Source organism: Mercenaria mercenaria, chromosome 12, assembly GCF_021730395.1.
Source record: "Mercenaria mercenaria strain notata chromosome 12, MADL_Memer_1, whole genome shotgun sequence".
Classification (NCBI taxonomy): Eukaryota; Metazoa; Mollusca; class Bivalvia; order Venerida; family Veneridae; genus Mercenaria; species Mercenaria mercenaria.
The window spans coordinates 32,214,201-32,286,289 of record NC_069372.1 but is presented as its reverse complement, the minus strand read 5'-3'; the positions used below and the strand labels follow the sequence as shown (position 1 = coordinate 32,286,289).

The window sequence follows — 72,089 nt, the reverse complement described above, 5'->3', positions numbered from 1 at the left end:
TTTGTGTCTACAGAATCTCTCTATCCTGGATTCAATCTTTCATTAGTAACCATTCTCAATCTGTAGTAGTTCTATCAGGGGGGTTCCTCAAGGTTCAGTGTTCAAGGTTCAGTGTCTCTTCTTTTGTTTTATCAATGACCTTCCTGACTCTGTTAAAGGTAGAATACGCTTATTTGGTGATGACACTATCATATACCTCAACATAGACTCGCTAATAGACTCTTACAAAGTTCAAGATGATTTAACAAAATTAGAAGAATGGGAACATAACTATGAAATTCAATCCTGATAAATGCGAAGTAATAGGAATCTCAAAACAAAAGAGAAAAAATATCATCTTTCCATATAAATTATTTAATCAAGAACTAAAAACTACAGGAAATGCTAAATATCTTGGGATTACTATTTGTGATGTCTTAACTTGGAAACACATATTGAAATTACATCTTCAAAAGCTAGTAACACTCTCAGATTTATAAAAAATATGTACAATGTAATAACAATGCATAAAAACATACGTTCACCCACAATTAGAATACTGTAACACTATATTGCATCCATTGCAGAAAAAATTTAGTATGTGAGATTATTATCATTATTATATTATTATTATTATCACCATCATCATTATTATTATTATTATTCTTATTATTATTATTATTAATCCAGATTTGTTGAGCACCCATTTAATATAAAATATACATTCAAGGGCCTTAATAATTAAACATGTGACATATCGCAGATATGTAGGAAAATCATAAAAACATGGCATATGCAATATTAAAACTGAAACTGAATGATTTGATTAACGGTTATTTGTACAACATTATTTGGGATGCAATATTCTTCTATGTTCTAGTGTCTGCTATTTAAGTTTCAAGCATTGATGTTACGCTGCTTTGGTATGAGTAGCCAGAACATGTTAAAATCCTAATAAAGTCTTGTTACTCTGGCTGAACTCTGCCTACTCTGGCCAGCCAGAGTAACCAGAGTTCTGGCTACTATGGCTACTATAAATAGCCAATTGAAAATAATTATTAACTTGAAACTCAGTTTTAAACATGTTATTTAGAAAGAAATAACATATTAAAGTTCAAGATCGAATGAAAATGTTTTGCGAACACGGGACCTGGTTATTCTGGCTGACCAGAGTAGCCAGAACATGTTAAAACCCTAGAAACTCTGGCTACTCTGGCCAGCCAGAGTAACCAGAGCTACTTTAATTAACCACTTGAAAATAGTTATTAACTTAAGATTTAGTTTTAAATATGCTATTTACATAGAAATGACATATTAAGTTTCATTATCAAACTCAGCTAAGACTGAAAATATTTTGCAAACACGGGACCTGGTTACTCTGGCTACTCTGGCTGACCAGAGTAGTCAGAACATGTTAAAATCCTAGAAACTCTGGCTACTCTGGCTGAACTCTGGCTACACTGTTAGAAACAGCCAGAGTAACCAGAGCAAATGATATCCTGGTGACTCGGGCTACTGTGGCTACTTTGGCTGACCAGAGTAGCCAGAACATGTTAAAAATCTAGAAACTCAGCCTACTCTGGCCAGCCAGAGTGATGAAGTATGGCTACTCTGGCTGAACTCTGGCTACTCTGGCTAGACTCTGGCTACTCTGGCTAAACTCTGGCTGAACTCTGGCTACTCTGGCTGAACTCTGGCTGAACTCTGGCTACTCTGGCTAATTTCACGCAAATGTGATATGTATAGGTTAGCTTGTTAGTATAAGGGATATTTCTTATCCAATTTCTTTTTAAATGTAATTTAATATTTTATTAAATGGTATCTTTATGTCTCAGCATTTATATGAGTGAAGTAAATGTGTTATCTCTCTTTAGGTTAATCTTATAGATCTTTTCATTTTAGTATGGAATTGTACCCAACGTAAGTATTAGATTTAGGGCAAAGATAAGAACTTCCCTCTCTTGATTTTAGAATGTTTATAACAGGTCAAGAGTATCTTTTATCTCTCTTACTATTGTCTCTTATAACTCAAATGTGAGTGGCAATTTACTATTATATTACACAATGTTGATATAGATGTCATGGTTGTACATTGATGAGTCGAAAATAAACTATATGTTTTTTATCTTCTGTCAAAATGCTGTCGTATGAAAGTATTTCGCGCGATCATGCGACAAGAAGTTGGCTAAGTGTAATTTGTGTGTAAAGAAACTTGCACATGTAAGAAATAAACTCATAAATTAAATCTAAAGGTAGACGCATTACTAGTATGTTACATTACAAAACATTACCACAGGGTCCGTCACGTGCTATGATAGAGTTTTAAATGTTTGTTAAATGAAATTCAAGAACTTATATACATGTAAAAGATCAAACATAAACCATATATAAAGAGACATAGCGGATAACATGGTGGATTTCAATTTTGACCCCTACGTTCTTGTGTCCCATGCTATCGCGCAATATTCAGGTAATATCCGACTCATAACTACTGAACTACACGAGAAAAGGATGATACAACTTCAATCCGTAATTAAAACGGCATAAGTGTCAAGATACTGGTTATATGACCCAGGGAAGTGCCTACGCCTTTACTATCTTGAACAATGGTTTGGGTCCAATCGCTAAAGTGACTATGTCTTAGACTAGCTGACAAACGATGTAGAATGTCCTTTGTTAAAACGTATAACTGGTGAGACCAAATGTCTGAAATATATAGAATTTTCCTCTGGCTACCTTGCCTAAATGATTCGTGTACCAATGATTCGTAAATGATTTTAATTATGAGCTAGACAATTTCAGGGATCAGGCAAATCACCAATTTTCAATAAGCTCAAACTCCTATAGGCTGGAGACTCTATACTTGACTGGTCTTTTTGTTGAAGTTCCCGTCAGACAATGTCTTTGAATCAACAACATACGAGTCCTATCGCATAGATGCTCAGCGCCTATATGCTATCATATGTAGCATTCAACTACCATATAGGTATATCACCGATGCCTTGGCTGTACTTCGCCAGTAATGCTGAACCGTCTATAAGCTGGAACTCTCTTACTATCTCAGTAGATTACCAAACTCTGGGTCTCTGTCTCAGCTTCCCGATGCTCAGCCTATATATGCTATCGTATATAGCATTCAACTACCCTTACGGTAAAACTCCTATGCGCTGGCCCTATAGCTCGAAACCTTGTTGAAATTCTGCAACTCTTCTTTAGTCTATGTACTTCAAACGTCTTTTTTAAATAATTTATCCGCCCTGACAGGGTAACTGCAATAGTCTCCTTATCAAGGTACTGGGATAAATTATTAGTTGAATCCTCGATGTGTCTTCTTCTACCGCTGGATACCGAATGAGCCCTCTGTCATCCATCTACCTATTTATACCCCAGCAGACGTGCTATTTTTAGAACTTGTTTCTGATTGGTCCAAATTTAAACATAATGTTTTACAACGAGTACTTGCTCTATCAAATATCTGGTTAAATTCCCTTTAACTTTTGTATATGACATAATGTGCGAAGCTGGGACCCAGCCATCCACATAATGAACCCAAATCAGCCACAAATGACCCAAATTCTATTATTTACAGCAATTCAACAATAATTATAGCAATGCCAACCTGAAAAGGGAGTGAAGCACTATCTTTGCTTATGTCTTACGTTACCAATGTATCAAGCATACAAATTATTCTGACAATAAGCTCAGAAATAATGTCTGCCTCTTCTGAAGTTCAGGAGCGATCCGTGCTTGATTCACTTGAACTATAGTAATACAGTAGTAGGCGACCAAACTTGGTCATTGTGTAGCAGTTAAAAGACAGGCAATCCAGACTTTTGTCCGGCAGGCCCTTTCGGATCATTTTAACATTCTGATCATCGCGTTTTTCGGCGAACGCCGTCTTAATTCGTTTTCGTTACCTATGCCACGTGACTTCAGTTTGCAAATCAAACTACTTGATAACGCATTATAGATAATTTATCAAAATGGAAGATTTATGCAACACTCTGCCTGATTGGACGAGAGTGTCAATTTCTTTCACTCTGTTGATTGTGCTACGCTGAGTGAAATGTAGACAAAGCGTTTATCCTAAACGACGCTGTTCACAGTTTTAAAGCTAACTTTGGCTCAGTATATTTACCAAGAATATTGATATATCTCAAAATGATAAGTAAGTTTAATAAATATGATAAAAACCTGTTCAAATACCAACATATATCAAATTAAAGAAAGAGCTGAATACGGTCTGCGTAGCACATGAATAAGGGTGTGATAAGAGTCTTTTATGTAGAGAAGTGTTTTTTAAAAGATTTTCCTTGTTACAATTGTCGTCTGCATATGAAAAGGTTTCTTGCTATTGTGACTTATTCAGATTGCATATTAAAATGAGTACTTGTTTGCTTTGATATATTTGTTATAAATTATTTAACTGATTTATTATATATGAATATTTTTCTTTAGTATGGTATGCAAATATTGAACTCAGTTGAAATCTGTTTCATTATATATATGCTATATAATGATTGAATCTCATTACACTGAAATAAAGGTACGCTGCATACAGTTTATCTATGTGATATGACTACGGTCAAACTTTGCTTATGAAACAGAAATATTGAAATAATTACAATTGTATGTTTTGCTTGACCTTCACTTTTTTAGGTGTGACGTCATTGTCCAAAGATTCATGAATAGCGAATATGCATTTGATAAAGCGGGATCAGTTGGCCTATTTCAGAAATAAATAAAAATAATAAATAAAAAAATCCTTTAACTGATTTTTTCTCATGTACATTGTATTCTAATCAAACTTGATTTGTAGCATCTTTATTAGGCCCGCAGCCAACTTTTTTCAGCTGGGACATTTGACCCCTTTTAGGGGCTGCTAGAGCTAAAACTAGAAATGCCTTTATACATCGTCTCATGAACAGCTTGGTGGATCTTTGTCATACTTGGTCTGGAGCATCATTATAAGGTCCTCTTCCAAATTTATTTATATAGGAACTTGGGCCCTATCACGGACCACTATAGCTAAAAGTAGATATGCCTTTCTTCGCATTTACCACTAAAATGTAATGGATTTTTATCAAACTCGATGTGTAACAATATCGTAAGGTCTCCTGCTATTTTGTTACAAATTAGGATAGGGACCAATTTAGCTAAAAATATAAACACGTTTAATGACCTCTTCTCATGAACCGCTTCATGAATCTTCATCAAACTACTGCTGTAATTATTCGTCTAAGGATAAACGAAACAAAATTGCAATCCTACGAAACGTTTGCGAAAAATTAAAAGAGAACCATTTAAATTGTTAAAGTGCGGTGTTTAGTTTTGCGATTTGAAAAATGTTAGATGAAAGATGAATGTTAGATGAAAACTTCATAAACTTCTTTCCTTATTACAATTCGCCGGCCATCATTTTTAAAGATATTTCTTGTTAGAAATAAATTGATATTTTTCATTTACTTTTCTAATTGCTAAATGAAATACAGTAAAGACTATCTTAGTGACCCCCTGTTTTCAGCGACCATCTGTCTACATGTGACCGTTTTCATTTCCTCCCAAAGAATTTCGCATTAAAATTGGCTTGTTTGTAGCGACTCCTTGTCTGATGTGTACAGTGACCTTGATTGTCTCACCAAAACGGTATTTTGGACCTTTATAATGACTTTATATCAACCATACTGGGTCTTTTGTTGTATTTTGTGGCCATTGCTGTGTAAACTGTCATCATTTCAGTTGCAAACAGTATTAGTTTTGTGCAAACTAACCTTTTAAAATTTGCATTTAATGTCCTAATTACACGTGAAGGTGTCAAACATCATTCGGATTATGGACCAGCAGGTGTTATTAATTGTCGCATAATTACAATTTTAAGCTCTTTTTTAACTGTAGAAAATGGATGCATAAATCAATCAAGGTATTTGTTTGTAACCACCTACAAATGTTTGGATTGTTTGAGTTCTATGCTACTTTCAACAGTATTTGAGTCATCACAGTGGCCAGTACATCTTTCCTGGGTATGCATAGCCCAACCTACCTTTTCTACTCTGGATTAGTATACATGTATGTGAAAACAGGAATAATAATGTGCTATTAGACTTCTCCACCACAACATGTCCGACATTAAGACCTTTCACAGCTAGATTGTATATAGTGACTCCCTGTCTCTAGTGATCTTTTGGAAATTCTCAGAAGATTGGTCACTGTATATAAAGAAATAGTGAAATAATTACCAAAAATAAAATAAACATACGATAGGACCTTTCCGGTATCTAGTCGTACCCTATGATATACAGGTGTGGAAGTGCTAAATAGAAGCACAAATACCAAGCAGCACTTCAGTGGCAGGGGTCAGTTGCGTATTATGATCCAAATTCTGCAAAAAATAGGTAGATGTGTTTTAAATTCATTTATATTCAACTAGTTATTTATTGAACTGAAGATTTCCACAGACGAGAAATTGTTGTGTAAAATAAATAAATGCTTGAACCGACTTTTCTGGGTCCGCGTAAAATCTTACCCGAGGTATCGGAAGCCAGACGAAAGGTAAACGGACATTCTTCCATCCAGAGTAAGCTCCTCTGCGGAAAAAGTAAACAGTTATGAGACACTTGTCTTACCACCATTCGTCTGGCAACATGCTTTCAAAATATACATACGTTTCAGGTCGCTCTACTCTTCCCCGACATTTCTCAAAATTGTATTTTAATCTTTTTTTTCCCACACTAGTAAAAGTAAATTTGATTATTTTTGTTTTCAAATTAACTGTCCCCTACCCCCATTTCCGGAAGCGGCGGAAGGAAAAATCGTTGTTTTTTTTACGCAGTTAAAGTTGTCTTTTAAAAGTTTTATGTAAGCCAGTTTCTTTTTTATTTCCTTCCGGGCCTATACATTATGGTAGCATTTTCAAGGCGATTTTTTTTCATTTACAGAAATGTGAACAATCCTTATTGCATATATGTTCATTCCTATATTTAAGCTGTCAGTCTGAAAGATTTTCCATAGTTTTGGGTGCAGGTCAAAACGTACTTAAACCAAAATGTACCCACATGGTAAAGTCAGAATGTACCCCAAAAAGTTTGTATCCTGTTCTCGTCAGTATTGATGTTGTTCAATATTTTAAAGTGTTATATTTAATTGCAGGAATAGCTTAATAAATCAAGATAGAATCGTAAACAAAATCAACATGTTAAATGATGCAACCTTACAGAAACCAGAAGTAAACAGTTAATAATTTACAGTTTTCCACGTTACGCCGTTTAAAGGATAACAATTGTCCTGCCGTGGCAGCATTACTAAACATGTAAATAGAGTTTCTTATAGCCTAGGGCGTTGTTTTGTGCTTTATAAATAGAAGTAATTAGGTGAGTATTTAGTTCTAACGCGGCTTTCTCAGTCACCTACGTGGACAGCGACACATAGAATACGACAGAGAACAAATTCAGCAGGCATTGGCAAAGCATAAAAGATATGTTGTAGGACGAAGGAGTCCATGCTCAATATGTATAATTCTAACAGAGAAACAATCCCAGTGAAGAACAGCGACTTGTCTCATGATTAAGTCTAGCATGATAGTAAAACAACGCCCCGCGGCCTGCCAGCCAACTCAAACTCAGCAAAATTCAAGAAGTTTGCCAGGATTGTTTCACTTGTGGAAAACTTGGTCATTGAAAGGACTCACAAAAATGTCCAGTTACCAGTAATAACAATAAGATAAGAATTTACTTTTGTAATAAGGAAAAGTTTGGAAAACTGTATAGGTATCACCAAAAAAAAAAGCAAAAGGCAAAATAGAATCTTTTGGAAAAAACGTCCGATAAGATGTCGGATGACTCTTCGAATTCTGGAAAGGGAAGAGATCAAGAACAAGTAATATCGCCTGTTTGTAAGCCGAAGGAATGTTTCCAAAATGGGAGATTGAAACTTGCGACCTATTTTTTAAAATGTTGTAGAAGTGTAAAAGAAGGTACACACGTGTCTACCTTTTAAAGAAATACTGAGCAAATCCCGTGTCACGCTAGAGAAAATCCAAAATATATTCTTAAAGAAATTAAAGAGTTCGTCAGAGAAAGGTGCCAAGTCAAAAACAGATATTGTTCTGCATGTAGTAAATCCTTTAAAGGGCAAGGAAAGAAAGCCTGATAATTAGTAAATTCATATGAAAGCTAATCACATACCTTTCATAACGCTGAAAGAATCGGACCACTATTGAAAAAGATATGGCAGTTTGAATTTTAAATTTAAGAAAATGGCTGATCATGGAGGCAGCCATTTTAGTGCGTTTATGATGTCATTTACATACTGCTGAATTCTTTATTTGGCAAATAACTTTTTAAATAAATTAATTTCATTTATTTCTTGAGTGTAAGATGTAAAACACGGTAATTTCTTTCATTATGGCTGGAAAAAGTAGAGAAATTATTTTACAGATATTGGCAAATATAGTTCAAATACATATCTAAAATGTTAATAAATCCGCGATAAATGTATTATTCATAACAGAAGGCTGTATACAGATTTTAGAGATAAAGACAAAATGAGTTATTTTTTTTTACAATTTGAATAGAGTCCGTTTTTAACTTCGGAAGACACTGGCTTAAAACCAGAAAGAGTATGCCACTGTATATGTTATACCCTACCCCAAGGTAAAGGAAAGGAAAAATAAGACTACTTAATGAGAATGTGACAGATTTAAAGTACTTTTGTAAGAGTGATCTTTTTTATATGTGGAAGTGTCAAGTGCTACGCAAGTTTTCTAGAACCATATAGTTCATATTCTAATTGCATTAACAGAAATACATTTTCCTGGAAGCATATTCTGAAGGTACGTGTAACAGTGAAATTTTGCAAGAGCAAGCATTACCTTTTCCGAAAGAGGAAGTCGGTGTTCCGGAAGCGGAAAGAGAAATAATAGCGTGAAACAGCTAACTCCAAACAATGCTGTTCTTGGTGAATTGGGAAGTTTTTCATTATCAGTCATATGCAAGGAAAGATCAATAAAATAGTGATTAAAATCATGAAAAATAAAGATTCAACTTTGTTTTACATCAGTAATTATGGAAACCGTATCAAATACTAATGGAGAACGTGGAAATAGTCCGTGATACTCATTTTCTCTCTTTAAAACATATGGCCTGCTCAGAGCTGTAATTTGTTTAACCCATTTGAAGTTTTCTCTGTTGTTTATCAACAAAGGTCAATATGGTGCACTCGTCCAGGTGTTATATATGTACATTTAACATTTTGTTCAAGAGTTTTTACTTAACATTTCATAACCAGTCTCAGTGATGGAACTATCAAGTTTATATCACGTGGCCAATTCTACGATAAAGCATCAACAGCTTCTGTACTGCTACCCAATATCGCAAATTGAATGTCTTACATCTATTGTTCAAATTAGAAGCAAACATGTCTATGATTTATTTTTGCTATTTGAAGGTCAAATGTATGGAAAATGCCATTACTAATTTCCCAGCCATCACTATCAATACAACGACTGGCAAAATCTGTCAAAGTATTGCTTTCTCTAGAAATACATTCTGGGTTTATTTTTTTTTCATATTTTGTTTTTTTGTTATATGTTATTGAAATCAACTGTCTGATTTTCTTTCTACTACCGTTGAACAACACTGATTTAGCACTTTTATAGCATGAATATATCGCAGTATGATATTTTCGAGCTACATGCATATTTTCTCATTGATCTGTGTACAGTTTCGGTCTACCTCCAAGTGGAGTTTTTATTTTGTTCTTCAAAACTTAATGACCTTATGTCTATTATCGTCAAGGAGAGTTTGAACATTTTTTGCTTACAACGGATTCCGCTTCCGAGCGAGGAACTATTTTTCTTTACTTTGTCCGCTTCCGCGTGGACCTGCCTATTATTTCTCTTGGGATTCATTTGAAATGCTCGATAAATGAGAAACAAAGTTTTCAATTTTAACATCATTAGCAAATTTGAAAACTCATACACTGGTCTATATCATATTCTAAAGTTAATGGTAAATTTCATTAACCGTCGTTTTGTGAAACAAGGAATACAAGCTCTGTAAGGCTTTTTAGTGACCCTATTTAAAGAACAGATAAAACCATTTATACCATACCCTAGCAATTTGCTAGTACCCACTTGCAACCGGGTCGACTGAGGTAAACGTGATAAAGTGCCTTGCCCGACGATACACCGCAATGGGAGTAGCCAGGAATTGAACCCGGGGCCTTCACCTCCGTAGGAAAACGTTTCAGCCATCAGGATCCAGTGCGTACACATCACATTCTCCAGCTAACAATCTACTATCAATTCTATCAAATAATACACTACTGTTATATACTTGTTCTTAAAAAGATAAATCCTTTTTGGATATTAATAGCTTATTAACTTTATATGTGGATATATGCACGAGTTCTGCAGCGGTAATATTGCGCGACTTTAGGAGCGCAATATTATCCGCGAAAGAACGAGTGCATATATCCACATACAAAGTTGATAACCTTTTTATTACATACCCGGGGCCTCCGTGGCCGAGTGGTTAAGGTCGCTGAGTTCAAATCACTTGCCCCTCATCGATGTGGGTTCGTGCCTCACTCGGGGCGTTGAATTCTTCATGTGAGGAAGCCATCCAGCTGGCTTACAGAAGATCGGTAGTTCTACCCAGGTGCCCGCTCGTGAAATAATGCACGGAGGGGCACCTGGGGTCTTCCTCCACCATTAAAGCTGGAAAGTCGCCATATGACCTATCATGTGTTGGTGCGACGTTAAATCCAACCAAAAAAATATGTATATTACATACCCACTACGAAATAATTAATCTATGTCCAAATTATCGTTCTGTAACGAAAGACAGGAAAAATACGAAAAGAATTTCTCCGAAACTGTAATAAACAAATCAAACTTACGCGCATTAATATTTTCCGCGAAAATGACGTCAACTTTTTGTCGCAACGTGCGCGTGGACGCCATGGACGTCACGCGATTCTTTCCATTACAACGTTAAGAAAACATTCCACGTCCGATATGAAAGCATTCCACGTCAATATGGAAACATATTGCACGATCGCGGTCCATTGAAACTCATTGGAAAATAATTTTAGGTATGTAATAAGTCCCAAAATATTTCACCATATACAGCTGATGACAGCATCAGTAATTTAACAATAAATACTATAGTAATAATAAAAAATATGTATTGCATAATTTTTAATTTTCCAAACATTCGGCGAATGAAGTTGATATATATTTGCTCCGGACTGATGAGATAACAAGAAATATCTTTTAAAAAAAAGATGGCCGGCGAATTGTAATAAGACAAGAAATTCAGCATGAGGTTTTCATATCATTTGTGTTATTCTATCATCTATTTAACATTTAGCAAATAGCAAATCTAAACACGACACTTTAACAATTTAAATGGTTCTCTTTTAATTTTTCATAAATGTTTAGTAGGAGTGCAATTTTGCGATGAATAATTACAGTAGTGGTCTTGAAAGCACATCTCCACATCCTTATTCATGTGATACGCAGACCATATTCAGGGCTTTCCTTGTAAATTGATACATGTTGATATTTGAACAGGTTTTTATAATATTTATTACACTTACTGATCATTTTTAGATATAGGCCTATCAATATTCTTGCTAAATATATACTTAGCGAAATATAGCTTTAAAATGTAAACAGTGTCATTAAGGATAAACGCTTTGTCTGACATTTCACTCAGCGTTGCACAATCAGCAGAGTGAAAAAAAAAATATCACTCTCCTTTCATTTTGATAAATAATCTATAATGCGTTATCAAGTGACCTAATACGCAAGAGTAAGTCACGAATTCGTTCTTAGATGGCGTTCGCTGAAAAAAAACAATTACATGAAAATCCTTTAACTTGTAGTTTTGGGTATATCAAGTCCGTCGCGGACGGTCCGGCGGTCCGTCCGATCCGGCCACGGCTAGGCCACTTTTTGGGCCGAGCATACGGCCGTACCAGCTTTTTCGCATTAAATTTCATCTTTTGCTTTGATTAAAAGTGCCGAAATATTGCCTTGTTAATGTTATTGCCCAATGACAGATTGTCCGCGGGGTGAAATCAACTTCGGTCAAACATATCGACCCTGCTTGATTGGATAAATCATAATTAAAGTTTTATTTTTAGTTTTATATCTTTAGTTTACGTCTCATACTTGCATACAACATACACTCAACAAAATTCCTAATCGGTCAGTTTATATTTGTATTACTATTTTGTCAGGTATTTACACGAAATTCCACATGCCGACATTTGAGGTACTGCAGCTAATTATTAATTTATTTTTGGTGACTCATGGCCAAAGTAACCGCATTAGGCGTTTTGTCTAATATTGGGTAATTTGCACGTGCAGTGCACGTGCACCAACATGCACGTGTTCGTTTACAATTTTTGGCATTACTGACGAAAGTCCAACTAGAAAAACACATATAATGGTGAAATTGGCACAAAAGCAATGGGATCGAGCTGTCGGAATGTTGCTAGCTTGGACACATTTACGGCAAGTGTGTTATTGTTTTTACAATTTCAATAGAATTTTGATGCTATTTGTTTGTAACTGTTACTTTGATGGTTATTTCCATTTGTAACCTTATTTCCGTTTACAAGAACCTTCACTCGTTGGTTGTCTACCATCCGCGCTCTTTTTTCGAAATTTAACCAAAGTACAATTCATTGAATTGACCGATTTTGAATTTTGTTGTATAATTCCGACAGCCCGGGCGCATTGCTCTTGTGTCAATTTAACGATGGTATGTGTTTTTCTAGTAGGACTTTTGTCAGTAATGCCAAAAGTGTTCATTAACACGTGCATATTGGTACACATGCCATGCACGTGCAAAATATGCTAAATTGGCCAAAACGCCTAAAGCGGTTACTTTGGCGGTGAGTCGGTCAACAGTAAATCAATAATTAGCTGCAGTACCTATTTAAATGTCGGTATGTGAAATTTCATGTAAATACTTGCATTATTAACAAAATAGTAATACAATAAAAACTGATCGATTAGGAATTTTGTTGAGTGTATAATTACAGTGTATAATTACAAACAAATTATTGCAAGACCATTATATTAAAGAATTATAAGAGACTGCAATATAATTTCTGTACATATCACATAAAATATTCTAATAAGTTACAGATGAGATACATAAATAACAAGAGCTGTCCGTAAGACAGCACGCTCGACTTTTCTCAGTGCTTACCTCTGAATAAGCGCTTTGCCGGTAAAAGGGACATAAATCTCTCAAACTTCTAATCAGAACTATGGGGACTGTTTCTTATGGTGTAACCTTTAATAGTGAACAAGTATTTAAGTTTCAATTCAATAGCTTTGATAGTAACAGAGATCAAGGACAATATGTAAAAGATGAAGAAAATTCTAATTTAAAAAGGGGCATAACTCTGTCAAAATTCAAATCAGAGTTATGGGGATTGTTTCTCCTTAGGTAGACTTAGATAGTAGAAAAATATATAAAGTTTTTAAGTCAAAAGCTTTGATAGCAACAAAGATATTTGACCTTATCAAAAACTTTAACCAAAAACTTTTAAGTTAAAACGGGACGTAAATCAGTCAAAATTCAAAAATTTAAATCAGAGTTAAAGGGATGTTTCCCCTATGGTGCAGACTGTGATAGTAAATACTATTTCAAGTTTCAAGTCGACAGCTTGGATAGTAACAGAGTTAAAAAAATCTTAAGTTAAAAAGGGGCATAAATCTTTCAAAATTCAAATCATAACTATGAGGATTGTCTTTCCTGGTGCAGACTGTGATAGATAATAACTATTTTAAGTTCTAAGTGAATAGTTTTGATGGTAACAGAGATACTACTTAACTTGATCAAAATCTTTAACCAACGACAGCGCCAACAAGAATGCCAACGCTGGTGCAAATGCAATAGCTCTACATTTTCTTCGAGGAGTCGAGGTAAAAACTCTGTTTAAAAACCGAGAAGCTGGCATTAATCTTGGCCTTTTACTGGCCTAAAAACGATTATCAAATTAAGAAATAATGTATAGAAAAAAACCGTGTTTTAACGTTGTTTATACACGAGTAGAGGTTATAAGGCCGCGGAATAATTTCACGAGGGCATAGCTCTTATAATCTATAATTATTTTTTAAATATGTAAAAAACATGCCGTATGTTTAAAAAATTGGAAAACACAATGAACTAACCGCAAGCTAATTTCTGCTGATTATTTGGATTCATCTTAAATCATTGCTTTAAAGTTTAAATCAAATAAAATGCCGACATACATCTCAACAAAGAGCTATAAAAATATATACATGTATGTATTTTATACTTCTTTGATCTCAACTATAAAAAAAATCGGAAACTTCGTTTCTATCTATACGCTAAATTCTGGCTCATGAAACTACGGATGTTTCCAACAGTGTGTGCTAGTTCTAAGACATGTCGATGATGATCTTTTAGCCCATGAGTTGTTTATTGGATTGTATAAAGTAGACTCCGTTGATTCGGATACCCTAACAAAGGCAATTGAGCACTGTCTTCTTCGTATGAATCTGTCTGTAAACAATTGCCAAGGTCAGTGTTACGATGGAGCTAGCAATATGTCTGGTTCTAGGAACGGTGTCGCAAAGCAAATCAGTGACAAAGAACCAACAGCAGTTTATACATACTGCTATGAACATGCTCTGAATTTAGCTGTCGGAGATACTGTGAAACGGTCAAAAAATCATACTCGACGTTTTGGATACAATGTATGAAATGTGAAATTTTCTCCAAAACTGGATAGTTTTTTTTTTCGAAAGATTGAAATGTGTCCGAGCAAACAGCATGCAAAGTGTTGTGGACAATTATGAAATGTTGCAGGATCTTTGGGAAGAATCATATTCATCAGCAAAGGGAAATGACATTAGAGCTAGAATTAAAGGTGTAGACGCGCAGATGAAGTCTTTTGACTTTCTGTTTGGTGTTATGCTAGGACAGTCAATCTTGACTCACACGGACAATTTAAGTAAAGCGCTGCAGCATCAAGGTCTTTTAGCAACAGAAGACCAAGCTATGGATCATTTGAAACGTTGAAAGTTTCAGTGAATTCTATGAGAACGTGAAAGCAACGGCAGAAACTGTAGATGTGAATGAACCTTCTGTGCAAAAAAGCGCAAAATACCGAAACGATTTCAACTTGGAGATGCAGATCATATATTTCCGCAAACGGAAAGCGACATGTACAGGCAGAACTATTTTGAAGCCTTGGATTTAGCCATAAACTGTGTGAAGAATCGATTAGATCAGCCTGGATATTAAGTGTTTATGAATATTGAGGAACTTCTTATCAAAGCAGAGCAGTCTGAATTTGGGAACTATAGTGATGAATACACATTCGAAAAAGCTGAAAAATTTGAAAACATATTTTGAAAAGCAAGAAAGCAGCTCAATAAATCTGCCTACTGTATTTAATCATCTTCGCGAGGTGTAACCTCCCATGCGAACAATTTATTCAGAAGTTGTGACGCTCATCAAAATTTTATTGGTAATTCCGGCAACACATGCTATCAGTGAAAGGACATTTTCTGCACAGCGAAGAATAAAAATATATCTGAGGAGCTCTATAACGCAGACTAGACTCAACAGTCTCAGGACACTCTCGATTTGACCTCTGTTGCAAATGAACTTGCTGCTTGGGATGAAAAACGTAACTGTGTTTTTGGTAAATTTTAAATGTTGAGCCATGGCTCAGTTAAACATATAATACTGAATAACAGCAGCTCTAATCAACAGTACTAGCTAATCATACGTACAAGAAGTTAGGTGATGTCATTTGTGTGATTTCACTGATTTATACAGGTCCGCAGGAATCATCAAAATTAGGGAGGGGGCAACATAACTGGATGTATAGCTGGAACTTTTTAGGCCTATACTGATGACTTAAATTTAACTGGAGATATCATTGCGAGTGGGACAGCCCTTCGTATGATAATAGGGTTCCTGTGGACCTGGTGTACTATGTTTACAATTTCATAATTATATGCACCCACGTGAAATTATTACGACTGACGTTAAAAACGGTTTGACCGCCCATCATGTATAAATAGTGTTAAAACACGGTTTTGCTATAAATTATTTCTTAAATGAACAATTGCAAAAAAATAGCTTACCAGATACGTCTATGAGACTATGAATTATGCATTTAAATACGAAATAAGGTAAGTTGTACCAAAGTCACGCACCCAGTATCACTCAAATTATTTCTTCCCCAGAACCATCAGATACTGAAATGCTCTTCCCATATATATTCAGCTAGTTAAGCCCTAGCCTAAATGTCTTCTCTGACAGGCTGACGGCGGTCACATACTAGAGCTCAGCCTTCCCTTATTTTTATCCTTCTTTAAGCACACTTTATGCTGTTTTATATCTTTAAAATATATCTGTTTTTTTAACTTTACAACATTGTAAACTAATCTGACACACTGTTTTTCCAGACTTGCGCCTCCCAATCATAATCGCAAACGATTGCTATGGAGTAACATGTAGATATAGATCTAAAAATCAAATTTTGCCATAATCATTTACTCGAATGGAAATATCATTTTAACAAATGTATAATCTGTCATTTAAAAGTGCATTTTTTTTAAAGTTGATATGTAATGTGCATTATATTCAGTAATTCGGAAAAAAAACTCCTTTCCGTATATAAAAGTCCTCTTCGCACTTTAGGTGCACCGTATTTAGTGGTGTTCAGCCAGTAAGGCGAAAACACGAAGAAACCCCGACTAGGTAAGAAATTCGGATAGAAGGTTCTGCCTGCGTTAGAAATTGTTGATTTAAAAATCCTTACGTATTCGGCTTACAGGGATGGCTTATGTTTTATAGTTGTCAGCACGAGTTATAAACAAAACGTTTCCAAACCCAATTTACGGTGACCTATCACGAAAATATCTCTGAGTCTGTTGAGTGTTCTGACGTCGAATTATTGGAACTACTCTGCCCCTAGTCATTTCGTACCACCAAAACTGTATTTGTGTAACTGGATTACATACATACTAAGGGACACAACAACGCTGTATCAGCAACACTATTAGGACATTGAGTTATTGTTACTGTGTTATATAATAGGCATGTTTCATTGTCAAGTATTGAGTATTGTAGTTGCACTTGTATCATGCAGATTAAAATGTATTAACCTTAAGAGTGTTATTCATATTGGGTCTCGAACCCTAACTTGGTTTATCCTGACAAGTAAATGACATAACATGGTGTCAGAAGTTAAAAACTGACACAAAGTGGACTTACATTAACATTGTAAATTAATATGGATTAACATTAAATTGTTTTTAACAGAGTGCAACATTAAATTGTTGGAATAATGGCGAAATTATCACCTCCAGAAAATTTTGATTTTACGAATCCGAGCAAATGGAATGAGTGGAAACAAACATTTTCATTCTATCGAACTGCATCAAAACTGCATAAGGATGATGGAGAGATCCAGGTGGCTACATTAATTTATACAATGGGTCAAAATGCAGACAATCTGTTGAAATCCTTCAATCTATCAGCTGATGATAGCAAGAAAATTGAAAAAGTCTTGGACGAATTTGATAAACATTTCAATCCAAAGAAAAATGTTATACATGAACATGCAAAATTTCATTCAAGACGACAAAATCAAGGAGAGACCATCGAGTCATTCATACGAACACTTTACGAATTGTCTGAAAATTGTGCATTTCCAGGAGACACCAAAAATGAGCAAATAAGGGACAAAATTGTGATTGGAATATTAGATACAAATTTATCTGAGAAAATGCAATTAGAATCAGAACTCACACTTGAAAAGGCAGTTCAAATGGCTAGACAAAGTGAAATCATAAAACGACAGGTCAAAGCTCAGCACGATAAAGAGCGAGGGTCAGCGGACGAGGTCAGCCACGGAGCCAGACCAAAACAGTCTTTGGGAGAGTATCGGGCGCCGAAGCAAAATCCAACAAAAAAGAAACAACATAGGACACCAATGCCTAAAGGACAAAAACAATGTACTAGGTGTAACCGGATGCATATTCAGGGAAAATGCCCCGCAAAAGGGAAAAACTGTCTCAAATGTGGAAAGATGGATCATTTCTCTGTGTGCTGCAGAACTAAAACACTAAATGAACTCGCAGAAGAAAGTGATTATCTGGGAACTATAGAAACAGGAGACGGACAAGTGAAGAGCATGACTCGAGACTAGAGACTGTCTTAACTAGGCTAGAAAAAGCAAACTTGACTCTTAACCAAGACAAATGTGTGTTCAAGAAAACTCAGGTAAAGTTTGTTGGACATATGGTTGGCCAAGATGGCATAGCTGTAGACCCTGACAAAGTCAAGGCTATTAGGGACTTGGCACCTCCTAAGGATGTGCACAGTGTTCGAAGTTTCATGGGCATGGTCACACAGCTAGGAAAGTTTTCCCCACTTCTAGCTGAGTATTCAAAGCCAATTAGAGATTTGCTGAGTAGTAAAAATCAATTTTACTGGGGTAGTGACCAACAGGAAGCATTTGATAAGATCAAGTGTATTTTGACAGAAACACCTGTTCTTGCACTGTATGACCCAAACAGAGAGACTACTCTTATGACGGACAGCTCCAATTATGCAATTGGTTGTGTAGTGCTCCAGAAACAACACAATGGGGAATTCAAGCCAGTTTCATATGCTTCAAGGGCTTTAACTCCAACAGAACAAAGTTATTCAACCATAGAGAAAGAAGCTCTAGGGGTCACATATGGATGTGAAAAGCATAAGGACTTCTTAATAGGGAAATCCTTTACTATAGTTACTGACCATAAACCATTAGTACCACTTCTGGGACAAAAGGACTTGAGTGAATTACCAGTACGAATACAACGTTTCAGACTGAGACTCATGCAATTTTCGTACACAATTTCACATATGCCTGGTAAAGAGTTAATCATACCTGACCTACTTAGTAGACATCCAACGTGTGACAGTTTGACATTTGAGGATAGGCAAAACTGCACTGAAACTCAAATGTATGTTGATTTAGTACTTAAAAGTTGCCAGTCACAGACAAACGACTGCAGGAAATAAGGTCAAAGCAAATGTCAGACTACCCTTACAGAAGAAAAAGGCCTGCTGCGTACTCTTGCTGTGTACATACAGCATATATGATGCGTACATGATGTGTACTGAAATCAAGGGCTTTAAATAGTAGGCAGGATATACACCGCACATACACCGATAGTACGTTTGTAGTACACTTCTGACATGCAAATGAGCTCTGCCGCGTACTACTTGCTGCGTACATGCTGTGGACTACATAGTACACAGGATGTACGCTGGAGGAATTTAGTATGCGGGAAATAGTACACAGCATGTACGCGGCACATACACTTTTCACATGCAAATGAGCCTGCGGTGTACTACCCCTGCGGCGTACATGCTGTGTACTCCTGCGGCGTACATGCTGTGTACTCCTGGCTCGAGTCCTGCGGCGTACATGCTGTGTACTCCTGCTGCATACATGCTGTGTACTCTTGTGGCGAACCTGCTTTGATAATGTAAATTCCTTACCCCACCAACTTTTGTATGTAAATGCTGATCATTTGGACAGAAAAAACAGAAATAAGATAAGTGACATGCATCAATAAGTATTTACACTTACCAAAAAAAACAGAAAAAAGATAAGTGACATGCATCAATAAGTATTTACCCTTACCAAAATAATGTAGATTGATGTTATCAAATAAATTAGTATGCTTTTCTTCATCCACTTTTCAATGAAATAAATCAATTTTTGTAGCATGTAATTTGGTAAACATTTGAAGAAAATGGCGTAACTGCATCAAGGGGAAACAACTTTAATGCAACTAAATGTAAGTGTTATGATTTATTATAGACGATGTGTGCGTAGTATGTATTTATTTTGATTAAAATCCGTCTGAGAACAATATTCTAGGACTGGAATTATATAAGCATTTATACACTTTTACGTCCGTAAAAAGTAGCGCACCAAAAAATTTTGGATTGATTTTTTCCAAAGGGGCGAGCGTAATTAGCCAAAAACGTTCTGAAAATATATGAGCGCCAAATCCGACGAACAACTTTTTAATCTGGTGAGGCCTTAATGAGTTAACATAATGAGCATTAAAGCCTTTATAAAACATGATAGAATGGTGTTTTGCTTAAGAGTATTCAAATAACAGTGTGAGCTATTAATTCTTCTCATTCGGGCGCTGTTGAGGCATTATCTTGGTAATTATTTCATGTATTACAAAATGTAATGCAACGAAGTTCAAATAAGGCTTTTCAATTATCCATGTTAGAAAGCTCCAAGATTAATTCAAAATGAAAAAGAATATATTTTTACACTGCATGCAAGGTGCAGCTCAGAAATCACTAAGATGTAAGCTTCACAAATGAACATTGCAAATAGTAAATGGCAACTTTTCATTGTTCAGAATACCAGTAATCTGAACTATTCTATGCTATTAAGATAAAAGTTACTTGGAAATCAAGTTCTTGCTTCAAAACAAAAAAAAAAAAAAAATGTACAAATCCTTCCTGCATGGAGTGTACTTCAGACTTTTACCTAAAAAAATTCAAAGTATAAACACCAAAAGAAAATGAACAAGTCCCTCCCGCGTATATGAAGTTTACTTCAGACTTTAACTTATAAAAAAAAAAACTAAGTATAAATGCCAAAAGAAACTGTACAAGTCTTTCCCGCGTATATGAAGTGTACTGCACAAATTTCAAAGTATCTGCGGTGTACATGCAGTGTACTATTTTCTTGTACAAGTCCCTCCTGCGTACATGCAGTGTACTCCTTAAATTTTCAGAGTCTGTGCTGCGTACTTGAAGTGTACTAGTGACCTCCTGCGTACATGCTGTGTACTCGTCGAAATAGTACGCGGCATGTACGCGGCATGGGGTGTATGTAAAATGTACTCCTTTGGCGTACTACTGTATTCGCGGCATATACACAGCAAATACGCAGCATGTACGCCACAGAGGCTTGCTTCTGTAAGGGTATGTCTGTCAAAAATTAATTGAATTTACTCAAAATGGGTGGCCTGAATCAGAGTCATGTGAAGTTTCAAAATTATATTGGAAATTTCAAGGTAAAATTACTGTAAACAATGGGTTGTTAATGAGAAATGACAGGCTTATTATTCCATCTGAATTGAAAACAGATATTTTGGCTAGGTTACATGAGGCCCACCAAGGGATCAATAAATGTAGATCAAGGGCAAAAGAATCTGTTTGGTGGCTAGGAATAAGCAAAGACATTGAAAATCTTGTTAAAGGGTGTGATACTTGCGCTAAAATGCAAAACGAAAAAAGAGAGCCATTGATTGCTACACCTTTTCCAGACAGGTGTTGGTCTAAGTTAGGTTCAGATTTGTTTCAATGGCGCGGTTGCACATATTTGCTGGTGATAGATTATTATTCTCGCTACATTGAAATAGCTAAACTCAGTTCACTGTCGTCTGCGACTGTTGTTGCGCATCTGAAATCAATCTTGTCACGTCATGGACTATGCGACACTATAGTCACAGACGGAGGTCCGCAATATGCTTCAGATACTTTCAACAAGTTTTGTGCTGATTACGGTATCGAGCACATAACCTCAAGTCTGAGGTATCCTATGGGTAATTCAGAAGCTGAACGTGCCGTACAGACTGTCAAACGTCTGCTGAACGTGTGTGATGATCCGTATCTCGCTATGTTGACATATCGGGCTACTCCGTTGCAAAATGGGCTTTCGCCAAGTCAGTTTTTATTCGGGCGTCAGATTAAAACTACACTCCCTCAAGCGCCACAAAAGCTTGATCCGAAACCGGTAAATTCTAGAGAGATACAGCAGAAAGAAAAGAATTACCGTAATTACTCAAAAGAAAATTACGACAGGTCTAGACGCGCTCAGTACCTTCCTCCACTGAAGCAAGGGGATGGGGTATTTGTGAAAGACATGAATATTGAGGGTAAAATAATAAAAGAAGATTCACGACCGAGATCATTTGTTGTAGAAACTCCTAAAAGTACTATTTCAAGAAATCGTAGACATTTAGTTAAACTGAACAAAACAGTAAGCTTTGATAAAGAAATTGATATCCCATTCCAGTCACAAGTGTCTAACGAACAATCAGACTCGCAACTGTCTCCTAATCAAAACACATCAAATGCTGAAAGTTCAAACAGTGTTGTTACAAGGTCTGGGAGAATTTCCAAACCGCCAGATCGTTTAAACTTGTAATAGTTTGAGGCAGTTTACAATTATTGATTTAATTTAGCTTAGGTTAGCAATAACAGTGGAATGTACGATGTGACATTTCAATTATGTTTTTACATATTTTATTTTTATTAGTGCATAACACCACCATGATGTTACAGACAAACCTCGAGTTAAAGATCAACAGTAACTTTCATACTTTGGAAAAGGGGTGTTGTGTAACTGGATTACATACATACTAAGGGACACAACAACGCTGTATCAGCAACACTATTAGGACATTGAGTTATTGTTACTGTGTTATATAATAGGCATGTTTCATTGTCAAGTATTGAGTATTGTAGTTGCACTTGTATCATGCAGATTAAAATGTATTAACCTTAAGAGTGTTATTCATATTGGGTCTCGAACCCTAACTTGGTTTATCCTGACAAGTAAATGACATAACAGTCAACTCGGTCTTGTTTTGGTCAGACTTTCCTCCCGCTTTTTCGGCCCACTCAATTTTTAATATTTTTTTGTCAACATTGCTCACCAGACCACAGATGGAAATGCAGTATATCTCCAAAGGCAGTGGCTAGAGAACCGGAATCGGTTCCCTAGACAGCGGACTTATTCGTTCGGAACCCGTTCTCTAGCCAAAGTACCGTGCATAGGCTAGAGAACCGGAATTTTATTTCTATGCATAAAGCTGCCGAAATGCACTTCGTTTCTTTTGGTAAGTATCATGCATATTATAATCTTAATTAATTTTACCATACCCTTGTATTTATCTGCGTTTACTGTCTTCAGAAGTTTCTCACAGCATACCGTGTCCACCATATTGGAATGATATATAACTAAAACAAATGAATGCGTGAAAACTACTTTGCCATTTTTGAATGTTATTTGCTTTAAACATGTATTATATTTAAATTATTTAAATGTAAAATTGTATTGTTTTGTATATGTGTCATTAGAAGTAAAACTAACGGATGTACAAAATAATTAAATTGCCGTGAAAGCTTCCAGTGGATTCTTTGCTCACTTTAAATACTGGTTTATAACACCTCGGTATTTCACATGCATCAGTCTTTATTGGATTAAAGTTTGCAAGTGATTAGCAAATTGGAAAAAAACAAAAACATGTAATCAATACTTATTAACAGTAATGACTTAATTTGTTTAGATTGTTTCTTTCACTCTGTTCAAAGAAGTATAAAATTTTTATAGCTCTTTGCTCTGTTGTACCTTTGAGTTTAAATTTCAAGTTTAGTTCGGCTTGCTCCATGCCGAAACATTTTCGCATTTTATATCATTACAATATGGCGGACAGTATGCGGCGAATAGACACAGTAAACGCAGGTAAATGCAAGGGCTTGGCTTGCTGAAATGGTAAAAATAATTAAGATACTTACCAAAAGAAACAAAGTGAATTTCGGCAGCTTTATGCATAAAAATGAAATTCCAGTTCTCGAGCCTATGCATGGTACTTTGGCTAGAGAACCGGTTCCGGACGAATAAGTCCGCTGTCTAGGGAACCGATTCCGGTTCTCTAGCCTCTGCCTGCCATCTCCAAAGTTTGGTATCCATACACAAAAACCCAAATATCGTTGATAGACCAAATGGAAGCGGGGTGTATTATGTGAACACGCGTGGCGGGGGCGGGCAGCGTCCAAAGCATGTCCGCTCTCTAAGTCTAACATTTTTCATCGGATCTTCAAGAAACTTGCTGACAATGTTTATGGGCATATTAATATCTTAGCCAAGTTCGATAACCAGCCAAATTGTCCTAAGCACTCTTGGATTATGGCCCTTCAGTTACTTGAAAAACTGTGAATTTAGCCTTGTCCGCTCTCTTAAGTTGAACAGTTTTCATCGGATCTTCACTAACTTTGCTGACAGTGTTTGTGGGCATGTCTCGGCTAAGTTCAATACCCAGCCTTGAATTACTTAAAAAACTGCGAATTTAGCCTTGTCCGCAGTCTAACATGTCTTAGTCAAACAGTTTTCATCCGATCTTCAATAAACTTGCTGACAATGTTTGTGGGCATAATATCTCGTCCAAGTACCACCCAAATCACCCCAGGCACTCTTGGATTATGCCCCTTGAATTAAGCCAAGTTCGATGACAGGCGTATTTTGTGACAATCTAGCACTCTTGTTACTGTTTATGAAAGATATGAAAGAAACGCTATTTTTGTGTGCATGAAATGTTGTCAGAAGTGAACTTTGAAGTTTTATATACTTAACAAAACGAAACAATCCTAGAATTAAAGTAATATTTATCCATGCAATTATAATTGAATTAACTTACATCTTGATCTAATTTCTATAATAGTACAATGGTGAATAAATGTACAGTGGACAAAGTGACATTACTTCTGGATCAACCTTCATTGTATTTAAAAAGACTTTAAAAAATGTTACATTTCAATTAATGTATCAGTACAGACTTACATAATATGATCTGTAAAATCATTTAATTTCGTGGGCATTAAATTTCATGATTTTGGTCAAAACGGCAATTTCGTGTGGATGTGAATTTGTGGATTTCAACTTTTGAACATAAAATGAATGGGAATTTTTCTTTTTCATTGGGATCAAATTCTGTGGATTGACTCAACCACGAAATCCACGAAAATTAGTCCCCCACTAATATTAATGATTTCAAAGTAGTATGTGTTTAAGAACATGCACTGTGTACATGCACTGTGTCCTACCGGAATATGTGTATCTTATTCAGGTCTAGGATATCTATTATACAGTTTTACAGACATTCTGTGAGTATACAGTCCCAACATTTAAAGATTTTATAGTGCGTTTATTTACAGACTGGGTGTATGAAACTGATTAAAATTTTGAAGTTAAACCCATAGGTTACAATGAAATGTATTACTTATTGCCTGATAAGATAAAACTGAGATTTTCAGACTGTTTGGATCATTTCTTTTTCACATTTTTGAAAAATTCAACATTATATTGTACTAAGAAATCTTTACAGATTGTCTGCATATTTACAAAACTTGACCTGATGTTTGCAGCCATGTCAGTGTACTTCTGCATTCACACCTTGGTTAAAGTTTTGATGCACTTTTACACTTTCACTCTCTGATGATATAAGATGGATTTGCTTCAAACATAAAGTTAGGTATTCCTCATCATCACCGACATCGTATGACCCAAGGGCCATAACTTCTGCACCAATTTTTCATGAATTATGCATTTTCACTATATTTCTGTTATTACAGAATTTGATTCAAACTTAAAGTAATTATTGTTCCACATCACTACCCTCTTCGTATGACACAAGTGTAATAACTTTTGCACCAATATTTCATAAATTATGACTCCTTTTTACATAGGATTTCAGGTTAATTTTGATGCACTATATTCCTGTTATTACTCATCGGGATGACCAATTTTACATAGACTTATATAGGAAAAACATTCAAAAATTCTTTTCTAAATCCTCAAAGCCTTTTATTTAGATATATGGCATAATAGATATAGCATTTTGTAGAGGGTCCCTACCAAAAAATCATGTACCTACTTTTGACAGGTGAGCCATATAGGGTCACTGTGGCCCTCTTGTAAATGATAGCTTTGTACTGGTGTATACTAATTTCAAGATATATTAATCTCGTAGACTGGACAAAGTAGCAAATATCATCATGGGAGAAAGCAAAGATTCTGGAGACCATAGACTTCTAGCTGGTGCAGTAAAAGCAGCATCATACAACATGGTTCTTCAGGTAATATTGAATTTGCTCTTTACAATGACCGCCTAGCTTTCTGTAACAACAGGGTTGCCACTTACTTTGAAAAATCAGGGAAAACTGATTTTTTTTCAAGGTCCGAGAATTGTCAGGGAAATCTTGATAATGGTCAGTGAAAAATAGAATTTTAGAAAAGTCAGTCCAAACACATTTGGGTGTAATTGTGTTTAAACATAATTTAAATGTGTTTGGATCAATTTCGTTTTTAGCTCGACTTTCCGAAGAAAAAGTAGAGCTATTGCACTCGCCCCGGCGTCAGTTTCGGTGTCGTCGTTGGTTAAAGTTTTTGATAAAATCAAATATCTCTGTTACTATCAAAGCTATTGACTTGAAACTTGAAATAGATATTTACTATCAAAGTCTTCACCAGGAGAAACAATCCCCATAACTCTGTTTGAATTTGGACAGAGTTATGCCCCTTTTTAGCTTAAAATTTTTGGTTAAAGTTTTTGATTAATTCAAATATCTCTGTTACTATGAAAGCTATTGACTTGAAACTTAAAATAGTTATTTATTATCAAAGTCTACACCAGGAGAAACAATCCCCATAACTCTGATTTGAATTTTGATAGAGTTAATATTGCCCCTTTTTGTAGCAACATCAGACCATTTTTAAGAAGTATCTGCATGTTGAAGTTATATATTTTAAATGAAAGAGCTTGAAAATAGCGTTACAGAACAGTTTAAATTTTGAAAATATCTTTATTAGATCAAAAGTTATGAAAATTTAAAGTTTGCAAATTTCGCTCATTTTTTAGAATTTTTCCTTATATAAAATAGACATTCCGAAACGCGGCACTACGGAACTCTTTTCAGTGTTTTTTTTCACTAAAATTAATATAACTTTTTCATTTGTAGACATATATTCATAAAATTTGGTGTATTTATGTGTTTTTTCCTGCTCTATTCATTTCTGGCAGTTTTTGACATGGAATGTTTTGGTTAAAGTTTTTGATAAAGTCAAATATCTCTGTTACTATCAAAGCTATTGGTTGAAACTTAAAATAGTTCTTTACTATCAAAGTCTACACCAGGAGAAATAATCCCCATAACTCTGATTTGAATTTTGAGAGAGTTATGCCCCTTTTTAACTTAGAAATTTTGGCTAAAGTTTTTGATAAAGTCAAATATCTCTGTTATTGTCAAGGCTATTGACTTGAAACTTAAAATAGTTGTTTTCTATCGAAGTCTACACCAGAAGAAACAATCCCCATAACTTTGATTTGTATTCTGACAGAGTCATGCCCCTTTTTAACTGGAAATTTTTTGGTTAAAGTTTCAACTGGCAAAGCTCTAATTCAGAGTCAAGCACTGAGAAAAGTCAAGCGCGCTGTCTTACAGACAGCTCTTGTTATTTTAACTTTGGAATTTTGAAGACTGACCTTATCTCCATATAAAAAAGGGTGGATTGGACGGCTGTAGGGGAGGAGGAGACCGAAAAAATATATATGGTATTGGTCAATGAAAAGTTAACCAAAACTATGGTTTAGTCAGGGAATAGTCGGGGAATTTCATTTTCTCAACTATGTGGCAACTCCGAAGAAGTTTATTCCTTCTTGAAAATGATGACATAACACCAGCACTGACCTGATAGGCAGTAAGTAATAGATATCAACTAAACACTGAACTTACCAGGGTTCGTGAATTGTGTGAATACCAAGCTGCTGTCATAGTGCCCAGGTTGGTAAAGCAACTCATCTCTACTCTGAGGCTGGATGCCTGATTTAGTGAATGGTCCCTATGTCAAGCAAAATGAACAGACAAAGTTCCCATTTATGTTGCATGTTTCATCAAGAAATGACAGATTACAACAATAATAAACACATGACGTATGCAGAAATGAATACCTTACATGTTTCTACTGTATTAATTTAAAGAAGACTATTACGGAATAACATGCTGACTCACTGTAGTTGAGTTCATTTTAAGCTTGACTACTTGAAGAATAGGTAGAGCTATTGCACTCACCCATACGCCAGTATCTGCGGCCTGTTTCATATGTTACCTGGTATCACAGAAATCAGTTACTTTACAAACTTGTTCAATGTGACGATCTGACATGCAGTACACAAGGTTCTGAACTCTATTTTACGTTTTTACAAAATCATGCCCCTTTTTCAACTTGGCAAATTTTGGTTCAGTTTTTATTTAAGCTTATGGTGTTATGTTTAGGATGCGCATTTATTTTTTTTAAGTTTAAATTATCTCTTGGCATGACATCTTATCTAATGCGCACGACATCTTATCTTGAGCGCACGACATCTTATCTCGTGCGCACAACATGATGTAGTGTGCACGAGATAAGATGTCGTCCCAGTCCTTTTGACAGCTGGCAGGCTGGACATGTTGCTCCTGGGCATCTAGTTTATATATATTACAAAGTTGACCTTTACATATTATGCAAATATTACAAATTTGACCTTTGACCTTTCATAATAGGTTTTCACTGTTTTGATATCAGATCTGCTAATCTCAAGCATGTTTTATTTTGCTTTTGTAGTTGATGCTGAGGATTATGACATTTGCTATAAATGCCTTTGTACTGCGATACATCTCACGAGACATGTTGGGTGTTGTTAATGTCAGACTGACCTTATTGTACTCTACAACATTGTTCCTGGCAACAGAAGCATTTGATAAGGCTTGTCTCAGCAAACTCCAGGAACATAATTGGTCAAAAATCATCAATCTTATGTGGTGCACGTAAGTTTATACAGTATGGATAAAACTTCTGTGGTTGTACTTGCTGATGTAAAATTTTGAAAAGGGGTATATTAACTAGTGACTTGTAACTATTGGATACAATTCATGACTGTTATTTCTCATGTGATCAAAAAGAGGTCTGATACAAAACTCATACTGACTTAATACGTTTGAAGGTTTCGTGGTTTTGAAATCATTACTTGTTCTGCAAACGTAGCGATCTGATATTCAGATACTCCTGTTTTTTAAATACTTTGTTTTGACAAATGGGTTATTCAAATATCTGAACTCCACACGAAAAAGAGACCTGAAAAAAACAACCTATTTGAAACAGGAGACTGTAGTAAAATCATGAACGGTCAGTACATGGGCTTCAAGTACTCTAAAACCTTGAAATGTCAACACACTTCTCACAAGTTATTCAATTCTCCCTTGCTTTTTAAAGCAACACAGATTGAATATATAACTAAGACTGCATATCATGACTTGTATAAATGGCTTATATATTCTGTGGTATGTCTAATGTGTCAAATTACACATATTTATTTGATATTTTTCTTTACCTTTCAGCATAATAAAATTAGTAGGTTAACCACCATGCATATTTCTATTAACACTTACAGTTTTACCTGTTATTTCTAGAGTTCCAGCTAGTATGGTAGTCTCCTTTATCCTGGGTTGGGCTTGGATCTACCTGTTAGTGAACCCAGACTTGGACCTTGTACCTAATTACAGTTTTGGTGTAGTTAGTTTTGCTGTATCTACAGTGTTTGTAATTCTCTCAAGACCTTTATACATAGTGGGTCAGAAGTGTATGTTTGTTAAACTGAAGGTAAGTAGCATTATTACTCTTTAAAGTATATGTCTTGTGAAATGCTTAAAGGTCACTTGAACTGCAGGTTCATGGTGATCTACTAGTAAAGGTGGATGGACCAGTGTCCATTATCCGGAGTCACAATTTTATATAGACATCTTCTCTTCTGAAACTACTGGTCAGAATTACATCAGACTTAGTCTGTAGTATCCTGGCAAGTTCCACCTTAAAGGTTTTTCAGATGGTTCCACTTGACCCCTTTTAGGGGTCACAAGAGCTAAAAACCTTGAAATGATTTGTTCTCTTGAATGCTTTTGCAGCCAAATAAAGACTTCATTTATGGTTTGATTTGATACAAACTTGCACAGAATGTTTATCTTTATGATCTCTAGGCTAAGTTTGAAACTGGGTCATGTAGGGTCAAAAACTGGGTCACCCACTCAAATCAAAGGAAAAGCTTGTTAACACTCTAGAGGCCATATTTATGACCCTATCTTCATGAAACTTGGTAAGAATGTTTATCATGATGATTCCTAGGCCAAGTTCGAAACTGGGTCATTTGGGGTCAAAAACTAGGTCACAACTCAAGTCAAAGGAAAAGCTTGTTAACACTGTAGAGGCCTTCATGAAACTTGGTCAGATTGTTTATCTTGATGATTCTAAGGCCATGGTTAACAGTTGAGCGATATAGGGTCATCATGACCCTCTTGTTATGAATTTCAGCTTAACTTTTCCAAGATATAACTTATATTTATACTTCATTATAAATGTCTCCAGAGATGTAGTAGAACCTTTTTTCCATGCCAGTGATTAAAAATACAATCAGTCTATTTTCATCACACATGTCCTGATGTAAGGAAATTTGAAATTGTGAATGATGGCAGTAAAAGGAAGTGCAAATACAAGAACCAGAACACTATCTTGAACTGTTCTAGCTCATCAGAACTGTTCAGGATGAGCTGTTAATATAGATGGATGGCCTGTCATCCATTATCTTGCATCCAGTATCAACATTTTTACTTAAACCATCATCTCTTCTGAAACAATTTGTTGGAAGCTGATGAAAATTGGCTTGCTGTTCCTTGGGTGGTCCTCTACTAAACTTTCTCAGAGAACTCCATTCTGTATCATCCAAAAGGAAAAGAACTTATTCTCCCAAAGCACAATGCACAGATTAGATATTTGATATGTAATATTGTCTAGTGGTCTCCTAACAGATTTGTTTCCGAGGGGGTCAAAATTGGCCCTGCCTTGGGTTCACTTGTTTTACATAGTCTTTATATGAGAAAAATACTTATAAAATCTTCTGAAACCTCAAGACCCAGAACTTAAATATTTGGTTTGTAGCATTGTCTTTATTTGCCCTCTGTGAAGTTTGTTCAAAGCATGTGCATGTGGTCAAAATTGGCCCCCACCCTAGTATTCTCTTGTTTTACATAGATTTAAACAGGAAGATATTAAAAATCATCGTGTCTAAAACCTCAAACCCTCAGGCTTAGATATCTGGCTTGAAGCATCTTGTAGTGGTCCTGTACCAAATTTGTTCAAATGATGCCTTTGGAGTTAAAAATTTTCCCTGCCGAGTGGCCAGTATAGACCAGATCCTGTATAAGAATAACTTGGAAAATCATGTCTGAAGCAACAAGACCCAGAGCTTAGACATTTGATATGTTGCAACATCTAGTGGTCTTCTACCAAGTTCATTCAGATATAGTCCCTGGGGTCAAAACTGGCCGTGCTCATGGGGTCACTTGTTGTCCACGGACATAGACAAAGGTTAAAAGTGTCTGTTTTGTGTCTTTTCTATAACTCTGCCATTCATCAAGGGATTTTGAAATTACTTGGCACAAATGTTCCCCATAATAAGACGATGTGTCTAGCATGCTTGGTTGGACCTCTGTCAAGTTTGTTCAGATTGTTATACATTTTGGGGCAGTTACAGCAGAAAAAGCTTTAAATAACTCAATGAAACTGCTTAATGGATGTTCTCTAAACTTGGTCATAAGCAAGGTCAAAAGGTCAAAGCCATACTCAGGTGAGCAACTTTGCTTTTGTTACAATTTTTGTAATATTTCTGGATATTGAATATACTCCACATAGTGATCAATGATGAATGGGAGAAAGTGAAGAGTGTAAGAACTATAACCATATCCTGTATTGTGTTTAGTATATCCCCATTTACGGTATGGAAATTCCCTACATTTTTAGCTCGACTATTCAAAGAATAGTCTAGTTATTCTACTCACCCTGGCCAAGTCCAATAACTCTGACCTTCCTTTTTGCCAAATTATGCCCCCTTTTGGACTTAGAAAATTCTGGTTAAAGTATTGCGTGCAAGTACATGCAGCTATTTCTAAAAGGCATATAGATTTGAAACTTATTTTTTCTTTTTCTAGATCAATTACCAACCTCACTGGGTCAAGTCCCATAACTCTGACATGTATTTTGAGCAAATTATGTCCCCTTTTAGACTTAGAAAATTTTGGTTAAAGTTTTACATGCAAGTTACTATCTCCAAAACTAATGCAGATATTGATTTGAAACTTCACATGTGTCTTCGGGGTTATACAACTAGTTGACAGCAGCAAGTCCCATAACTCTGACCTTCATTTTAGCCAAATTATGCCCCCTTTTGGACTTAGCAAATTCTGGTTAAAGTTTTGCGTGCAAGTACATACAGCTATTACTAAAAGGCATATAGATTTGAAACTTATTTTTTCTTTTTCTAGATCATTTACTAACCTCACTGGATCAAGTCCCATAACTCTGACATGTATTTTGAGCAAATTATTCCCCTTTTTGGACTTAAAAAATCCTGGTTAAAGTTTTGCGTGCAAGTACATACAGCAATTACTAAAAGGCATATAGATTTGAAACTTATTTTTTCTTTTTCTAGATCAATTACCAACCTCACTGGGTCAAGTCCCATAACTCTGGCATGTATTTTGGGCAAATTATGCCCCCTTTTGGACTTTGAAAATTCTGGTTAAAGTTTTACATGCTGGTTTCTATCTCCAAAACTAATGCAGATATTGGATTGAAACTTCACATGTGCCTTTTGGATTATAAAACTAGTTGATAGCAGCAAGTCCCATAACTGATATGCATTTTGGTGAAATTATGCCCCCTTTTGAATTTAAAACTCTTTTGATATTTAACCTTTTTGGGTAATATTTTCCTGCTTCTGGGACAATATTTCGAATAGTCGAGCTTGGCTGTCTTATGGACAGCTCTTGTTTATTTGTTCAACTTATCAAATGATATATAACCACTCTTCAAGGGCTTTAGAATGGTGCTGTAACAATAATTTTATTTTATGAATGACATTTCTTGTAATGGTACTTAAAGGTAATTCAAGAAAAATCTATCTGATGGGAAAGGTAAATCAAACAGTAAGTGTACTCTGCATCAATTTTGAATTCAATATTTAACAATTATATATACATGTACTAATTTTTGCAGGTATTGTCAGCAGGTATTGCAGAATTGTGTAAATGTTTATTGACTGTTGTTCTGGTCATATTTCTGCCACAACTGGGTCTCATCAACTTTGCAATTGCCCAGGTAGACATCTTTTTATATTGGTCTTGCTAGATACACTGCAAATTGAATTACCTGGAATTAACCAAAACTAAAATTGTTTTATATGTATTTACTCTCCTCTAATGTTTCATGATGGGAACATGTCAATGTTGTTTATTTGATTCAAGTTTAAATCCATTTTTAGCTCATCTGATTTTTTGAAAAAAAATAATGAGTTATTGTCATCACTTGAGCGGTTGTCGGCGTCGGCGTTGCCTGGTTAAGTTTTATGTTTAGGTCAGCTTTTCTCCTAAACTATCAAAGCTATTGCTTTGAAACTTGGAATACTTGTTCACCATCATAAGCTGACCCTGTATAGCAAGAAATATAACTCCATCTTGCTTTTGGCAAGATTTATGGCCCCTTTTGTACTTAGAAAATATCAGATTTCTTGGTTAAGTTTTATGTTTAGGTCAGCTTTTATCCTACTCTATCAAAGCTATTGCTTTAAAACTTGCAACACTTGTTCACCATCATAAGTTGACCCTGTACAGCAAGAAACATAACTCTGTCCTGCCTATTGCAAGATTTATGGCCCCTTTTGGACTTAGAAAATATCAGATTTCTTGGTTAAGTTTTATGTTTAGGTCAACTTTTTCTCTTAAACTATCAAAGCTATTGCTTTGAAACTTGCAACACTTGTTCACCATCATAAGCTGACCCTGTACAGCAAGCAGCGTAACTCCATCCTGCTTTTTGCAATAATTATTGCCCCTTTTGGACTTAGAAAATCATTTTCTTGGTTGAGTATTATGTTTAAGTCAACTTTTCTCATAAACCATCAAAGCTATTGCTTTAAAACTTGCAACAGTTTTTCACCATCATAAGTGGACACTGTACATCAAGAAACATAACTCTATCCTGCTTTTTGCAAGAATGATGGCCCTTTTTAGACTTAGAAAATCATGGGTAGGACAATATTTCTATTACACAAAAAAAATCAGATGAGCGTCAGCACCCGCAAGGCGGTGCTCTTGTTCAACAGTTTTTATGCAGCCGTAGAGTGGCACATAGTAATTAATTGGTTACTGAATGATAACTGAAAAATGCTGTGACACAGGAATTTCAAACTTTGTGGGCTGGTTGATTGTGTCCAGCAGATGGTCCTTATCAGTTTTGAAGATGGTTGCCCAAAAGTAAAGGTCTCAGTGATCTTGAGCTGAAAATTGGTTTCCAATTGTTAACTGAAGAATGCTTCACCTCTAGAATATAAATCTAGATTTAGATAATTCAAATGATTCTCAGATTTTTTGATTATATTGAACAATTTTCAGATGGTATATGGTGTTGTGATGAGTGGAGTGTATTATGCTTATTTCATATTCTACATCAACAAATATGGGAAGAAAGATGACAGTTTTCCATTTTCTTCTGTGAAACAGTTATTGCCATCAAAACAGAAAGATTCTGTAAGTGCCAAAACTTGTTTACCTGCATTTGAGAAGTCAGTTGAAACAACAAGTATTGTTACTAGTAATATTTTCATGGAAACATAGAAAAGAAACATAAGAAAGAAACTTTGAGAAACTTAAATTCTGTTGAACTTTTTGTACTGGTATTAATGCTTCCGCCATCCTACATCTCTCTAAAATATTGAATAAGTGAAGTTAACAGCTCTCATAAATAGTGTATTAATGTATAAAGCAAGCTCTCTAAAATATTGTATTAGTGAGGTTATCAAGCTCTCTTAAATAGTGTATTAATGAATAAAGCAAGCTATAAAATATTGTATTAGGGAAGTTATCAAGCTCTCTTAAATATTGTATTAATGAATAAAGCAAGCTCTCTAAAATATTGTATTAGGGAGGTTATCAAGCTCTCTTAAATAGTGTATTAATGAATAAAGCAAGCTATAAAATATTGTATTAGTGAGGTTATCAAGCTCTCTTAAATAGTGTATTAATGAATAAAGCAAGCTCTCTAAAATATTGTATTAGGGAGGTTATCAAGCTCTCTTAAATAGTGTACTAATGAATAAAGCAAGCTATAAAATATTGTATTAGTGAGGTTAACAAGCTCTCTTAAATAGTGTATCAATGAATAAAGCAAGCTCTCTAAAATACTGTATTAGGGAGGTTATCAAGCTCTCTTAAATAGTGTATTAATGAATAAAGCAAGCTCTCTAAAATATTGTATTAGTGAGGTTATCAAGCTCTCTTAAATAGTGTTTTAATGAATAAAGCAAGCTATAAAATATTGTATTAGGGAAGTTATCAAGCTCTCTTAAATAGTGTATTAATGAATAAAGCAAGCTCTCTAAAATATTGTATTAGTGAGGTTATCAAGCTCTCTTAAATAGTGTACTAATGAATAAAGCAAGCTATAAAATATTGTATTAGTGAGGTTATCAAGCTCTCTTAAATAGTGTATTAATGAATATAGCAAGCTCTCTAAAATATTGTATTAGGGAGGTTATCAAGCTCTCTTAAATAGTGTACTAATGAATAAAGCAAGCTATAAAATATTGTATTAGTGAGGTTAACAAGCTCTCTTAAATAGTGTACTAATGAATAAAGCAAGCTATAAAATATTGTATTAGTGAGGTTATCAAGCTCTCTTAAATAGTGTATTAATGAATATAGCAAGCTCTCTAAAATATTGTATTAGGAGGTTATCAAGCTCTCTTAAATAGTGTACTAATGAATAAAGCAAGCTATAAAATATTGTATTAGTGAGGTTAACAAGCTCTCTTAAATAGTGCTATTAATGAATAAAGCAAGCTCTCTAAAATATGTATTAGGTGAGTTATCAAGCTCTCTTAAATAGTGTATTAATGAATAAAGCAAGCTTTAAAATATTGTATTAGTGAGGTTATCAAGCTCTCTTAAATAGTGTATTAATGAATAAAGCAAGCTCTCTAAAATATTGTATTAGGGAAGTTATCAAGCTCTCTTAAATAGTGTACTAATTAATAAAGTAAGCTTTAAAATATTGTATTAGTGAGGTTATCAAGCTCTCTTAAATAGTGTATTAATGAATAAAGCAAGCTCTCTAAAATATTGTATTAGTGAGGTTATCAAGCTCTCTTAAATAGTGCATTAATGAATAAAGCAAGCTATAAAATATTGTATTAGTGAGGTTATCAAGCTCTCTTAAATAGTGTACTAATGAATAAAGCAAGCTATAAAATATTGTATTAGGGAGGTTATCAAGCTCTCTTAAATAGTGTATTAATGAATAAAGCAAGCTCTCTAAAATATTGTATTAGTGAGGTTATCAAGCTCTCTTAAATAGTGCATTAATGAATAAAGCAAGCTATAAAATATTGTATTAGTGAGGTTATCAAGCTCTCTTAAATAGTGTACTAATGAATAAAGCAAGCTATAAAATATTGTATTAGGGAGGTTATCAAGCTCTCTTAAATAGTGTATTAATGAATAAAGCAAGCTCTCTAAAATATTGTATTAGTGAGGTTATCAAGCTCTCTTAAATAGTGTATTAATGAATAAAGCAAGCTATAAAATATTGTATTAGTGAGGTTATCAAGCTCTCTTAAATAGTGTATTAATGAATAAAGCAAGCTATCTAAAAATATGTATTAGGGAGGTTATCAAGCTCTCTTAAATAGTGTATTAATGAATAAAGCAAGCTCTCTAAAATATTGTATTAGTGAGGTTATCAAGCTCTCTTAAATAGTGTATTAATGAATAAAGCAAGCTATAAAATATTGTATTAGGGAAGTTATCAAGCTCTCTTAAATATTGTATTAATGAATAAAGCAAGCTCTCTAAAATATTGTATTAGGGAGGTTATCAAGCTCTCTTAAATAGTGTATAATGAATAAAGCAAGCTATAAAATATTGTATTAGTGAGGTTATCAAGCTCTCTTAAATAGTGTATTAATGAATAAAGCAAGCTCTCTAAAATATTGTATTAGGTGAGGTTATCAAGCTCTCTTAAATAGTGTACTAATGAATAAAGCAAGCTATAAAATATTGTATTAGTGAGGTTAACAAGCTCTCTTAAATAGTGTATTAATGAATAAAGCAAGCTCTCTAAAATACTGTATTAGGGAGGTTATCAAGCTCTCTTAAATAGTGTATTAATGAATAAAGCAAGCTATAAAATATTGTATTAGGGAGGTTATCAAGCTCTCTTAAATAGTGTATTAATGAATAAAGCAAGCTCTCTAAAATATTGTATTAGGGAGGTTATCAAGCTCTCTTAAATAGTGTATTAATGAATAAAGCAAGCTCTCTAAAATATTGTATTAGGGAGGTTATCAAGCTCTCTTAAATAGTGTATTAATGAATAAAGCAAGCTATAAAATATTGTATTAGTGAGGTTATCAAGCTCTCTTAAATAGTGCATTAATGAATAAAGCAAGCTCTCTAAAATATTGTATTAGTGAGGTTATCAAGCTCTCTTAAATAGTGTATAATGATAAAGCAAGCTCTAAAATATTGTATTAGTGAGGTTATCAAGCTCTCTTAAATAGTGTATTAATGAATAAAGCAAGCTCTCTAAAATATTGTATTAGTGAGGTTATCAAGCTCTCTTAAATAGTGTATTAATGATAAAGCAAGCTTAAAATATTGTATTAGTGAGGTTATCAAGCTCTCTTAAATAGTGTATTAATGAATAAAGCAAGCTATAAAATATTGTATTAGTGAGGTTATCAAGCTCTCTTAAATAGTGTTTTAATGAATAAAGCAAGCTATAAAATATTGTATTAGGGAGGTTATCAAGCTCTCTTAAATAGTGTATTAATGAATAAAGCAAGCTATAAAATATTGTATTAGTGAGGTTATCAAGCTCTCTTAAATAGTGCATTAATGAATAAAGCAAGCTATAAAATATTGTATTAGTGAGGTTATCAAGCTCTCTTAAATAGTGTACTAATGAATAAAGCAAGCTATAAAATATTGTATTAGGGAGGTTATCAAGCTCTCTTAAATAGTGTATAATGAATAAAGCAAGCTCTCTAAAATATTGTATTAGGAGGTTATCAAGCTCTCTTAAATAGTGTATTAATGAATAAAGCAAGCTCTCTAAAATATTGTATTAGGGAGGTTATCAAGCTCTCTTAAATAGTGTATTAATGAATAAAGCAAGCTCTTAAAATATTGTATTAGGGAGGTTATCAAGCTCTCTTAAATAGTGATTAATGAATAAAGCAAGCTCTCTAAAATATTGTATTAGGGAGGTTATCAAGCTCTCTTAAATAGTGTATTAATGAATAAAGCAAGCTATAAAATATTGTATTAGTGAGGTTATCAAGCTCTCTTAAATAGTGTATTAATGAATAAAGCAAGCTCTCTAAAATATTGTATTAGGGAGGTTATCAAGCTCTCTTAAATAGTGTATTTAATGAATAAAGCAAGCCCATAAAATATTGTATTAGTGAGGTTATCAAGCTCTCTTAAATAGTGTATTAATGAATAAAGCAAGCTCTTAAAATATTGTATTAGGAGGTTATCAAGCTCTCTTAAATAGTGTATTAATGAATAAAGCAAGCTATAAAATATTGTATTAGTGAGGTTATCAAGCTCTCTTAAATAGTGTATTAATGAATAAAGCAAGCTCTCTAAAATATTGTATTAGGAGGTTATCAAGCTCTCTTAAATAGTGCATTAATGAATAAAGCAAGCTCTAAAATATTGTATTAGGGAGGTTATCAAGCTCTCTTAAATAGTGTATTAATGAATAAAGCAAGCTATAAAATATTGTATTAGGGAGGTTATCAAGCTCTCTTAAATAGTGATTAATGAATAAAGCAAGCTCTCTAAAATATTGTATTAGGAGGTTATCAAGCTCTCTTAAATAGTGTACTAATGAATAAAGCAAGCCTCTAAAATATTGTATTAGTGAGGTTATCAAGCTCTCTTAAATAGTGTATTAATGAATAAAGCAAGCTCTCTAAAATATTGTATTAGGGAGGTTATCAAGCTCTCTTAAATAGTGTATTAATGAATAAAGCAAGCTATAAAATATTGTATTAGGGAGGTTATCAAGCTCTCTTAAATAGTGTACTAATGAATAAAGCAGGCTATAAAATATTGTATTAGGGAGGTTATCAAGCTCTCTTAAATAGTGTATTAATGAATAAAGCAAGCTCTCTAAAATATTGTATTAGGGAGGTTATCAAGCTCTCTTAAATAGTGTATAAATGAATAAAGCAGGCTATAAAATATTGTATTAGGGAGGTTATCAAGCTCTCTTAAATAGTGTATTAATGAATAAAGCAAGCTCTCTAAAATATTGTATTAGGGAGGTTATCAAGCTCTCTTAAATAGTGTATTAATGAATAAAGCAAGCTCTCTAAAATATTGTATTAGGAGGTTATCAAGCTCTCTTAAATAGTGTATAATGAATAAAGCAAGCTCATTAAATATTGTATGTAGAGGTTATCAAGCTCTCTTAAATAGTGTATTAATGAATAAAGCAAGCTCTCTAAAATATTGTATTAGTGAGGTTATCAAGCTCTCTTAAATAGTGTATTAATGAATAAAGCAAGCTCTCTAAAATATTGTATTAGTGAGGTTATCAAGCTCTCTTAAATAGTGTATTAATGAATAAAGCAAGCTCTAAAATATTGTATTAGTGAGGTTATCAAGCTCTCTTAAATAGTGTATTAATGAATAAAGCAAGCTCTCTAAAACCTTGTATTAGTGAGGTTATCAAGCTCTCTTAAAAGTTTATTAATGCATGAAGCAAGCTCTAAAATATTGTATTAGTGAGGTTATCAAGCTCTCTTAAAAGTTTATTAATGCATAAAGCAAGCTCTAAAATATTGTATTAGTGAAGTTATCAAGCTCTCTTAAAAAGTGTATTAATGCATAAAGCAAGCTCTAAAATATTGTATTAGTGAGGTTTTCAAGCTCTCTTAAAAAGTGTATTAATGCATAAAGCAAGGTCTAAAATATTGTATTAGTGAGGTTATCAAGCTATCTTAAGTGTATTAATGAAACATCAGTCAGGTGTGCAGAAATAAATCTTATAGAGGTTATACATCACAGTACTCTATTTCAAAGTTAGTAAAATGCAGCTTTAGTTTTTAAAATTTATTAATGTTTTTACCATTTAGATTTATGTAAGACCAGCTATTGTAATTAACCTATGATTGTTTTTCAGTCATTTGTAGATGTACATCAAGCCTGGTTGACATTCAGTATCTTTAAACAAAGCTTTCTCAAACAGCTTCTTACTGAAGGTAGTGCTAATTACATAATTTCACTGTACTAATACATGTTGAGGACTGAGCACGAAACTATTGTCACTGTATATGAAGAAAGTACAAGAAACAATAGTTTTGTGCTAAGCCCACGAAGTACAAACAGCAAATGCAGAATTTGCTCACAATTAAAATGAAAAATTTAAACATGCTTATCTTTGCATTATTTGAAATGAAAATTATATCTGAGATTAAGAGAAAGGCAAGTATCAGTATTGCAGACAGAATGTATTTGTAAAAATCTTCTATAATATTAAATGGAAAACAATCTGCTAATTCAGTTTGCAATCACTTATTTGTCAGTCAGTTTTGTCCATGGCCATCTGTGAATCCTATCAAGATAAAGTCTTTATTAGCTCAGCTGAACTTTGTTCAGGGTGAGCTCTTAGTATAGATGAATGACCCAGTATCCATTGACTATGGTCCTTGTGCTGTCTCCTTCATCAGCATCTTTACTTAAACACCATCTCTTCTGAAACTGGCGGTCAGAATTACACCAAACTTGGTCAATAGCATCCTGGCATGGATTTCTGTCTAATTAGCTTTGTCCCTTTTAGGAGCTAAAAATAGAAAAACCTGTCAAGACTTAGCATGAACCACTTGATGAATCTTCATCAAATTTAGTTGGTACTGCCTCGATAGCCTAGTGGTAGAGCGTCCGCTTCGCGTGCGGGAGGTCGTGGGTACGATCCCCGGCCGCGTCATACCAAAGACGTAAAAAATGGTACCAGTGGCTCCCTTGCTTGGCGCTCAGCATTAAAAAGGGCAGAAACTGGCCTTTTCTCTCATACCCTCGTGGCGATGGATTCCATCAGGAATGAGGTGTCGAGAGTGATTAATATAAGTTGTAGAACTTCCTTCACAATCAACCTAAAATAAATTATGTATAAACTAAATTTAGTTGGTAGCATCCATGTTAGGCCCTTGAGGAATCCTCAAAGAACTTGGTCTGTAGCATCCTTGTATGGAACTTATTCAGGTTTGTTCAAATAGTTCAGCTTGGCTCCTATGAAGGGGTGCAAGAGCTAAAAATTTGTAAGCAACTTCTTATTTTAAATTACTCGATGGATTTTCACCAAACTTGGTCTGTACTATCCTTATATATCTTTTTAATTTTTAGCTCACCTGAGCACAAAGTGCTTAAGGTGAGCTATTGTGATCACCCTGTGTCTGTCATTTGTCATTAACAATTTGACTATTTACAATTTTGGCCCAGTCATCATGAAAATTGGTCAGAATGTTATCCTCAATAAAATAACAAACAATTCACTTCTTTGTCATCTGGGGTCAGAGTCTAGGCCAGCTTAACTGAAACATTTTCCATTAAATCTTCATGTAAGTTTGCCAGAATGTTTGTCTCTATCAAGTCTAGGTCAAGTTTGAAACTAGGTTACCTGAGGCCTAAAAACTAGGTCACTAGGTCAAATCATAGAAAACCTTTGTCAACACTCTAGAGGCCACATTTTCTACTTGATTATCATTTGTCAGAATATTTGTCTCCATGAAATATAGGACAGGTTCTTGAATTACAGTCTTGGCAAAAGTGTTTCAAGACTTGTCTGACATCTGAAAGCAAAACTAGGTCACTTGGTCAAATCATAGAAAAACTTAACACCCTAGAGGCCATATTTTCTATTTGATCTTCATAAAAATTGTCAGACCATTCATCTCTATGAAATCTAGATAATCTGGTTACCTCAGACCTTAAACTAGGTCACTAGGTCAGATTGTAGAAAAACATTGTTAACACTCTAGATTTTATGTTTGAGTTAACCCCTCCTACTTCCCCTCCCCCCAAAAAAACTCTTTCACTTGCTTTTATTTCATGTTTCTTGATGATATTTTGTAGTATCCATACTCCCACTCCACCCCTTAATGACTGAAATGCCCAGCCTTAGTCTTTCATTGTAAATAAGTAACATCTGACCATACAGTGACAGCAAGTGGGGGCACCAGTGTCCTAGGTACACACATCTAGTTTTTGACTCATTTCAGGTGAGAAGTATGTGATGACAATATTTGGAGTTTTAAGCTTTGCAGATCAAGGTATGTTTTTGTTTTAATTGTTAGAATTAACAGTAACATTTATCATATGATACCTCATTAATTCATTAGCACAACTTTTGGAAGAATAGTTAAAGCTGTTGCTCTTGTCTATTTATCTTCGGCCCATTTTTAGCTCACCTAAACTTTTATCAGGATGGGCAGTTAGAATAGGTGAATGGTCCACCCACCTGCTGCAAGATTCTTACTTGAACATATTCTCTGAATTATACCAGAGTTTGGTAGTGTCCTGGCAGGAACCTCTATCAGATTTTATCAAATGGTTCAGCCTGGCTCCTTTAAGGTGCCCCAGGGCTAAAACTAGGAACACCTTTAAACAAGTTCTGATGAACCGTTTCTTGGGTCTCCATCAAACATGGTCTGTAGTATCATTATAAAGGCTCTCTTAAGTTTGCTCAAATGGTGGCACTTGATCCCTTTTAGGGGCTACTAGAGCTAAAAAAAACAACTTGAAACAACTTCTTCTGATCAACTGCTTGAGGGATCTTTATCAGACCATAGTCTATAGCATCAATTATTTTTAGATGGGAGCACCTAACCCCTTTCAGGGGCAGCAGCAGCTAAAACTAAAAATACATTCTAACAACTTCTTGTGTACTACTTAATAGGTCTTCATTAAACTTGGTCTGTGGCATCATTATAAGTTCCGCTCCCAAATTTGTTTAAATGCTGGCTCTTGGTCCCTTGTAGCAGCCACGAGAGATAAAACTAGAAAAGTCTTTAAGTGACGACTTTCATGAACTGCTTGATGTCTCATTCATCAAACAAGTCCTCTCCTCAAGGTCAAAAGTTTGAGCCTTCCATTTTATGTCTGCTCTGTATCTCCTAAACCACTTGAATATTTTCATATTCATTGATGTTGTCATACATGGACTTAAAACGTCAGTGCTTCCGCCCAATACCATCAATCCTTTCACTATCCATAGCATCGGCAGGGGATATAGTTGTCTTTCAGACTGCCTTGTTTTTCTTAACTGTGATCATCAGAAGGGTGATTTCTGGTTTATAACTAGGATTGTCATACTGTCACCAAACTTTGTGTATAAGAAGCTTTTATGAAGACAAAACCAAAGGGTCATTGTTACTGAAAATAGAAAAATGGTTTCCTCATAATATCTTTAGCTAGGGTGCACCTATCCTGTGACAGTTCTAGTTGTTTTTGGGGGTCACTCGATTACACTTTAAACTTCAAAAGGGTTATAGGGGGTACAGAGTAAATGACCCCTATTGTTTTTGGGATCACTCAGGGGTCTAGCTAGGTCCAGTTTTTTGGGAGAAGTCACTCCTCCCTCCAGCTGATTTAGGGAGAAGTGGGGAGACTTTAGGGAGAAGTGGGAAGTCTTTTCCTCAACCGCAATGCTGAGTGATACGAAAGGTGGCTGTAATTTTCTTGTTTCTATATTTATATAAAAAAAACAACATTGAAGTGACCATTCATTTTCTTAGTTAGGTCATTTCCCATACAGTGGTTATTGTTTCATTACAAAATTCTGAAAAAAGTCATTTTCAAAATTCAAGCCTATGCTGTTACTCTAACACCCTTCGATTTTTGATGATATCTGTATAAAGCATTTAATTAATATCACCGAATCACCACCTCGCTGAACAATATCTCGCTCGTATAAAACTGGAAGTAAACTGTGTAAACTAGAAATACATGTTCAAATAAATTCATCGATAGAAGTCAATTTAACGTAGTTAATACATTACATGTCATTCTTTTACCATAGATAACAAATGATTGTGTACAATATTCCAATTAATCGCATGGTTAATCAGCAGTTTCTTTATAAAACATTGTTTTTTGCACTCGCACATGTAGACAATTGAACGCAAAGTGTCAAAGACGTAACCGCGGCACTAATTGGTTGAACACAATTGACTGGTGTATCGGATAATTTGATTCGCTTTCACACTTCTCGGGGGGAGGGGGGGAGTCTCACAAGTACCTGAAGTAGGCGGAGCTTAAATTATGCTACCGGCGTGATTGTGTCTCTGTGTATTCAACACTCATTTTGACACTGTGCAAATTGTCAACAGACCGGGTAGCAGTAATTAGCAAATGCGGAGATCAAAGAAAATCGGGCGACTTGTATTTCGCTTTGAGGTTAGTTTTGAGCGAAGTTTGAAGTTTCAAAGCGCCTATTTCGCTCAAGTCGCCCACTCACGAGAGCCCTGTCACTCCATCAAAGGTCAAGGTCACACCTGTATGCGTAAGAATACAAATATGTTTTCATCTTGTTAAGTTTTCAGCATCATTTAGAAGGTTGACATACCACCATGGTTACCTTCAGCCAAAGCAAAATAATAGCAGACTGTTTGAGCAATTTGTTTGTTTGAGGAAATGGAAATTGCAACATCCCTCAAGCTTATTTAAATGGATGGTGGGGACAGAGTCTGGTTTAGCAGGCAGTTCTCAGATTTAAGTTCCTATGTTTTATGTGCACATGGCTATCGTTCGCACATACATACTCTGCTGTATGGGTTTATTTTGTGGTCCAGGAATGTAGTTATTTTTATCAGATCTTTGTCCTTGGTTTTTACGCTGGCTGACTAATTTAATAGCTTCTTACTTCCATATAGGAGGGACATGCCACTTTGACCAGCATGATACAATTTGTTTCAATTAATTAAAGACACATTGTTTTATGTTTAAAAACTATGATGTTTGCATTAACTTTGTAAAATGTATGTAAAGAACATAGACACAGCACACTTTTACACACAAGAAAACAAGCACGAGTTGAAAGTAGAATTGCGGCCTTCAAAAAGGATATTTCAATATTGTTCTTGAATGATGAACTTGGTACTCATGTTGATTCAGATGTAATTGTAGATGACACAATATAACATAAGACCTTTTTCATACATCTTTCTTTTGCAATAATGCGTAAATAATATAAAAAAATCAGTTAACTAATTTACTGTCTAATGTAATTAATTATGAAAATAAAGAAAGTCAGCACATGTGTCTGATCTGAATTAAAGAAAAGAACGTTTCATCTTAAAAGAAATACGCATGCCGCATCAGGGTAAGCACGTAAATCATCTGCAAACGTTGAATACAATGTTTTAAAAGGAATGATTTAGGGTTTAGGAAATTGTAAAATTGTTACAGATGCTTTACAGATCTTGTACATGTATATGATATACCCGATTCATGCCGATATCTGTCCCACATTTATAAAGGTATCTTGACGACCGTTTAAAAATGCATTTTACTCTTTATTCAACAATTAAATGTAACATTTATACAACATATCCATCTACATTTATATTTTAACTTTTGACAATTCATTTGCGGAAAAAACATTGTTGAATCCTCTCTTTAGACTCCTGCAATTCTAATACAAAGACATCAGCTACTGTAAAAATGGATCACTCCCATATTTAACACTGTCTTGAAAAAAAGATACAATTTTGCAATTCGATAGATTGTAATAATTGATAATTTCTTAAAAGATATAGTGTTAAGTTATATTTCAACTTTTTACAGCTCAGTTGTTGTATTTGTATTTCTGAACTGAGTCAGATATATGTGTATATATATGATACAGCATAAAAGACAACTATTTTTTAAGGCTTTATAAGAAGGAATTACCATGTGAACTGCTTGCTCAAGACAAAAGTGTTCATAATTGAGAGGTTATGATCACAACTTTTCTGTGACATGACAGTATGATAATTTTGTGTTCAGATTTCAGATTTAGACAGGCCAACATGGAAGGTATATATGTTCAAAAAAGCAGGCCTTGTTGAATTGAAAATCAATGCCGTCAATACTACTCCATAAAAATGTTGATATTTCTGTATTTTGCAGGTATTTATGATATAGTAAACAATCTTGGTTCCATGGCAGCAAGGTTTATATTCCAGCCTATAGAGGAAAGTGGTTATCTTTTCTTCTCACAGCTCTTAGTGAGAGGGGAACCAGTCAGCAAACAAAAACAGGTAACATTCAGTTATATGTGTTTTAGCTTACCAGAGCACATGATGTTTAAAGGGACTGACCTCCGGATCATACAGATATAATGTTAAGATATCAGAAGATTATTGCTATATTTCTTACAAATGCTTCAAAACTTACTCACAGACAGGTTATATGTATGGCAACACATGAGAGTAACTTGTTTTGTCCCTTAGAATATTTTGGGTTCACTTAGATTTGCCCTTGTCTGTACTTCGTCCATCTGAAATTTGTGTTGCACTTATCTCAAAAGTATTTGACCTAGAGACATCAGACTTCACAGGATTATCATTCAGCATGAGAAGTTGTGCACCTGGTTTCTTGTTTCTGAATTATGGTCCCAGACCTTTTTTGTGGGGATGGGGTGGGGTGTGGGGGCTCTTAAGTTGCCCTTGTCCATCCATCTGCCAGTCTGTCTGAATTTGTGTCGTGCATATCTCAAAAAGTATTTGACCTAGAGACATCAAACCTCACAGGATTATCATTCAGCATGAGAAGTTGTGCACCTGGTTTCTTGTTTCTGAATTATGGTCCCAGATCTTTTTTGTGGGGATGGGGTGGGGTGTGGGGGCTCTTAAGTTGCCCTTGTCCATCCGTCTGCCAGTCTGTCTGAATTTGTGTCGTGCATATCTCAAAAAGTATTTGACCTAGAGACATCAAACCTCACAGGATTATCATTCAGCATGAGAAGTTGTGCACCTGGTTTCTTGTTTCTGAATTATGGTCCCAGATCTTTTTTGTGGGGATGGGGTGGGGTGTGGGGGCTCTTAAGTTGCCCTTGTCCATCCGTCTGCCAGTCTGTCTGAATTTGTTTCGTGCATATCTCAAAAAGTATTTGACCCAGAGTCATCAAACCTCACAGGATTATCATTCAGCATGAGAAGTTGTGCACCTGGTTTCTTGTTTCTGAATTACGGTCCCAGATCTTTTTTGTGGGGATGGGGTGGGGTGTGGGGGCTCTTAAGTTGCCCTTGTCCATCCGTCTGCCAGTCTGTCTGAATTTGTGTTGTGCATATCTCAAAAAGTATTTGACCCAGAGTCATCAATCCTCACAGGATTATTATTCAGCATGGGAAGTTATGCACCTGGTGTTTTAATTTGGATCTCAAAACAGCCAGACCAGAGTTAGTAAAAAATGTGCATAAAAAGAGTCCAAATTTGTGTTGCATGTATCTCAAAAAGAATTTGACCTAGGATTATGAAACTTGACAAGAATGTTTTTCAGTTGTACACCTGGAGTTTTGTTAGAGATATCACTAGCCAGACCAGAGTTATGGCCTTTGATTGTCAAAAATATGCATAAATGGAATACAAGTTTGTGTCGCATGTATGTCAAAAAGTATTTGACTTCAAGTCATAAAACATTTGTGGATTGTTATATAGCATGTGAAGTTGCACATTTGGTGTTCTATTTATTATTTCACTCAACCAGACCAGAATTATGATCCTTTACATAGTGAAAAATACACAAAGTTACAAGATTTTGTTGCAAATATCATAAAAGATATTTCACCTAGAGTTATGAAACCTTGTAGAAATATTATCCAGCATGTGAATTTGTGCACCTGAGTTTTGTTTAAGAAATAATATATCCCAAACGGTGATTTGTCATTGAATAATGTCATTGTTTGGAGTTTAAATGCGAAGGAATTATATCACGAGGGCGCAGCCTGTGTTAAATAATAATAGCATCTAAACGATAATGATTTTATTCACGCACAAATCACTGTTTGAGATATATATTTCAATTCTAACACATTATCAAGGATTATTATGTACGTCCTTGACGATATCCTTTTATTATTTGCCTGATTTCTGTTGATTTCTTTTTCAGCGCGCCACTATGCCATCTAACGCTATGACGTAATAATTGTGACGTCAGAAAAATGAAGTGTTGAATAATAACACACAGTTTTCAGCCTTCTTTGTTTAATAAGAAAACAAATTGGGTCATGTTAGAATTTGGATTTCATTCTGCAAGACCAGAGTTATGGCTTTTAACTTAGTAAAAAATATGTATTAATGGCACGAAAGTTCATGCCCCCATGTATCTCAAAATGTATTGTTGTGCTATTAAGAATATTGATCCAGCTCTATTTTTAGCTCACCTGAGCAATGCTCAGGAGTTTTTGTGATCGCTCGATGTCTGGCGTCTGTCTGTCTGTCATCTGTCTGTCAACATTTAGCTTGTTTATGCGATAGAGGCTGTATTTTTCAACTGATCTTCATGAATTTTGGTCAGAATGATTCCCTTGATGAAATCTAGGCCAAGTTAGAAATTGGGTCATTTGGGATAAAAAACTAGGTCACTAGGTCATATCTAAGAAAATACTTGTTTAAACTCAAGAGAAAATAATTTTTGGTCCAATCTTAATGAAAATTGGCCAGAATATTTGTTTCCATGAAATCACTAGGTCAGACATGTTTATACTGTTATGGTGTGTTTCCCAGGTGAGCAACCTAGGGCCATTTTGGCCCTCTTGTTTACCTTGTCACAAATCTTACAGGTCCTCACTCATAGTCCTTAAGCCTAATAAAATCTGTCAGAAGATTTTTTGGAAGCACAGAATGCAACCAAAGAAAAAAATAATAGCAGACTTGGTTTGTTAGAGTCTGATCATGAGAGGTAAAGAAATATGCAACATCCCTCATGCTCTCCACAACTCTCTTAAGCTGAATTCTATTATAGTAAAACTGAACGTATACCATGATTCAAAGGACCAGAAAATGTAACAACACTAGGGTCCAAAAACACGGAGATGGTGAGGGGTTTGTCGTCTATTGTCAACATTTTTACTTCAAATACAGGTCAGAATTACAGCCAACTTGGTCAGTATCGTCCTGATATGGACCTCTATCAAGTTTGTTCAAATTGTTCAGTTTAGCCCCTTAAAAAGGGCCTCAGAGGCTAAAATTAGGAAAACCTTTAAACATTCGCTTCATTGATCTTCAATTAAACTTGGTCTGTAGCATCATTGTAAAGTTTTATGCTAGACTTCTTCAAATGAGGACACAAGCCACCCCTCAGTAATGGCTTTTAAGGGATTAAATAAACAATAATTGAAATGGAAAAGATGCTGTCTTTGCTTTTTCCTCCTCAATCAAAGCTGAAATTGGTGTTACCGTATTTTCCGGACAATAGGCCACGGCTTATACGTTAAAAAAAGTGAAATTTTCAGGGGTGCGGCCTATGCGTCGAAACGACCTATACGTCATTTTATTTTTTCTAAATGAGCCTTTCATGCGGCCTATACTACAATTTTAATTTTTCACTTGCGTGTTGAAAGTTGTTGAAATTCAACTGGATATTCCAGTGTCGATTTCAGATAATTTTCTCTTTCTGGTTGGTGTAGCCATATTTTGCTTAATATCGGATCAAATCAAGTAAAATGTAAAGAGTACAGAATGGACAATTTTGTCGAAAGGGCCTTTGAAAACAGCTCACGAAAACTTACATTCGGACTCAACAGTTCACTGCATTCGACGGATTTACAAGTTTGATTACCTGTAAATACAATCCATTTCAATGACTATTTATCATCGAGAACATTCTTTATACGACATGGTAATGTTCGTCGCATTGTGGTGTATAGGCCGCAGCCAATATGCCGGAGCAGCCTATACATTGAATTTTATTTCTGAAATAGTTAAAATATACCGCTGCGGCCAATACGGTGCAGTGGCCTGTTGTTTGGAAAATACGGTACTGGCCTGAACTGTGCATGTGACTGGAACAAGCATGTATGTTGTATATTTACAGGAATCGTGTCAGTTGGCTGTTGATGTTCTGGGTTATTTGTTAAAGCTGGTTATATTGATTGGTATCATAATCCTTTTTTTTGGTATACCATATTCCTATCTTGCTTTGGATTTATATGGTGGGACCATGCTGTCTTCTGGTTCAGGTAATTAACTTATTACTATTTACAGTCCAAGGTTATTTCCTCAATGAAATTTCCTATCAACACTAAAGACGGCCATTTTGGTTTACATATACAGTGGAGCTTCTGAAAACCGGACCTTCTAAAAACCAGAAACCTTTGAAAACCGCACAAACTCAAAACTCCCATTTTTTTGTTCTTATTTCTACATATTTTTAACTTCTGAAAACCGAAACTTCCAAATTCTGAAAATAGGACAATGTTTGAAGGACTGTTTATATTTTAACACTTAAGTTGACTTCCGAAAAGCGAACAGCAAAATATTTGCCGTATTAAAAGTGTCACTTGTCTTTAACATGTTAATCCAAAAACACCCGTTGCAAGTTGTCAACATGTTCTTTTGTTAATCTTTTAGCGGCATGCGTTTATTTTGACACGTGTTATAATCACAATGATCATTTGATGCAAAAGTAAAGAAATAATCAGCGATCACTTTAATTTGTTTTCAGTTTATGAAAAAGTGATGAATTAAATATCTTACATGTGGAAAACATTCTTAATGTTTGAATGAAAGAAAGATCGGTGTTTTAATTGATTTAGTTACATCAATTAAACTTTGCATTATCAACATCAATTAAATATTGACAAACTCGAGACTTAAAAAATTGTAAAATTTAAGTAGAAAATGTTTGAGTAAATGCTAGATATCTATTTTTTAATATACAAAAATGGAAAGAATCGTGTTTTACATCATCAGCTTATTGTTGCTTTGCACATGTACATTACATGCACATTGATAAATTACTTTACACAAACATGTACAATTATAAAGGATAATAATCCAATCTTCTGAATTCTGGAAACTTCCAAATACCCAACTTTTAGGCTGGTCCGGAGGTTGTTCAGTTTTCGGAAGTAACACTGTATCACATTGTTGTATGAGATATCTGAACTAACTGGATGCTGCCAAGGATTGACACTACAGGGGAACAAGGGGCCTCTGTCGCCATGTGACTGACATGGAATCACTGGCCTGTCATAGATGTTTATTTAAACCTTGCTTAGAGCATAGAATTTTTAGCTTAACTAAACAAAGCATGGAGAGCTGTCCAACTTTGGGGCACTCACTCTATCTCAGTTATTATGAAATGGAATTGATTCAAACTTAAAATATTTGATCCACATCATCACCCACACCATGTGACACAAGGTCTGTAATACTGGCAATATGTTATGAGATACGCCCTTGTTTTTACTTAGAATTTCAGGTTCAAGTTGTGATGCATTTTTGCTCTATCTCAGTTATAAATAAATAGATTTGATTCAAACTTAAACTAGTTGTTCCACATTATTAGTCACACGAAATGACACATGATACATCACTTTTGGAGTCATTTTCTATGAATGATGTCCCTTTTTACTCATTTAATGTTTTGATACACTTTGTCACTGTTAAACTTGTTTTTGATAATCAAAGCACTGAAAGTCTGATAAGGCAGTTTAGGGAGACATGCGCTTTTCTCAAAAGCAGCTCTAGTTATTTAATACATTTGACACAGATTATGTTATGATTTCAATATCTTCATCCACATTGGAGTCATTAAACCCTTTAAAGGTCCATTACTAAGGGAAAGTGAGTTGACAATTTTTTTCATAGCCAGTGCATAGACTTCTGCAAGACACTAAATAATGAAGATTGGCAGGTCAAAATTTACAGAAGGTCTTTGGAACTCAAAGAAATGTATGTGTATTATGTTGAAATTTCAATGAATCGACAGATTGACCCCCCAGGTCTTTTTAACTTTCTTCATACTTCATAGAAAAACAATTGTACATATACTGCGATTTATTTGGAATTTCTACATACCAACTTTCATTTTCCAATAAAATGAAATAGTTTCTGTGCTTTTTAAAAGAAATTAAAATGTTCACTTTCCTTAGTATTGGACCTTTAAAGACAGCTCCAGCTTCATCAGATATGTCCAATTTTACTCTTTGAGCATTGAAATAGTCAAGCCCGCTGTCTCCTGTGACAGCTCCTGTTCATATCAGCACTTTAGCCAGTGGTTCTGCCAGGGTGCCTGCCCATGCTTAGAGCTATGCCCAGAGGGGCACCTGGAGTCACCATCAAAAGCTTTGAAAATCAGCATAGTTATGAGCTAAGTTTTGACAGTGTGACTTCAAGCCCAGCAAAAACATGAGAGCAATGGCATATGGACCCAGTTAAAAGAAATTGATGGTGTATTTTCTTCAGAATTACTTCCCTTTTATTAGCTCACCTGAGCAATGCTTTTCTGATCGCTCGATGTCCGGCGTCTGTCTGTCTGTCGTCTGTCCGTCAACATTTAGCTTGTGTATGCGATATAGGCTGTATTTTTCAACTGATCTTCATGAAATTTGGTCAGAATGATTACCTTGATGAAATCTAGGCCGAGTTCGAAAATGGGTCATCTGGGGTCAAAAACTAGGTCACTATGTCAAATCAAAGAAAAACCTTGTGTATGCGATAGAGGCTGTATTTTTCAATTGATCTTCATGAATATTGTTCAGAATGATTGCCTTGATGAAATCTAGGCCGAGTTCGAAAATGGGTCATCTTGGGTCAAAAACTAGGTCACTAGGTCAAATCAAAGAAAAACCTTATGTATGCGATGAAGGCAAAAAATTTTCAACTGATCTTCATGAAATTTTGTCTGAGTGGTTGCCTTGATGAAATCTAGGTCATGTTCCAATATGGGTAGTCTGGGATCAAAAACTAGGTCACTAGGTCAAATCAAAGAAAAACCTTGTGTATGTGATAGAGGCTGTATTTTTCAATTGGTCTTCATGAAATTTGGTCAGAATGATTGCCTTGATAAAATCTAGGTCAGTTTTGAATATGGGGCTTCTGGGGTCAAAGAGTAGGTCACTAGGTCAAATCAAAGGAAAAGCTTTTATATGCGATAGAGGCTATATTTTCCAACTGATCTTCCTGAAATTAAGCCAGAATGATTATCTTGATGAAATCTAGGTCATATTCGAATATGGGTCATCTAAGATCAAAAAGCAGGTCACTAGGTCAAATCAAAGAAAAACTTTGTGTATGCGATAGAGGCTGTATTTTTCAACTGATCTTCATGAAATTTGGTCAGAATGATAGCCTTGATGAAATCTAGGTCAAGTTCAAATATGGGTCATCTGGGGTAAAAAAACTAGGTCACTAGATCAAATCAAAGAAAATACTTATTTATGCTCAATATTTTTGCTCCAATTTTAATGATAATTGGTCAGAATATATTTTTCCATGAAATCACTAGGTCAAACATGTTTACACTGTTATAGTGTGTTATGGTGTTTTTCTCAGGTGAGCCACCTAGGGCCATCTTGGCCCTCTTGTATGCTGAAGAATTGTGTTACAGTTTTCCCCTTATTGTTCCACCAATTTGAAAATGAAATGTTATTAAGAATTCTTCTTTTATAGCTATAGATGTTATGAGAAATCAGCAACTGTAGATTTTTATTTGCAAATTCTAATCCAAACACTATGCACTATAAAGTATTGTGTATATATAGCAAAGTATACATTATGGATAACAGGCCATTAGGTTATTAAATACTGCAGTTGAGATAGCAAGTCACCTTCCAGCAGGGGACTTTGTATTGCATGGCAATACTTCATTGTTATGGTAATAATTTTTAGCCCACAGGGTGAGCTATTAGTATAGGTGGATGGTCCGGCGTCCATCATCCTTCATCAACATTTTTACTTAAACATCTTCTTCTCTGAAACTACTGGTCAGAATTACACCAAACTTGGCCTATATAACTATATAGTTTAGTCAGTAGCATCCTGGCATAGACCTCTATCAGGTTTGTTCAAATGGTTCACCTTGATGCCTTTAAGGGGCCCCCAGTGCTAAAAATAGAAAAACCTTTAAAGAACTTCTCATAAATGACTTGATGGATCTTCATAAAACTTGGTCTGTAGCATTGTTATAAGGTCCTTTCCCAATTTTGCTCAAATAAGAGCACTTGGCCCCTTTTAGGGACCACAAGGGCTAAATATGAAAATACCTCATTAACCGCTTGATGGATCTTCATCAAACTTGGTAACATCATTAAAAGGTCCTCTCCAAAGTTTGTTCATGTGGAGGCATTTTGCAGCTAGAGCTAAAAATAGAAATACCTTTAAATGTTTTCTTCTCATGAATAGATTGATGGATCTTCATTAAACTTGGTCTGTAACATTGTAAGTCCTTTCCCAATTTTGCTCAAATAGGGGCACTTGGCCTCTTTCAGTGTCTGCAAGGGCTAAACATGAAAATACTTTTAAACAACTTTTTCTCATGAACCACTTGATGGACCTTCATCAAATTTTGCCTGTAGCATTAGTCCTCTCCAAATTTTATTCAAATGGAGGCACTTGGCATCTTTTAGGGGCAGCTATAGCTAAAACTAGGAATACATTTAAATGGCTTCTCATGAACCAGTGGATGGATCTTTATCAAACTTGTTCAGTAGCATCATTATAAGGTCCCCCTCCAAATTTTGTTCAAATGGGGGCACTTGGCCCCTTTAAGGGGTCACTAGAGCTAAAAATAAATCTTTAAGTTACTTCTTCTCATTAACCACGTGGTGGAGCTTCATCAAACTTTGTCTGTAGTATCACTTGGCCCCTTTTTGGGGCTACTAGAGCTTATAAAACAGATACCTTTTAGGTGCATCAAGGGCCATAAGCATGAAAATTCTTTTAAACAACTTCTTCTTATAAACTGTGTGATGCATCTTAATCAGACTTGGTCTGTAGCATCATTGTAAGGTCCTCTCCAAAACAATATGAATGGAGGCCACTTTTAGGGGCCACTAGAGTTAAAAATAGAAATACCTTTTAAACTACTTCTTCTCATGAACCAGTGGATGGATCTTTTTAAAACTTGGTCGGTAGCATCAATATAAGGTCTTATGCCAAATGTATTCAACTGAGGGCACTTTATCCTTTTTTTAGGAGACACCAGAACCAGAAATAGAAAATTAATTAAAGAACTTCTTGTCATTAAGTTTGTTCTGATGTTTATGCAGTTTTGGGCTGTCACAGTAAAATATAGAAAAAACTTTAAAATAACTTATTTTATTGAACTGTTCACTAAGCTTGGTCAGAAGCAAGGTCATATGGTCGAGGTCCACATCAGGTGAGCACCTTTGGCCCATTTTGTCCTGTTATTTCTATTTTAGGCCCAATGTTACTACGCTGGTACTGCCTCTATGTTCTAGTCATTTCTGTAAATGGGACAACAGAATGTTTTGTGTTTGCTATAATGAGTAAATCTCAGGTAGACAGGTATGTATCTCATTTTGATCTTGCACAGGTTTTTTCATATATTTGGTATGCATACTGATGCTAGTATTATAATATTTCAGAGGCTATATTTTTGACACATTTTGTGCATTTTTAGATATTTTGGATGTGGCTCTTCCTTAATTTGTCACCACTATGGAATGACAGCATAAAAGTGTTCAAAGTTTTTTGATTTGCAGAATGTTTCTTTTCATGTCATGTTTCTTTGGGGAGGTACTTTGGAGTTGCCTTTGTCCGTCCGTCTGAATTTGTGATTTGCATATCTCAAAAAGTGTTTGACCCAGAGTCATCAAACGTCACAGGAATTTTATTCATACTGGGAAGTTGTGCACCTGGTGTTTTAATTGGGAACCCACCCATCTGTCCATCCCTCCAAATTTGTGTTGTGCCTATCTCAAAAAATATATGGCCCAGAGTCATCAAACCTCACAGGATTATTATTCAGCATGGGAAGTTGTGCACCTTGTGTTTACATTGGATTTCAAACAGCCAGATCAGAGTTAGTAAAAAATATGAATAAAAAGAGCCTAAGTTTGTGTTGCATGTATCTCAAAATGAATTTTTTCTAGGATTTTGAGACATGACAGGAATATTATTCATCATGTGAAGTTGTACACCTGGGGTTTTGTTAGAGATATCACTCAGCGAGGCCAGAGTTATGGCCCTTGAGTTTAACAAAAAAAAAAAGGGGGGGCGAAAAAGTTTGTGTCGCACATATCTCAAAAGTATTTGACCTAGGGTCATGAAACATCATAGGAATATCATTCAGCATGTTAAGTTGTGCACCAGATTTCTATCAGTCAGACTAGAGTTATGGCCCTTGATTGTTTTTTACTATTAGGAGATTCTTATATAGCAAATGAAGTTGTGCACCTGGTGTTAAGTTTGGGATTTCACGCAACTAGATGCAATTAGACGCAATTAGACCAGAGTTAAGGTCCTTGACTTAGTCATAAATATGCATAAAGTGCTAAAAAATTCGTGCTGCATATAATTAAAAAAATATTTCACCTAGAGTCATGAAATTATGTAGGAATTTTATCCAGCATGTGAATTTATTGTCTTGAGTTTTTTTTGTTTTTTTTTTTATTTTGCTTTGCAAGATGAGAGTTATGGCCTATGAATTAGTAAAAAATAAAAGTTTGTGTCATATGTATCTAAAAATGTACTTGATGAAGTATCATAAAACATTAGAGGATTGTTTTATAGCATGTGAAGTTGTGCATTTGGTGTTCTCTTCTGATTTCACTCAGCTAGACCAGAGTTATGGTCCTTCACTTAGTAAATAATAAACAAAGTTCTTAAGGAGGTAGTTTACCTTAACATTTGTGTGTGTGCATGCCCAACCAGAAGCTAACATGAGGATTTACAACAATGTTTATAAATGTTGTATATTTATTCTTCTGAAACAAAATCATTAACCTGTGTCCGATGTGATGCTTAAAAAAATTCTGAAATAATAAATTCAGTAAAAATAAAATACAATAAAATGTGTTAAATAACTGTATTTTCCTTTTTCTTTTAATATAAAAAAACGTTGGAGGGCCATGTACTTGATAAAAAAAACGAACTCGAGATTGTAGCTGCTAAAACATTGAATAACATGGAATACAATAACTTGCTACAGTTGAGTTAATTTGAATCTACCATGGTGACACTGTATATTACCTCCTTAAAAATTTGTGTTGCATATATATATCTTGAAAAATATTTCACCTAGAGTCATGAAAGCAAGTACAATGACAGGAGTTTGGGGCACCTGTGTCCTAGTTTAGTAAAGATTTTGTTGTAATGCTTTCCAGTTTGAGCATATACCTGATGTAGCTTCTCAGTGTTCATTTCTTTTCTGTACCTCCCTTTGGAGAAGAGAGAGTATATATTATTTTGCTCAAGTTGGCCACTTGTTCTGTTGGAATAAAAGCCTATTTAACTTCTGATAAATAACTAGAGAACCCTTGGACCAACAACAGTCAAGCTTCATAGGATGATTGCCTGTCATTTCCTGTATCATTTCACCTGTATCTGTCAATTTATGTGTTATATTTAACATTGCAGCTGTGTGGAAATTTTGTTGCAAGGTTCTTTATCCATTTCTACTCTACTATCTGTCTGATATAACCTTTACAATACTACCACCTGCAAGTCCCTTTCATTATGACCTACAAAATGGCAGTTAGGCTTTTCAACCTGTTGTCCCATGTCACGTAAATGTTCACTTATTCTTTCTTTCAGACTCCTCTCGGTTTCCCCAACATATACTATTTTGTTACACTGGTTAGGTTAACTGCACGCCATTACATAACTGAAATATTGTTGAAAAACTGCATTAAACCCAAAACAAACAAAAACTATATCTTTGTTTTCACATAAATGATTTGGTTCAAATTGATGAATTTTATTTATAAAGTTGTAATTTTATGAAGGAGTTTTCTTCTTACCACTGTATTCTACATTAGGATTTTCGTTTCCAAGAAATCGGAACTCGCAGTATAAACTTTTTACCTCACCCAGGGGAGGTAACTCTAGTCAAGATGACAACGATATTCCCAAACCGGAAGTCACATTTATACAATAAATACATGTGACTAACTGAGTAAATTCAGTTTTGTTTCTTTCCCCAAAGAAAATGTTGAGGGGAGGATGGGAGGGTTATATGACAGTGGTAAGAAGAAAACTCCTTCATAAAATTACAACTTTATAAATAAAATTCATCAATTTTATTTCACTCGTTTTCTTCTTACCACTGTATTCTACATTAGGATAGATTTAAAAGCCTTACCTCTCAAGGATGGCTGGGAATTTTCTTTCTGTATTTCAGTTTCTTCAAACTTCACAGTACAAAAAAAAGAAATATGTACACACACAAAAAAAATTAATACACACTTATATATATATATAATGCACATCCAATCTATGAATGGTTGGGCACATCAGAGTTACTCTTTGTAACTGTTATTATTTATATACACATATAAACTTTGATATCATCCTGTGATAAAGTTAAAAACATTCACTGTTATTTTATTTTACTGTCTGTTCCAACTCGCAGAAACTAAAACTTTTCAAAATTCTTCCTATTTACAGCCTGACGAAAAAACATTCATATCCACATTCCTTAGATAAAACTTAGTGAAAGTTGATTCCCTTGACCAATCAGCGGAGTCAAGGATGCTCTTTACAGACGCTCCATTAAACAGTGCCCATGAAGGGCCAATAGCTCTAGTTGAGTGAGCCTTGACTTGGATTTTTTCTTCATATGCCATTTTGATTGTCTGGACAATCCAATTTGAAATAGTTTGTTTCGTAACTGGCTTATGTGGTTTAACATATGACAGAAATAACTTCACTTCATCTGTACCATCTGGAAGTTTTCGAAAAATGTCTGTTCTTTCAGATAAAAATAAAGTGTCCTTTTGGATCCAACTTCTTGTTGTCATTAAAACAAGGAACAAAAATCTTTGAACCTTGGTGAGATGGGCGATCCTGCTTGGAAAGTCCCTGTCTTAAAAATGTTATGCCTCTGCTCTGTATGTTTACATATCCTTCCCCAAGCCGGAGCGCTTGTAGGTCGGAGCACCTTCTGAACGTTGTGATACCTGTTAAAAATACACATTTAAGAGTTAAATGTTTTAAAGAAATATGTTTCAAAGGTTCAAAAGGGGGTTCTTGTAACATTCTAAGAACTTTTAGTAAATCCCATTCAGGAACAAGTCTCACTGTGGGTGGTCTCAAATTAAAAACACCCCTCAACAGCCTGATAATATCTGGGTGTTGACCAACTAAAACTTTGTCAACTGGGGGCAAAACTGAAGAAAGCATTGACCTGTAGCCACAAATAATTCTATACTGTAACCCCTTATGGAATAAATATGTAAGGAATTCTGCACAATCTGTTACAGAGGCATGATAGGGATTTTTACCCCGTTCAAGACACCAGCTATGGTACTTGTTGAACTTGCAATCATAATCTGATCTTGTGCCTTTTCTCCAAGATGCTTTGAGTAATTCTGAAGCTTTCTTTGAAAAGCCTTTGTTTCTGAAGTGACTGTCGATAATGGCCATGCCACTAGATTGAAAATTTCTGGAGATGGGTGAAATATTTCTGTTTTTGGTTGATACAGAAGATTTTCGATCAGTGGTAGTCTCCTTGGGTAATCTATGAGCTTTTGGAGGAGACTTGTGTACCACGTGCGTCTTGGCCACTGGGGCGCTATCAGAATTATTTGGCATTGATAATTTGACATGTGTTCTAGAACTTTTGGTATCAAGCATATTGGAGGATAGGCATAAGCCCAAACATGTTGCCATGGAATTGACAGTGCATCCACAGCTAAAGCTCTTTGATGGGGAGTCCCAGTGCAGAAGACCGGAAGTTTGTGGTTGTCTGGTGACGCAAATAGGTCTATCTGGGGATAGCCCCATAACTTGAAAATTTTCTGAACAATCTGATTGTTCAGAGACCATTCTGAATGTCTGATTTTCGTTCTGGACAACTGATCTGCTAGAACATTGTGACATGAGGCAAGATGAGCTGCTTTTATTGATATTTGATTTTTGAGAGCACATTGCCAAAGGTCCCAAGTTCGACTGCAAAGTGATAGGGATTTTGTCCCCCCTTGTTTGTTCAGGTACTGTACTACTGTGGTATTGTCGCAACGTACTAGTACTTTTTGATTTTTCAGGATTGGTAGAAATCTGAGAAACATGCGATATACTGCTTCCAACTCCAAATAGTTGATGTGCAGTAATTTTTCTTTCTCCGACCAATTGCCCTGATAAATCTGATTGTTGACATGACCCCCAAACCCTGTTTTCGAGGCATCTGTTGTGACTGTTACTGAGGCCGACCACTGGTGTAACGATCGGCCTTTGGCCGTGTTGGTTCTTTGTAACCACCATGTTAAATGGTTCTTTAATGTTTGTGTTAAGGGAATTTGGAAGTCCAGACTTTGGAGTGTGTATTTCCAATTTCTGAGTAGATGTAACTGAATTGGACGCATAAATAGTCTGGCATTGGGAATCAATTCTATGCAGGATGCCATTAATCCTAGTAAATGAAGGCAACTGTGTGCCGTGACCTGACCTTGTAATAGATTGTTCACTGCTTTTTCTAGATTCAGTAACCTTTCTAATGTTGGAAAGACTAGGCCTTGTTTCAGTTTGAAAAGAGCACCTATGTATGTTATTGTTTGAGTTGGAATCAAATCTGACTTTTCCAGATTTATTATGAAACCTAAGCGACATAGGGTTGTATCTAAATCTTCGATCAATTTTGTTCGAAGTTGATTCATCCCAAGCCAATCGTCCAGATAGGAAATCAGACGAATGTTTTGCATGCGCAAGTAAGCTGCTACTACTGCAGTTATTTTCGTGAATGCTCTTGGAGCTTGGCTTGGCCCAAAGCAAAGGGCTCTGAACTGATACGCTTTCCCCTTTACACAAAAACGAAGGAATTTGCGGTGTGTCGGATGGACTGGTATGTGAAAATATGCGTCTTTCAGATCGACTGAAAACGTCCAGTCTGCTACTTTCACTGTATTCAAGAGACTTACAATACTGTCCATTTTGAAGTGCTGCTTTAGCATATACTTGTTCAGAGGTCGAAGGTTTATCACTGGTCTGAGATCTCCTGTTTTCTTTGGAACCAGGAAAAGTGTACTGTAAAAACCTTGATGTTGTTCCATAAAAGGGACAGGTTCTATTGCATTTTTTTCTAATAAACTTTGAATTTCTTTTTCTAAAATAGGAAAAAGTTGAACATTTACACGAGTTTCTCTCAGACCAGTTTCTATTGGTGTCTGAACAAAATCGAATTTTAGACCGTTTTGAATTGTTGACAACACCCATCTGTCGTCTGTTATTTTTTCCCATTTTATGAAAAATTTTAGGCGACCTCCAACAGGTATATGCTCTTTGCAAGCTAGAATCTTGCTGTCAGGAGCAATTCGGAATTTTGAAATCATTGTGAAAACTTACCATAGGCTTTCCAGTAAGTGTAGCTGAACGTCGTCCTGATGAGAACGAAGTCTTTGGTATTCTGGAAAAATTTGAGCTTCTAGGTTTATATTCAGATTCCAGACGTGGTCTTTTAACATACTCTCTTGGAGGTAAAGTGTTGCCTTTCCTCTTGTACTGGTTTGAGTAGCCGCTGTAACGAGAGCTAATATTTGGTAAAACATCAGATAATTGTTTAGAAACTTCTTGTTTGCTCTTCAGTTTTTGATCAAACTCTGAACCAAATATACCATCACTTGCAAGAGGTAGAGACATAACAGTAGATGCGTAGTCTTTGTATTCACTAAGTCCTGTGTCATATAGGGCAGACTTTCTTCTTATAAGGTGGTGGAGAGCCCCTGATCTCCCAATTTGGTCAAGCGTTTTTGATGTGATAGCAAATAAATCACGTACATTTTGAACAGCACTGTCCACATTAGGATTTTTTTGAGAAAGTGTATCCAAAAGACTACCTAAGGCTTGTTGAGCGTAACAAGTAGTAATAAGCGCCATTCTTGAAGCAAGCTGACCTTGGAAAGCTAGTTTTTCTAAGGATTTCATATTTCTACCAAATAAAGACGGAGCATTCCCAAAAGCTGCCCTATGTCCATATCTCTTTGTCAATAGCACTTCTATTGTATTTTCAAGAGTAGGTACCTTGAACCAGTCTTCACACGATTCATGAATAGGAAATGACTGTTTGTAACTGTCCCGATAACAAGACATTTTAGATGGATCTGCTGAACGCCAAGATTGTTTCAAAATGTCAATTTAATTCTTTTCTAAAACAAGACCAGCCTGCGATTTTGGTTTAGCAACTAAGGCATCATGTCCAAATTTTTTCCCTAAGTATCTGGCTGTTCTAAAACTTCTGGAGATTTATGTTTGCCTGTATTATTTTGATATCTGCTAAATCTCTCAATTTCACCTTCTTCAGGCGAGTCGGACAACCCTGATTGGGAATGGCTAACCTTAGAGCTATTTTCTGACAAAATAGAACGATGTGGCGAGACAGACCTGCTAAATGACCCATCATGTAACATTTGTCTCATTTCATTATTGCCAGGTTGCAAACTCAACTCGTCAAAATCTCTGATTTGATACTGTTCATTTAAATCATTGTGCAAAGAAATTCTACCCGAAGTAGAATTGTTATTTTGATCTGTAGGGATTTGAGACTGTATTTTCTCAAATGTAGACAATAAAGTTGAAATCTTACCGTCCAGCTCGGCATACTGTGATTCACTTTTTTCAAATCTTGCTGAAATTTTGTTTTCTAAAGCCTCCACCAAAAGTGAGGCATCCGAGGTCGAGGATTTTACTGTACCCTCATGTGTATTTGATGATGAAGCTTTCGAGGTTTTTACTGTACCCTCATGCTGTGTATTTGATGATGAAGCTTTCACACTACCTTCAGGCTGTTTATTTGAAGATTTCTTTCGTCCTTTCCCAGTGGAAGACGATTTTATAGAACGGATCGATGCATTATCATCATCCGCTAACTTCTGTTTCACTTCTTTTTCTGCCATAATTGCAGAAAATACAAACAGACTGAGTCACTTGAAAATGTTTAATGGCTAACAAAGTCCACAAAATTTTACCACACAGTCAAAAAATTTAACAAGAAAACACATCTGTTCCGATCTATCGCAGAAACAAAACTGAATTTACTCAGTTAGTCACATGTATTTATTGTATAAATGTGACTTCCGGTTTGGGAATATCGTTGTCATCTTGACTAGAGTTACCTCCCCTGGGTGAGGTAAAAAGTTTATACTGCGAGTTCCGATTTCTTGGAAACGAAAATCCTAATGTAGAATACAGTGGTAAGAAGAAAACGAGTGAAAAAAAATTTAGAATACTTGTTCCTCATCATTGTTCTCTTCATAATACACAAGGTACATAAATCTTGCAGTTATTTCATGAATTATGTTCCTTTTTACTCAGTTTAACTGTTATACTTTTTCACTATATCTCTGTTGTTAATAAACTGATTCAATTCAGACATAAAACGATTGTTCTGCATCATCTCCTACATCAAATAACACAAGGTCCATAACTCAGGTGCCAGTATTTTTAGCTCACCTGTCACAAAGTGACAAGGTGAGCTTTTGTGATCACGCAGCGTCCGTCGACTGTGCGTCCGTCCGTTAGTCCGTCTGTAAACTTTTGCTTGTGACCACTCTAGAGGACACAATTGTCATGGGGTCTTTGTGAAAATTAGTCAGAATGTTAACCTTGATGATATCTAGGTCAAGTTCGAAACTGGGTCACGTGCGGTCAAAAACTAGGTCAGTAGGTCTAAAAATAGGAAAACCTTGTAACCTCTCTAGAGGCCATACTTTTGAATGGATCTTCATGAAAATTGGTCTGAATGTTCATAATGATATCTAGGTCAAGTTTGAAACTGGGTCACATGCCTTCAATAACTAGGTCAGTAGGCAAATGATAAAAAAACCTTGTGACCTCTCTAGAGGCCGTATTTTTCATGGGATCTGTATGAAAGTTGGTCTGAATGTTCATCTTGGTGATATCCAGGTCAAGTTCAAGCTGGGTCAACTGTGGTCAAAAACTAGGTCAGTATGTCTAAAAACAGAAAAACCTTGTGACCTCTCTAGAGGCCATACTTTCGAATGGATCTTCATGAAAATTGGTCAGAATGTTCACCTTGATGATATCTAGGTCAAGTTTGAAACTGGGTCACGTGCTGTCAATAACTAGGTCAGTAGGTCAAATAATAAAAAACCTTATGACCTCACTTGAGGCCATATTTTTCAATGGATCTTCATGAAAATTGGTTAGAATTTTTATCTTGATGATATCTAGTTCAGGTTCAAAACAGGGTCACATGAGCTCAAGAACTAGGACACTATGTCAAATAATAGAAAAAACAACGTCATACTCAGTTCAAAACTGGGTCATGTGGGGACAGGTGAGCGATTCAGGACCATCATGGTCCTCTTGTATTATTTATGCCCTCTTATTTTTTGGCCCACCATCATCAGATCATCAGGCTATTCAAATCACTCTGCGCCTGTGGTCCTTCCATCTGTTATGGCATCTCCTCAGAAACTATTGGGGGGATTTTGACCAAACTTTGTCAGAATGATGTAATGGTACCCTAGTTGTGTTCCCCTTAAAATCAGACTGGTTCAACAATTTTTGAGTGAGTTATGGCCCTTTGTTTATTTTGATTTCTAGTATAATTTTATATCCAGTGGCCCTCCAAGTAGTTAATTGGGGTTTTTTATGGCTTTTTTTATGGCCTTACCTGTAGAAGGGTCATAAAGTCTGCAGACACTAATGAGATAATGATTCAAGTTGTTTATTATTTTCCTATTACACCTCAGCAGTGGATGGACTACCCTAGTAGATTGATGATTAATTTGTTTAGTACTCAAATTTCTGGGTTTAATTATTAGTTATAATATAAGTAATTATATGTGCATTTTTTGTTTCCATAATAAGAAACAAATAATAATTGCATATAACTTATTAATGGTCTCATCTCTCTTGTTTAGGGTCAAGGTCACTTATTTTGATCTAGTGACCTACTTTTTATGCCCCCGAAGAGAGGCCTATAGTTTTTGAACCGTCTGTCAGTCTGTCGGTCTGTCCGCAATTTTCGTGTCCGGTCCATATCTTTGTCATCGATGGATGGATTTTCAAATAACTTGGCATGAAATTGTACCACAGTAAGACGACGTGTCGCACGAAAGACCCAGGTCCGTAGCTCAAAGGTCAAGGTCACACTTAGACGTTAAAGGTCATTTTTCATGATAGTTGGGCGTGTCCGGTCCATATCTTTGTCATCCATGGATGGATTTTCAAATAACTTGGCATGAATGTGTACCACAGTAAGACGACATGTCGCGCGCAAGACCCAGATCCGTAGCTCAAAGGTCAAGGTCACACTTAGACGTTAAAGGTCATTTTTCATGATATTGCATTCGTGTCCGGTCCATATCTTTGTTATCCATGGATGGATTTTCAAATAACTTGGCATGAATGTGTACCACAGTAAGACGACGTGTCGCACGCAAGACCCAGGTCCGTAGGTCAAAGGTCCTAAACTCTAACATCGGCCATAACTATTCATTCAAAGTGCCATCGGGGGCATGTGTCATCCTATGGAGACAGCTCTTGTTTGTTTTTAACCTACACCATTCAAATTTGACCAAATGTATAGTTTTGAGTGGCTAGATGAACCTTGACATGAGTTGACCTTGATCTTGACCTAGTGACCTACTTTCACATTTCTCAAGCTACAGGCTTCAAATTTGGACCAAATGCATAGTTTTATGTTCTGAATTGAAATTTGACCTTGATTTTTACCTAGTACCTACTTTCACATTTCTCAAGCTTTTGAAGTACATGCATAGTATTGTGTACCGAAATAAACTTCGACCTTGACATAGACCTAGTGACCTACCTTCACAGTTTTGAAGGTACAGTCTTCAAATTTGGACCACATGCTTAGGTTTGTGTACCGAAATAAACTTTGACCTTGACATTGACCTTGTGACCCACTTTCACATTTTTGAAGGTACAGGCTTCAAATTTTCACCACATGCATAGTTTTGTGTTCCGAAATGAAATTTGACCTTGATTTTGACCTAGTGACCTACTTTCACATTTCTCAACCTACAGGCTTCAAATTTGGACCAAATGCATAGTTTTATGTTCTGAATTGAAATTTGACCTTGATTTTTACTTAGGACCTACTTTCACATTTCTCAAGCTACAGCCTTCAGATTTGAAGCGCATGCATAGTTTTGTGTACCGAAATGAACTTTGACCTTGAAATTGAACTAGTGACCTAATTTCACATTTCTCAAGCTACAGCTTTCAAATTTTGACCACATGCATGGACCACATGCACACTTTTGTGTACGGAAATGAACTTTGACCTTGATTTTGACCTAGTGACATATTTGTGCCCCCCAAGGACTGTGATGACCTGGATTCTGACAAAGTTACCTACTTTTAGGATTTTGAGCTAATCTTGTATTTGGAACATTCAAAAATGGCTCAATGGTGGGCGCCAAGATCACTCTGTGATCTCTTGTCTTAGAATTTCAGGTTAAAGGTATGATGCTTTTTTTATTAGCTCATCTGTGACATACTGACAAGGTGAGCTTTTGGGGTCACTCTTTGTCTGTCGTTTTACAATTACTTGTGAACTCATTAAGAGACCACATTTTGCAGTTGATTTTAATCAAACTTGCACACTACTTGTATTGGCATAATATCTCGGTTCCTTTCAAAAACTGGCCAGATCCCATCATGGGTGAGGGTTCCAGATTTATGGCCCCTAAAAGGGCAAAAATTTTCTAATTTGGCTTGTGAACACGATAGAGACCACGTTTTGAAATCAGTTTTAATCAAACTTGCCCACAGCTTGAATTGGCATGTCTTGGTTCTTTTTGAAGACTGGCCAGATCCCATCATGAGTTCCAGAGTTATGACCCCCTTAAAGTGCCAAAATTTGCTATTTTGGCTTTTGTAGCCATATAGAGACTTCATTTATGGTTTGAATTGATACAAACTTGCAAAATATCTTTAGCAACAAGAGATCTTGGATTCAGTGATGAATCCGTCAGATCCAATCGTATGTTCCGGAGTTACAGCCCCTGATTGACCCCTGAAAGAGCCAAAATTTGTTAACTTTTACCTTGTGAACATGATAGAAGTGACATTTTACATTTGATTTTAACCACACTTACACACAATTTAAGTCACAATAAGATCTTGGTTCCTTTTGAAAACAGGCTAGATTCCATCATGGGTTCTAGAGTTACTGCCCCTGAAGGGGTAAAATTTTCTATTTTAGCCCTTTCAGCCATATAGAGCTTTCATTTATCCTTTGATTTGATACAAACTTGTACAGAATGTTTCTCTTGATGATATTTAGGCCAAGTTCGAAACTGGGACATGTGGGGTCAAAAACTAGTCACCAGGTCAAATCAAAGGAAAAGCTTGTTAACACCATAGAGGCCAACATTTATGACCCTGTCTTCATGAAACTTGGTCAGAATGTTTATCTTGATGATTCCTATGCCAAATTCGAAACTGGGTCATGTGGGGTCAAAAACTAGGTCACCCGCTCAGATCACAGGAAAAGCTTGTTAACAACCTAGAGGCCACATTTATGACCCTATCTTCATGAAACTTGGTCAGAACGTTTATCTTGATGATTCCTAGGTCAAGTTTGAAACTGGGCCATGTGCGGTCAAAATCTAAATCAAAGGAAAAGCTTGCTAAAACACTGTAGAGGCCACATTTATTACCCTATCATGAAACTTGGTCAAAATGTTTATCTTGATGATTCTAAGGCCAAGTTTAACGGGTGATCGATATAGGGTCATCATGACCCTCTTGTTTATCTGTTATTACTTGATTGATTTTATTCAAACTTAAAATAGTTGTTACACATAATTGGCTACATGATATGACACATGGTGCATCACTCATGCAGAAATATTCCATGAATTATGTCCCTTTTATACTTAATTAAAGTTTTTATTCACTTTCACCCTATCTCTTAGTTACTAAATACATTTACTCAGACTTAAACTATTGTACCATGTAGTCATACACATTTTAGTCATTCAACATTCTTGTGATAGCTCCAGCTTCCTCATACTGATGGAGAGAGTATCTTTTTAGGAATTCTTCCTCGAAGTGGTGCATGAAAGTATTTCGCAGCTCCGAACATTTGGTACCATTGTAACCTTTACATAGTCAGAAGCATTCCTTGATTGGCCTTTTTTAACACTGGACTGCTGTTATGAGCCTTAATGTATGTTTGAAACTCTCGTCCAGATTTCAGTATAGTAACTTCTGTGCAGAAATGTACCTTAGGTTAATTTCTATCAAGTGTGGCTGTTCTGATTAGTAAAAACAGTTGCCGGGTTGAAGTGTGCTTATATAAAGGGTGCACTTTGTAAAACATTTAGTCTGGAATTGTTTCATTTCAGAATAATTTCACACAATTGCTCCTCAGGTGATTTCTACTGAAGTAGTTAATTCATATTTATTTGAGAGTATAGTTATATTCAAATGAACATTTTGTTAACCTTGGCCTACATGTCTCTGTTATTTGCAATAGGAGTATTAAAATACTTAATGTTTATAAAAGTGACTATTGTGGTATGCATGTTTCAGATATATATTGATATATAAATATTAAAATATTTCAGATATAATCGAAAGATGGTAGTATTTTCTGTGATATTTCTTCTCTCCTCACTGATATTGACTGCACATCTAGGAAGTGTAGGGTTTATTCTCGCCAACTGTCTCAACATGGCTGCAAGGATCCTACACAGGTAACATTTGTAAGTTAGTGCTGCACGTTTGTCAGCAGGAAGTCGTGGAATAACATATTTATCCAGAAAATATTAGATAAAGCCTGGGCCTGGTATAGGGGAAGGAATGTCAAAATATAAAATAATTAAAGAGATGGAATGAGGAGAGGAAATCAAAAGGAGAGGAAATAAGGAGACAAAGAAGAGTGGAAATACAAAGAAAGATTATGTATATTTTAAATAAGTGGTTGCAGTAAAGTTATAATTTGTTAACATTTTCAAGAAAACAATGCTAACATATGCTTAAATGTTTGTAAAATCAGTAAGTGCTTAATTGCATTATTTCTTTAAAATAATTAAAACTTTAAAATTTTATTTAAAAATTGGTCTTTTGGAAAAAATGTAATTTGAGTAGTTATTATGAACAAAGCGGTCCTTCAACAATAGTATATCTATCATAACTTTGGTACCTTCCTTATGCGGAAGGAATATCAGAATTTTCAATGGAGTAGATGATAGAATATAAACATTAACATTCGTTTTTCAGTGTAACATGTATTTAGGTAATTTTATATATTTTCAGTGTATATTACATACATGAGTATTACAAGGACAGCCAGTATAAACCATTACAGAATATATGTCCATCTCCATATGTGATTGGTGGTCTGATATTGTCCTTGTGTTTTACAAGTCTATCTGAGGTAATTTTTATATATCTCAATCAGGGAATGTTTTATACTGTCTGCTCTATCAGGTAATATAGGGTATCCTCCCTGCTTGCCAGATTTACCTTTATCCATCTGTCAGTTGCTTCTATCTCAAAAAGTATTTGAGCTAGTTGTGAGACTATTACAATGTTATATTCGGCATGTGAAGTTGTGCACTAGGATTTGTTTGTGATTACACCCAGTATAAGCAGAGTTATGGCCCATGACAAAGTCAAAAATGAACACGAAGAGCCTAAACATTTGTGTTGCAAGTGGTTAAAAATGTATTTGACATTAAGTTATGAATTTTTAGCTCACCTGTCACGCAGTAACAAGGTGAGCTTTAGTGAACTCAATAGAGACCACATTTTTGCAATCGATTTTAATCAAACTTGCACAAAACTTGTATTGGTATAATATATCGGTTCCTGGCAAGATCCCATCATGAGTTCCAGAGTTATGGCCCCTTAAAGTGCCAAAATTTGCTATTTTGGCTTTTGCAGCCATAGAGACTTCATTTGTGGTTTGATTTGATATAAATTTGCAAAATATCTTAAACAACAATAGATCTTGGATTCCATGATAAATCTGTCAGATCCAATCATAGGTTCCAGAGTTACGGCCCCTGATTGTCCCCTGAAAGAGCCAAAATTTGTTAATTTTTACCTTGTGAACATGACAGAAGTGACATTTTACATTTGATTTTAACCATACTTACACACAACTTAAGTCAAATTAAGATCTCAGTTCCTTTCTAAAACCGGCTAGATTCCCTCATGGGTGCTAGAGTTACTGCCTCTGAAATGGACAGAATTTTATATTTTGTCCTTCCAGCCATATAGGGGTTTATGCTTTGATTTGATACAAACTTGCACAGAATATTTATCTTGACGATCTCTAAGCCAAATTCGAAACTGGGTCATGTGGGGTCAAAAGCTAAGTCACCAGGTCAAATGAAAGGAAAAGCTTGTTAACACTCTAGAGGCCACATATAAGATCCTATCTTCATGAAACTTGGTCAGAATGTTTTTCTTGATGATTCCTATGCCAAGTTTAAAACTGGGTCATATGGGATCAAAAACTGGGTCAAATCGAAGGAAAAGCTTATACACTCTTGAGGCCACATTTATGACCCTATCTTCATGAAGCTTAGTAGGAATGTTTATCTTGATGATTCCTAGGGCTAGTTGGAAATTGGGTCATGTGGGGTCAAAAACTAGGTCACCACTCTTAATCAAAAGAAAAGCTTGTTAACACTGTAGAGGCCACATTTATGACCCTATCTTCATGAAACTTGGTCAGAATGATTCTAAGGCCTAGTTCAACAGGTGAGTGATATAGGGTCATCATAACCCTCTTGTTTTAAACTTATCTTTTGAAAAGTTTGACATTGATAAATTTTTTGACATTTGAATAGCATAATTTTTAATCATCTTGCTAATAGTCAATATATCTTCTTTCAGATGCAGTTTTGCTGTGACAGAGGATACTTGTTCAGACTGCTACATATCTGTATAGGTGGAGCATGTTTGTGTTTAACCTTGACTATTATCTATTTAAAAGAAACTGCTGTTGTCACATTTGTAAAAGACCAATACAAATACAGACATTAACATTGAAAGCTCCATGAAAAATGTGGTTATAATGTACTGTACTGATATGTTGTATTCTTGTTGCATTTAAGGGAATTAGGTCATTTGTGATATGTCTAAAAGACACAAAGGTATAGGCACAGACTGTACATTTACAGTTTTGCTTTAATATGCTTAATATCTAAACATGGATTTAATGGTATTGAAGTTTAATAAAGAATATGAAATGTGTTTTATATTTTGAATATTATTCATTATATTTTATACTTAACTTTTTAGAAGTATAGGATTAATGCTACAGCTGCAAAAGTTAATGCACAGACAAGTTCAGAGGTAGATCAAATTTGTCACGCCCCATTGGTCTTGCCATAAACGCAAAATTCCTTTTAAAAAATGATGTTTATTTATGGTGGCACATTTAGGACATTCCGTTATGTCGTGTTGGCATGTGCATAGTTAATGTAGTACATTTTGTTTTGTCGTCCTGGCACACGTACCAACATGCAATCACAGATCTTTGAAAGTTTCTTGTGTTGTTTTGGCGCACGCTGCAATGTCACAAAATGAAATTGACAATGTGACATAACAAAACATAGAACTTGACAGAATGAAACATTTTATTTCGTGCTGGAGAGGGTGTAATTGATAAAAGTTTCCTGCTGGCATGTTGATGTGATGCCAAGACAAAATGAAATGTTTCATAGTTTCCCACATGCCAGGATGAAACTACAAAATATGCTATATAGTCATGCATACATCAACCTGACATAACAAAAGATTATATTTAGTCTTGGTGCACGCGCCAACATATCATAATGATATCTTTGTTAATGGCGCACATGTCAGTGTGAAATAGAAATGTTTTCTATTACATTCTGTGCTTCATTATGTCGCATAGGTTCATTTTATTGTGTTGGCCTGTACGCAAAAACAACATACAAAACTTTCAAAATTTCTTTAAGGCACGAGTGCAAGGAAAATGCAACGGAAGGTGGTACAAAAAGC

The 72,089-nt window shown here is 35.3% G+C and overlaps 3 protein-coding genes across 4 annotated transcripts; 2 read left to right on the top strand and 1 right to left on the bottom strand.

Moving 5' to 3' along the window:
* The first annotated feature begins 16,703 nt into the window (after positions 1 to 16,703).
* Positions 16,704 to 71,315, top strand: LOC123535442 (protein RFT1 homolog). Of its 2 annotated transcripts, none has more exons than XM_053519563.1 (14): positions 16,704 to 16,742; positions 25,829 to 25,934; positions 28,459 to 28,661; positions 29,304 to 29,493; positions 32,938 to 33,039; positions 34,332 to 34,466; positions 40,132 to 40,210; positions 42,227 to 42,277; positions 46,116 to 46,246; positions 50,023 to 50,167; positions 55,355 to 55,460; positions 68,675 to 68,803; positions 69,366 to 69,486; positions 70,956 to 71,315. In XM_053519563.1, the coding sequence occupies exons 2-14, from the start codon at positions 25,854 to 25,856 to the stop codon at positions 71,103 to 71,105; spliced, it is 1,623 nt and encodes a 540-aa protein (XP_053375538.1). In that variant the 5' UTR covers positions 16,704 to 16,742; positions 25,829 to 25,853; the 3' UTR covers positions 71,106 to 71,315. The 2 variants fall into 2 exon arrangements, with proteins under 2 accessions (XP_053375538.1, XP_045174038.1); XM_045318103.2 differs by lacking the exon at positions 16,704 to 16,742 and adding an exon at positions 23,806 to 24,962.
* LOC123533213 (uncharacterized protein K02A2.6-like) lies at positions 21,118 to 22,224 on the top strand. Its single transcript, XM_045314849.2, has one exon. It carries the CDS (start codon positions 21,118 to 21,120, stop codon positions 22,222 to 22,224), a length of 1,107 nt encoding a protein of 368 aa, XP_045170784.2.
* LOC123535441 (uncharacterized) lies at positions 58,932 to 65,205 on the bottom strand. Its single transcript, XM_045318101.2, has 2 exons — positions 61,455 to 65,205; positions 58,932 to 59,074 (listed from the first exon to the last, which is right to left on the bottom strand). Exons 1-2 carry the CDS (start codon positions 62,196 to 62,198, stop codon positions 59,012 to 59,014), a joined length of 807 nt encoding a protein of 268 aa, XP_045174036.1. The 5' UTR covers positions 62,199 to 65,205; the 3' UTR covers positions 58,932 to 59,011.
* Positions 71,316 to 72,089: the final 774 nt, after the last annotated feature.

Excerpts from the sequence above, each read along its gene's own strand:
- LOC123533213 (XM_045314849.2), top strand. The coding sequence starts at position 21,118 with ATGAGAAATGACAGGCTTATTATTCCATCTGAATTGAAAACAGATATT.
- LOC123535442 (XM_045318103.2), top strand. The coding sequence starts at position 24,874 with ATGCACTGTGTACATGCACTGTGTCCTACCGGAATATGTGTATCTTAT. Across the intron at positions 24,963-25,828 it reads TACAGTTTTACAGACATTCT|ACTGGACAAAGTAGCAAATA; the intron begins GTGAGTATACAG and ends TTAATCTCGTAG. Across the intron at positions 50,168-55,354 it reads CATGCTGTCTTCTGGTTCAG|GCCCAATGTTACTACGCTGG; the intron begins GTAATTAACTTA and ends TTTCTATTTTAG.
- LOC123535441 (XM_045318101.2), bottom strand. The coding sequence starts at position 62,198 with ATGTCTTGTTATCGGGACAGTTACAAACAGTCATTTCCTATTCATGAA. Across the intron at positions 59,075-61,454 it reads CACTTACTGGAAAGCCTATG|GTATCACAACGTTCAGAAGG; the intron begins GTAAGTTTTCAC and ends TATTTTTAACAG.